Source organism: Amborella trichopoda, chromosome 10 (assembly GCF_054954075.1).
Source record: "Amborella trichopoda isolate Santa Cruz 75 chromosome 10, AtrichopodaSantaCruz75HAP2 v2.0, whole genome shotgun sequence".
NCBI lineage: Eukaryota > Viridiplantae > Streptophyta > Magnoliopsida > Amborellales > Amborellaceae > Amborella > Amborella trichopoda.
The window spans coordinates 10,488,516-10,560,604 of NC_142345.1; the positions used below are offsets into that span (position 1 = coordinate 10,488,516).

The following is a 72,089-nucleotide window of genomic DNA, read 5'->3' on the forward strand; positions in this document are numbered from 1 at the left end:
CTAAAAAATATAATGTGGGATCTAAATTCGAAAATTTAATGTGGGACCTAGACCCGACTAGATCCAATCCAAAAATAAAAATATTTATACATTTATATATATTTGTTAAATACATGCTAGCATATTATAATTAAATATAGGACCCATTTTCTATGTGGCCAAGCCCGCATATGTAGAAATGCGGGCCTCTTAATAAATCTATTTTTGAGATGGATTTTAAGATTAGTTTTTAAGGACATGTAATCTCTAACATGGAGATCATGAATATGAAAAAATAAATAACTTTTATACACTAAAAATAATAATTTGGATTGTTGGTTTCCATTGTTTTTAGATGGAACACCTAATTGCATCCATCTTTAAAATAGATGCCTTAAATTTTCTAGACCGAATATGTAGAAATGCAGTCTAGCCTGCATGAAACAAATTTTCTTAAAAATAAGTAGCAATATATTTATTTGAATAATATATTGTTAATATTATTTAAATATCAACACTATTCAGGTCAGGTTGTCTCTCGATTCAGGTGTGGGTTGGGTCTACCTGAACCCAAACCCGAATTTGAATATTGGTCAGGTCCAAAATTTGAACCAGACCTGAACCGTCGGGTCGAAGATTTGAACTCCATGTCCGGACCCAGGTCGGGTCTACCCATACCCCTTCGAAAAATGAAAAGAAATAAAAACTAAACCAAAGGAAAATGGCAAAAAGTTCCGTCACGAGGGCACATTTGTCCGTCTCAGACTAAAAGTAAGACGCAAATCACGCCCCTCTTATAACTAGTTGTACGCTCTCTCTCTAGACTTGGTTTCACAACTATTGAACCTCTTGTCCTCCCTCACTCTCTCTCTCTCTAACTTTCTCTCTCTTGTGTGAAACCCCTCTACTGTCTGCGACTGGCAGTCGCAGCACCTCAGAATATCTCTCTCTAACCCTAACCTAGCCCTAGCCCTAATCACAACACATACTGCGTTCTTTGTCGTACCTTTGCCCTAAAAATGCGGTAATATTTTCACTGAAAATGTATTCGTTCGCAATGTCAATAGAGTTTTTACTGGTTTTTATGCCAATGTCTCTTAAAAGAAGGTATTTTTCGTTCATTCTGTTTCCAGTGTTTGTGCATTTGTGTTTTTCCAGTGTCTTTTGGCCGGAATTGGATGTAATAGGGTTTTTCGTGGTTTTTTTCCTTAGGTTTTTGAGTCTGCGGCTTAGGGTTCACCAGGGTTGTATCTGAGCTTGCTTAATGGTTTTTGGTGTTAGGGTTTGTTGGGTACTCTGGAATTGAAGGTTGGTATCTCTGCGACGAAAATGGAGCTTGATGAGTATAGTGTTGAAATGGCATGTGCGGTTGGTGCCGCCGTGTTTGCTGTGATTAGCTTTCTATCTGTTACGATTCTCTGGGCAGTCAATTGGAGGCCATGGAGGATATACAGGTGAGTTTTTTAGCTATGTTCTCTTACTTCTCATGTGAAGATTAAGCTAAATTGTAATGCTTTTCAATTTTTTGGTATTTTTGGGTTGGTACTGTCGAATGTATTGTTGCATTCGCAGTAAAATTGTTACAGCATACCATAACTGTTTATGGGTATTTTCTTAATTAAGAAAGAGGAATTTCTCGGTGTCATTATTCATAATGGGTAAATTTATGATATATTAAGTGCTTTGCCAGAAAATTCTGTCAGAAACGATGGGAAATGACACAGAATCACAACTAGTAATATGGAAGAAAAAAATCTGAGAGACCCCAACTAACTAAATAAATAAATAAATAAATAAATAAATAAATAAATAAATAAATAAATAAATAAATAAATAAATAAATAAATAAATAAATAAATAAATAAATAAATAAATAAATAAATAAATAAATAAATAAAAGAAAAAAGAAAGAAAAGATCCATGTCTTGAATTGGGACCTCATGATTTACCCAAGGCCTGATAAATGGCTTGAAAGTTCCAGTTTGCTTTTTATGCTTCTTCGGGTGTACTTGGCCTTATGGTCCTTGTCGATTCCTTCCGGATCTCCCACGCCCTTCATGCCTGCATAAGACTACTTATAAAATCAGGAACTACCCATGACAAGTGAATCATGCTTATGCATGGTATGTTATGGATACGACCATGTTACTGAATGCACATCATTGAAAAGAACACTACCTGTGTATATTGTTTCGCAAATAGTTAATCAACACGATAGACACATACTGCTTAAATTATCACAAAAGAGATATGTACATTGGACATGTATGCCCTGATAGATAAAGTAGATCTAGATGGAGAAAGCTATTATTTGTTAATGGGATTAGCATTTGGGAAAACCTTTGTTGACCCCACTAGGAAAGTAGGTGGAACAAAGGGAAAGAGTTGGCCTTTTGACATTCTAGTTTACTACATTGCTTAGAGATTGATAGGACTACAAGTCCTTAACTTTGGTTAATATCCTTGTAATTCCACCAAGACCTTCTTAGGATGACTATTGTATTCTATATTGATGAAGTTACCATTAATGTCATGTTTGGTCCTTGTGTTGGCCACATGACTTGCAACCCTTGTACAATCAGCCAAATCCTGAAGGGGAAGGCCTAGTCCAATTTTTCTCCTCCATCTGTATGACAATGCATTTTTCTCACTCCTGGCCTCCTGAAAATTAATGATCCTTTTGATATTGGATTAAGCATCAGGTTTGACATGTTTTTTTGGTTTCTATACCGTGAGAACTTTTTGTCTTTGACCATCTTCACGTTTCTTTCCATTGACTACTCTTCCTTGAAACCGCTTATCCCCTCCTTGTTATACATGAGCAACAATCCTTGGAAGGATTCTCTTATCAGAGAAGCATACACCAATTTTTCACTTTCGTACCCTTTCATTTATTTATTTATTTATTTTGGCCAGGTCAGCGGTGGGATTTGAACCTAGTACTTAGTGGTGTTATTGTCAACACTGTTACCACTCAAGCCGTGACTAAATCCCAAAAGTTGGGGAAGAGCCCTTCAATTTTTTTCTCTATGAAAACTGTTACCTTATAAACCCATTCATGTATATATATACTGCTATCATCTATTATCTTGGTCAATTTGTGGGACACGAGAAATTACTGATGGATATCTCCATCGGTTCATCATTTCTGTCTCCCTCTCTTTCTTGATGTCTCTTTCCATGTAGAAGGTCAATTTGGGTTACATGGACGCACTCAGGGTGAGTCATCCACCTTTTGGCATCATACCTGGTAATGTGATGTATATGAAAGCTCATCTGTCATCCCTCCAAAAGAAAAACTCATGACAATGGTCATTCTGGTAATCTAATTTATTTATTTGTCTAATTGAGACTGTAATGGGGTTGATTAGCTTGTGGATAACAAGTCCATTTGGATCCTTGGAGTTGCGGGGTGGGGGATGGGGTTGCCTTATGTCAATTTTTGTGTTCCTCAAGTAGAAACAATATATTCTTAGAGATGATAATGTGTGTATTATGTCATGGGTATTATTTAAAGATCAGTTAAAGTTAAAGGTTAATTTAATTAGTCAGGTTAGAGGAGTTTGGATTTAGCTCATTGGATTTATGAAATTGGGTCGTTATTGTTGTTGGATAAGATAGTATATAGCACGGATCTGAGTGATATAGGCCTTGCATGCTAACCACTAAGGCAAGATGTTTATTGCATGACTCACTTGGAGCTGTGGATTCCATGGAGACAAAGATCAGTTTGTTATTGCCTACAATTTTTTCACAATCTGATTAAATGGTCTATCTGGGCATACCTTGAACCGTGGAGGATTGCAAATGTTCTAGAGGAAGAGACAACTTGCTCATTCAAAATCTCCTTTTCCATCATGTGCACAAGCAATAAATTATTTATAGGGAAAATATCTCCATACCTCTTATTTTTAGGTTTCATTTCATAATAGTGCTAAGGTTTTAAAAGATATTTTGGGGCATAAAAATCGTAGATTTTATTTCTTCTAATCCCTTAAGCTAATTTAAACCTTGTTTTTTAGGCCAAACAAATCTAAAAAGACATGCGTTTCCTAAAAGCCATCCTCTCAAATTTCTCTCTCTCTCTCCCCGCACCCCTTCTCTCTTTTTTTCTTTCCCATCTCTCTTCCCTCACTCTCTCTCTTCCCACTCTCTCTCTTCACGTTTCTAGAAAGAGAGTGAGCGACGTAGGAAGAGAGGGAAAGAGAGAAATTTGGGGTATATAAGTGAAGAGAGAAAAGATTGGGTTGGATTTCACGGAGGTGAGAGGTTATCGGGAGAGAGGTGTTTGGAGAAAGATGGGAGGAGAGAGAGAGTGAGAGACGTTGGAAGAGAGAGAAAGAGAGAAGTTTGGGATATATAATTGAAGAGAGAAATGATTGGGTTTAGAAAGAGCATGTCTTTCTTACATTTGTTTAGGTTAAAAAATAGGTTTAAAGTGGCCAGGGGGTTAGTAGATATTTTTTGAAACCTCAGGTTTATCAAGAAATGAAACTTAAACATAGGGGATATGGAGATATTTTTCCCTTATTTATATGTTAGATCAAAATGTATTTTTTTAAGTGAAGTCTCCAAGATGGGTATTTCCCCTTCTCTGTAGCACCTCACCTGTTTGGTGAGCCTATTGTGCATACAACTCCAAAGGGAAGTTGGATCCTGGTTGATTTGGTGGATCAAATGTGTTATTCGAAAATAAACTTAGAAGAATATAGGTAGTGAGATGACTATTTTGAGTCTCTATACTTGATTATCGGTAAGCCAAAAGAACCACTTCCATTTCAATGGATGATTAGTGATGCAGGGAAAAAATAATAAACAAAAAAATAAAAATAAAAATTGAAGGCTTGAGAGATTATACCCTCTCTCTGGATCTGCAATGGAGTCCACCCCAATATCTTTTTAAGATCAAACTCTTTCTTTATTCTCCAATCATTTTGTTTACAAAGAAGAGATATTTTCCCCTTTAAATACACCTAAAAGAGAATAATAAAACAAACTATAAGATTTTCTCTCTCTCTCCCCCTTCGTTTTCCTTTATATCTTCCTATTTCTTTCTCAAACTCAATTCAACGTCAATCTCTCCATGGGAATCTTTTCTAAATTTCTCAAAAGTCCATAAAAATAGGAGTTTTCCTTTTAAGCTCACGTTAATCTTTCTCTCTAACTAAAAGATAACTCCTACTATGAATCCCACATCCCTAAATATGCTTCCCAAAACAAAACAAGTAACCTAAAATTCTAAATTAAATATCCTTTATACCCCTGAAATCTTTACAACAAAAAAAATTCAAAAAATAACTCTAAATAAAGTAAAAAACTAAATAATACCAAATCTAATATCAAGAAAATATAGAAATAAAAAAACTCACTGCATCATTCTCCCAGGGTTGGGAGAAGCTCGACTTCGAGCTTGTTGAACTTAAATCTTTCATAGGCCTTCTCAAAAGTTGACGAAGCAGTCCCAATATTCTTCTGGGTACTTTTTTTTCTTCAAATAAACAATTGATCCAATGCAATTTGTAACGAGACTCTAAGATATTGAACTCTGGGATACTAAATTGAATCTTGATTTTTCCTTCAGGCTCACATGGTTGGATTTCACACATGGCATCACACATGTCTTTTTCTTCATAGTTGATTTTCAAAATTTCTTGTGCTTTAGGGTTATTCTCAGTGTCGTTTGCATTGAGATCTAGGTCTTCATATTCTTGTTCCTCTTGATCTATTAAGTTGATCTTGTAGATATTGTTGTATTACTCTGCGAAGGCCTTCCATGTGTCTCGCAAATTGTAGATCCAATGGCTCAAATATTTGATGAAATCGTTCCAAATGCTCCATAAGGTCTATTGATATTTGATCCCAAGGCTCTGATACCAACTGATGCAGAAAAAAAAAGAAGAAAAAACAAATAAAATAAGAGACTTGAGAGATTAAAGTTAAACCCTCTCTTTGGGTTTGCAAAGGAGTCCACCCCAAGATCACTGTGTTTGCAAAGAAGAGACCTTTTTCCCTTTAAATACAACTAAAAAGGAATAATAAATAGAATAATAATAATAAAAAAAAACCCATAAGACTCTCTCTTTCTCTCTCTCTCTCTCTCTCTCTCTCATCCCCTCAAGTTTTCCTCTATATCTTATCTCTCAAACTCAATCCAACGTCAATCTCTCCATGGGAATCTTTTCTAAATTTCTCAAGTCAATAAAAATAGGACTTTTTCCTTTTAAGCTCATGTTAATCTTTTCCTCTAACTAAAAGATAACTCCTACTATGAATATCCTTTGCTTAAAAAAATACAAAAATAACCCTAAATAAATTAAAAACCTAATAATACCAAATCTAAAATCAATAAAATATAAAAATAAAAAATAAAAAAACTCACTTCATCAATTAGTCAATAAACCACATCATTATATACTAATTACATTTACGCTTCTTTTAGCACTTTTAAGTTGATTTTGGTCCAATATATACGACTAATGTACAAATGTGGATATTGGCATGGATGTGGGGAGCGGGATACAACTTGACATCTCACAAAATTCAGGACATAGATACAAAGATGAATATTCCATCCTACTGAATGATGCTTGTACATATAAGTTATTATGCTGTATGAATATAAGTATCAACACATGGTATGGTGATAATTTTATATTTGTTCATAATTTGTTTTTCTGTTTGTATTATGTTTTATTTATTGGTATCCTAGGAGCATTCAGGGGTTTTACTGCATTGACACTGTTACCTTAGGCATATACAAGTATTATGCTCAATAAAAGGAATGATGGAAGCTCCAATAGAAAAATAAATTGGGAAGGTCAAATGCTTTGAAGATCAGTCTTTTCCGCTGGAATGACTTGTTCTTCTTGACATCCCTATTCAAGGGTGAAGAATGTCATCCTGCTGCCATTACCATACAGTATTCATATCTCCTTGGTGATAAATAAATCATCTGTTTCTCTTTCTATATTCATAAATACGGACATTCTATAGAGTGCCAATTACCGATTCTTCTCTCTACAAAATAAGAGTTACAATTTTAGGACGATGCAGAATTGTGACATGCATCTTCTTTCTTGGACGTTTATGCTATGCTTAGTGAGAGACATTTTTAGAGCCATGCATAATTGTCGTGTGCATGTTTACTGGACATTTTGGGACATCCATTTGTGGAGCCCAGTAGCAGGGGCTTGTAATCCAAGCAGGGGCACATAGGTGGTTGGCATCAAACCCCTTGCTAAGTTAAGGGGAAAAAAAAAAGGAAAAAAAAGAAAAGGAAAAAAAAGAAAAGGAAAAAAAAGAAAAGGAAAAAGAGAGACATCCATTTGGGTTTCCTGAAACAGGTTGGATGCATCTAGTATCTGAGTGAGCTTACCGGCCTTTGGAATATTTTTCAGTTGACACACTTTTGTCTTGAAAAGTTTGTTGCCATGATGAATATACCTAACGTAAAGTGATATCTTGACACTAAATTAAAGATTGTTTCTATTCTCTCATGATATGTTGTACTTCTATGCTGGCTGTTTTCTCTCAGTTGAGATACTTAACCCGAACTATGTGGATTATAATGCAATCAAATTTTAACTTGTATTCTGAATTATCTCTAGAATATGTGAAGTTGGAGGTTATATGTGAAGTTGGAGGTTCATTGGCATGTCCTGTTTTCGCTCGGGTGTTCATACCTGTTGCATGTATCATGTTATCACATGTTTTTAGTGAGTAATTTGTATTCAATTGTTTGTTTGTATTCGATTGCATGATTGTTATTTCTCTGTGTGTCAGTTGGGTCTTTGCAAGGAAGTGGCCGGAATTTGTTCAATGTCCGCAATTGAGCTTCTTATGCGGTTTTCTATCACTTTGTGCTTGGATTATTGTGATATCTCCAATTGCTATGCTTGTGTTTTGGGGTGCCTGGCTGGTTGCCATTTTGGATCGAGATCTAATAGGTCTTGCAGTGATAATGGCTGGTACCGCTCTCCTGCTGGCATTTTATGCCATAATGCTTTGGTGGAGAACTCAGTGGCAAAGCTCAAGTATGCTCTTCTCTTTATAGTACATTACACTATGTATTCCTTTGCTTTTGTTACATGTGACTTCTTCCTTCAATTAAGGTGAGTTTCATGCTCCTCTAATGACTGAAGTATGGCTGGGCTTTCATGATTCAATATAAGAACACTAAAGGTCTAGATGGAACTGATACTGCTGGAGTCTGAACATACGCACAACCATTTTATATGTGCCACACCACTATATAGTTATGTCATTTACCTTTTCAGAATGTTTTGCAGCATATTTTCATGGATTTGATGTTATGTAGGATCAACTTACAATTTGAATTCTTTTACATACAGTGATTTCTTGATAAATATATGTCATTAGTTTGTTCCTAATAGAAATTTACTCTTCTATTCTGTTCTTGAATGCTTATTTGCATCTAGGGACTTATGTTGGATTGTTTATCTCAAGTGCTCATTTAAGTGTGGAACATTTTGGACGGGAAAGCATTGTTATTTGTCTTTGCTTCTTTTCCTAATTGGCTGGGGGCTAAGTTGCATGTCAACTTAGTTCTAACATTATCATTAGTTTCGCATTTAAGTTTCATAGAGGGCTGGTTTTCTCGTTTTTCTTTTTCATTTTCTCTGGATATCCTGTAGGTGGAACATGACTTTGTTTATTTATTTATTTATTTTTTTCGGGTATGCTGGATTCAAACAAGCAACCTCAGGTTGCAAGCTTTCCATTTGAGCTATGGGCTTGAAGAAAGCGCTTCCAGTGTGAGGCAAGGATGGATATCATTAGCCCTGTAAACCTTAAATAGCAACAGAAACATATTGCTAGACATCTTGCATCTATTTGCTAATATGAGTGTGGAGGCTGTGTGATGAGTTATGAAATACTATGTTAGATTCCTCAGAAATCATCATATAATAAACACAAAATTTATATCTTCAAAAGTCTTCATTATGGACTTTTGGCTTGATTGCTGATTTCCTTTATTGCTTGTGCTGGATGTATATTCGATGATCGATCAGAAGTAGGATATTTGCGTACAACTGCTGAAACTATAAAACGTCTTTGTTAGCCCATTCTTTCGAGGACAAATGGAGAAAATCAAGTGTAATTCTGTGGAAAGCATCCTTAGCGGCAACTCTATGGCACCTTTATAAGGAAAGAAACTCTATAACTTTTCAAGGGGAAAAGAATTCCACCCTTACTCTCTTCCATAAAATAACAGACTCTGTTATCTTTTGGGCAACCCACCATAAATTGTTTACGGGAATATCGGCATGTTCCTTTATACAAGAATGGAGTAATCTTCTACTCCTCACCCATCATAAAAGTGAAATCAATCCCAGATGGACCCCTCCCCTAAAAGGTCAAATTAAACTCAACTTTGATGGGTGCTCTTTAGGTAACCCTGGTCCGGCAGGCATTGGAGGAGTGTTTAGAAACTTTGAAGGAACTATCCTCCTTTCATTCTTGGAGTTCATAGGAACAAAAGACTCACAAACAGCAGAAGCTCTGGCCCTTCTAACTGGAATCAAACGTTTTAACCTTACGTGGGGTAGAATCGTGCTCGTAGAGGGAGACTCCAAGAACATCATAACCTGGGGATCTGGGAAAAGAGACCCACCTTGGTACTTGAGTCACATTTTTGATGAGATTAACCACTTATGCAGGGACCTGTTTGTCACGTGGCAGCATACCCTGAAGGATCACAAACGCAACCGCAGACGCACTCGCTAAAGGAGCAGCACACCAATCTTCTTCACAGAATGCTTAGTTTAGATATACTATGTACAAGGGCAACTATAGGCCCTTCTTCCTTTTGTCCGCTTTTGTACTTGGGCAGCTCTATAAGCCCCACCATGTTAACTACTTAATGTTAAGTCCAAGTTGTGACTGGACTGATCTTGGTCCTCCCCTCAGGGACCACGATACAGGTCGGGGATAGCTTAGAGCCCAACTTGTACCTTATGTACTATGTTCTGTGTTTCAATCTTTTAATTCCAAGTTAACTATTATCAAAGAAAAAAAATATAAAACTTCCTTTCTGATAACATGGCTTGTCAACTTTTTCTTATCTTGCAGGAGCTGTTGCTATTCTTCTTCTTCTTGCTGTAGCTCTCCTGTGTGCATATGAACTTTGTGCGGTATATGTCACAACTGGTGGCAAACCAGCTGAACATTCACCATCTGGCTTTTTCTTTGGTGTATCAGCAATTTCATTGGCAATCAACATGCTTTTTATATGCAGAATGGTCTTTAATGGTAAATCTTGTTACTGCTCCTCCTGGTTTTTTGATATATGTGTGGGTAAACTTGCAGCAATAGGCAGATTCTTGATGCTGCTATTTGTTACATGTATAATAATTTTCTCTGAATCTCTATTTGAGACTTTCTAAAGAGAAAATTTTTCTGAATATTTATTGAAAATATTTTTGGATTACTTTATTAATGGGAAATGCAGGAGCTGGCCTAGATGTTGATGAATATGTGCGAAGGTCATACAAGTTTGCTTATTCTGACTGTATTGAAGTTGGTCCGGTAGCTTGCTTGCCGGAACCTCCTGAACCAACTGACCTGTCATTGCATAAATGTAGCAGGCAAGCACTTGCTTTACTTTTCTAGTTTCTATAAGCTCTAGAATGTTTTCAGCGACTGATGTAGGGGAAGATGGGAAATAAATAATTAAAATAAAATAATAATAAAGGGCTGAGAGAAATTACCCTCTCTCAGGGTTTGCACGGGAGTTTACTCCAAGATCTCTTCTCAAGATCCAGAAACAAGTTCTTTCTTATCAAATTAACCAAGTCTCAAAGATGGGCGTACTTTCATAAATACAACTAAAAGAAATAAATTCTTTTTTTTAAAAACTACAAAAACTCTCTTCCCCACTTTTTTTTTTCTCCCTAACCGTCTCTCTTTCTCATGTAAATCTCCCTCTCTCTCAGTCTCACGTATCGCTCCTAAAATCTCTCTCTACATTAACTAAATCTCATAAATATAGGAGATTCCATGTAGCTCATGTCCACCTTTTCCATTCACTTTCCTAACAACTCCCAAAGCTAATACATAAAGGAAATTCAACCAACTTGAAGGTCCACATTAATCCTAAAATGAGAGAGCTCATAATCGTACTCAACACGTTATCTAAAGTCTTCTTTTGGTCCCCTCATTCTTCAAGCACAAATTTCAGCCAACATAAATAAAATTTTTATGTCGATACCTGAAAAAAATAAAAATAAAGTTCAAAATAGCCTATTTTAAAATTGAATATCAGTGACACAAGAAATTTGAGTATGGAATCTGCTACATCTTATTGTTGCCTGTTTTATTTAATGTTATCATCTAAGAAGTATTTGAATATATGATCTCCAATAGACTATCTTTTAATTGCTGATGCCTGTTCTATATGTGATTCCATCTTGTAATTGTTGTTTTTCTTATTTGTCTTCCTTATTTGTCACGTAGGACTTCACACCTTGGGCTTCTGTACATTGGGTCGCTGGTTGTGCTTGTTGTATACTCTGTCTTGTATGGGTTGACAGCAAAGGAAGCCCGATGGCTTGGGGCAACCACCTCGGCTGCTGTTATTGTACTTGGTATGTTCAGTTCGTACGTGGTTTTAACGTTTTTTTTTTTCTATTGTTTCTTTGTAATTGTTATTCTTTTGATAATGAATGGCATAAATCTGAGAAGGCTTTGTCTTTCCCCAGACTGGAACATGGGGGCATGTCTTTTCGGCTTTGATCTCCTAAAAAGTCGAGTTACAGCTCTGTTTGTTGCGGGAACCTCTAGGATTTTTCTCATCTGCTTTGGTGTGCAGTACTGGTAAATAGATTTAGCATGACACTGAACTTATTTATATGTATTTTAAGTCATTTTAGAATCCACCTAATTTTTTAATTTAATACAGGTACTTGGGACATTGCATTAGTTATGTGGTCGTTGCATCTGTTCTTTTGGGAGCTGCTGTTTCTCGTCACTTTTCTGTTACCAATCCAATAGCTGCTAGACGTGATGCTTTGGAGAGTACGGTGGTTCGGTTAAGGGAGGGGTTCCGGAGGAAAGGATTGACTAGTTCTTCCAGTTCTTCTGAAGGTTGTGGGTCTAGTGCTAAACGTAGTAGCAGTGTTGAAGCCTGTCACCTAGGTGGGATTGGGAATATTGATAATGGCATTGATAGTGGAAGACCCAGTGTAGCATGGCGGAGTAGTTCTTGCCGTTCAGTTGTTCAAGAATGTGAAATGGTGTTTACTGATAGGAGTCTAGACAATATCAGTTCTTCAGTCATTTGTGCTAGTGGTGGGTTGGAAAGTCACGGATGTGACTCAAGCACATCAACAAATTCAATAAACCAACAAACTTTGGATTCAAATTTAGCTCTTATTTTTCAGGAGAAGTTAAATGATCCCCGGGTTACTTCTATGTTAAAAAGGAAAGCAAAGCAAGGTGATCGTGAAATAGCCAGTCTACTTCATGATAAAGGGCTAGACCCAAATTTTGCTGTGATGTTGCGGGAGAAGGGTTTGGACCCGACAATTCTGGCATTGCTTCAGAGGAGCAGTTTAGATGCAGATAGAGATCATCGGGATAATAATGATGCTGCTATCAATGATTTAAATTCTCTTGAAAATGCTGCAGCCATCCAAATTTCATGGTCAGAAGAATTGAGGCGACGGGGTTTGGAGAAATGGACTGAATTATCTAGAACTGTTCTTCGTCACATAGCTGGTAGCCCAGAGAGAGCTTGGGTACTTTTCAGTTTAGTCTTTATTCTGGAAACTGTGATTGTAGCCATCTATCGTCCAAAGACCATCAAAGTGATAAACGCAACTCATGAACAGGTGCGATTGGATTCTATAGCAATATAAGAGCATGCTATCTTCTGTACTGAATTCTTTGCTTTGAGTATGCATTATACTATAGAAGTTAAATCTGCTATTTGATTATCTTACTTTGCTGTGCAGTTTGAATTTGGCTTTTCAGCGCTGCTTTTTTCGCCAGTTGTTTGTTCCATTATGGCTTTCCTTCATTCACTTCAAGCAGAAGACATGGCCATGACCTCCAGATCCCGCAAGGTGATTACATGATTGGATATTTATTCACCTCGTCATGGTCTATTTCAATAAATACGTTCTTCCAAGAATATCACTAATGAGACAACCATGCTATGATCTTCTCTTGGGAAATTATTTGAATTTTAGTAAAGGTTTTGTGCTTAATAGATATTTGTGTCATCTCACAATTGGGGGCTTTATTAATTATATTTTTGTTTTCATTCCGGCGGATAATCTGGGGCTTGGGTCTAGGATTTTTGTCTTAGAGGTGAAGCCCTTTATGCCCTAATCATCAATGGATTATGTATTTATGCTTGGCCAAGTCTCCTCTGTGATGAGTGTGAATAGTTGTGAGTTGCAGTTCACATGTCATTTCTTTTCGATAAGTAACTCTTATTGACTGTTTCTTGCTTCAATCTTGTGTTTGCAGTATGGCTTCATTGCTTGGTTGATGACTACCTGCGTTGGCTTACTACTTTCATTCTTAAGGTTTGTTTTGTTATTCCTTAGATGGGAAAAGTATTTTTTGCTCCTTTTTCTAGATGAGAATGGGTATCATTATACTTGGAAAGGTGAACTATTCATTATTATTAGGGACTGATTTCTTAAATCAACTTGATCTGGACAAATTATTTTTATCTTTTAAGAAGATCTTAGTTGATGACAATTGCTGGTTGTCATCGGTAAATGCGGTTGTCTGTGCTACTGTCTGCAGAAGTTTTTTCTTTTTTCTTTTATCATTTTAACTTCAGCTTGAACAGTTGTAATTGATGCATTATAATTTGATGCAACAATGATGGTATTATTGGATTTCTTATTATTAATTTGTGTTTACTAGCCTGCTTACAATTTGCTTGTTTTCTATGGTGACTGTCTTTATCTTTGTTTTTTTTTCTTTTTTTGGTTTTAAGCTTTCTGGAACTTAATAGCTTAAATCTGAAAATTCATTTCATTCTTATGTGCAGCAAATCATCTGTTCTGCTTGGTTTAGCACTTACGATCCCACTCATGGTAGCAAGTCTCTCAGTTGCAGTTCCATTGTGGATTCGCAATGGTCACAGATTTTGGGTTCCACGAATGGATTGTGCTGGCCAGACAAACAACCCACAAATTCTTGGGCGGAAGGAGGTCTGTGCTTGTTGCTGGCTGTACGCTTTGGATTGTGATCCTCTCACTCATTTGCTAAGTAGTAATAATAGATACATATGTATACATCGTATGTTCATGCCCATTGTTTGTCCTTTTTTTTTTTTTTGATAATTAATTGTCACTCATTATTTTGAAAATGGATATTTGTGTTTACTAGCATTTGAAATCATTCAAATATGTAGCAAATAATTTCTACAATGCTATTTATTAGAAAAGATCACACCGCTCTATTTGCAACATGTACTGATGGGCATAATTACAGGGGATTGTCCTCACGGTTTCTATGCTGATATTTATTGTCTCACTTTTGGCTCTTGGTTCAATAATATCTAAAAAACCTATGGATGATTTGCGCTATGAGGCTTGGAATGGAGATAAAGAAAGTTTTGATTCTCCGTACACATCATCTTTTTACCTTGGCTGGGCAATAACTTCAGCACTGGCTTTAATAGTTACTGGTGTGCTTCCCATTGTTTCGTGGTTTGCAACCTATAGGTTTTCACTCTCTTCAGCCACTTGCATCAGTATCTTTGCAAGTAAGTTGAGTTTAAGTACTTTCTGGCTGCTGAAATTATTTAGTGGAAAATATTGTTTGCTACCGTATGATCTTTAATAAGGTTTAGAAATCTGTATAACTTCATCAGATTCTTTTTTATCAGATTTTGTTTTGGTTATGTATATGCTTCATCAATTCAATTCCATTATTTAGCCTACTTATAATAGGGAAAAAAGCGCTCTAGTCCTTTGCCACCTATTTGTTCTTTCACCACCCGTTGCTTTTTTATCAGGGATCTATGATATATTATTATTATTATTATTTTTTCTTGTGTAGTTGTTCTTGTTGCGTTTTGTGGAGCATCATATTTTGGAGTCGTGAATTCTCGAGTTGATCAGGTTCCAATGAAGGCAGATTTTCTTGCTGCTCTACTGCCCTTGATTTGCATCCCTGCAGTGCTATCACTTTATTCGGGTCTGCATAAATGGTGAGGAAGATGGTTGTGTTTGCAACTAATGTTGTAAACTGTTAACTAATGTTGTAAAATGTGAAATCCTATATAATATGAGAAATACTGTTTGCATATGGTGTTTGTAGGAAAGATGATGATTGGAGGCTTTCTCGAGGTGTTTATGTATTTGTTGGAATTGGTTTACTGCTCTTGCTTTGTGCAATATCAGCCGTCATTGTTACTGTTAAGCCTTGGACGGTGAGGCATTCTTCTGAAATTTTGGTAAATATGTGTGCATGTATCTGCTCTACCAATCTGACTTTGGTTGTTTATATTTGTCACAGATTGGAGTGGCTTGCCTTTTAGTTCTCCTTCTTCTTGTCCTGGCCATTGGGGTCATCCACTTTTGGGCTTCAAACAATTTTTATCTGACAAGGACACAGATGTTCTTAGTTTGTCTTCTAGCATTTGTTCTTGCTTTGGCTGCTTTTCTGGTTGGACTGCTGGAAGGTAGAGGTTCTCGTTTATTATGTTTATTTGTCTAACTAGTTTGTTAGCTGTTTGACTTTCTCTAGGGAGTATATCTGTGTTCCTATATTATTGGGTTGACTGCTAGATAATCCTGTATATTTGTAACTAAGAATTACATGCTGTGTGCAGATAAGCCTTTTGTGGGAGCATCCGTTGGTTACTTCTCATTTTTATTTCTTCTTGCTGGGCGGGCATTGACTGTAAGTTTGCCCACTTTTTTTCTTTGAAATGTTTAAGTCCCTAGTTTCTATGTATTAACTGTGCTTCTAAGATTTGATTATATGTATTGTTTTTAGCATTGCTTTGTTGAGTGAACTATTCTTGTGCCAGGTTCTTCTTTCACCTCCAGTAGTCGTCTACTCACCAAGAGTGTTGCCTGTTTACGTTTATGATGCTCATGCGGATTGTGCAAAAAATGTCAGGTATGTCTAGTATTTTTTCCCTCTGGTTTTAACTTTTTATTCTTGTATCCTTCTGTGGATGTATTTTGATTCTATTATCTCATTAATTTACATCCTTATTGAACTGTTACTTTCAACATGTTTCTATTTATAATCTGAATCTGACCACTTTGTACAGTTCTGCATTCCTTGTTTTGTATGGGATCGCCTTGGCTACAGAAGGCTGGGGTGTTGTTGCAAGTTTGAAAATTTATCCCCCTTTTGCTGGAGCTGCTGTATCAGCAATAAATCTTGTTGTAGCATTTGGGTTTGCTGTTTCTCGTCCTTGTTTGACCCTCAAGGTGGATTACTTTACAATCCCTCTAGTCTGTCCACTGTTAATTCTCCTTTTTATATTTATGTCTATACGGAAGAATTTTCCTGGGAAATTATGGCATATTAAATCTGTTTTGATTGTTATTTCATATCTTCCTACACTGTAAAAAGTTAATGTCTTCTGAACAACAGATGATGGAAGATGCTGTGCACTTTCTCGGTAAAGATACCGTAATTCAGGCAATTGCTCGATCAGCCACAAAGGTTGGTCCCAACTTCTTGGTATTTAAGATGTTCATGCATTTCTTTCTGGAAATACTATTCTGGCTCTCATTGAAGCAGGCATTTTTCATTCACGTATGTGGTTTTAATAGGTTCTTTAGATGCACTTATTTATCTGGTTCATAGCTCGATTATAGCTACTCTATATTCCACAAATGTTTGCAAAGTAGTTCAAGACCTTGATTATGGTTCCCTCTTATCTCTATCCTGAGCTCCAGGTTCTCATGATAAATGGTGGAGATCTGCTTGTAATCTGTCCCCTTTTTTTTGGTTCATCCTGTTTCTTGTGTCATTGACACTGAGATGCCACTGATTCTTCTTCCTCTTTAGAGACACATTCCATTTAAATTACAAAATTCATGGCAAAGGTCGTGGAAATCAACTTTCAAATCTCCCTTCTTTTGTTCTCCCTGTTTCTTACATCATTGATCTAAGATATGATTATTCGTCTACGTCTATAAATATCACAGTTCCCATTTGAAGTGCGAAAACTTGTAAAGATGCTCCTTGAATTACTCGGAAAAGCATTTTCTGGGCAGGGAGTTGATGATTCTGGTTGTCATTGGATTATATGAACTTCATGAATGTTAGTTTTCCAAAAAAATGTCTTGATTATGGTTTCTGATGTGTTTCATCATCGGATTTGGTTGTAAAGTCATCTGATTGAACCATTTTGTGTGCTTAATTCTTATCTTTGATAGAAGTTATATTAGGATTTACATGAAATTCATGCAACTCAAAGAGTCAGATCTCCAACTGTTTCTTTGTTTGATTTGTAAAAAAAGGGTGTGGTTTTTATAAGGTTGCAACCTTAAACAATCCAATTAAGGCGCACCACCAAATTTTGTCATAACATGTAATTTTGGCGTAAACAATGCTGTAATTTTGGTGTAAATTATGGCAAAATCTATATTCATATCTAATTATAAAATTTTAAACTCCAAAAATAGTTAAAATCAAGTAGATTTATAAACATATCAAAATCTTGAAAATGGATGGCCTAGACAATGTGTTGCAAGATGCGCTATTTCTGGGATGCAAAATCCCTTTTTTTGAATATTTTTTTTCATATTCATACATCTTGATACCGAGATGATCAATTAGAGGGTTTTTCAACATTAAACAACCTTTTCCGATGGATTTTTGAGGTGCATCTTTAATTCTACAATTTAAGATTGCAACCTTATATATTGTTAACACTTCAAAAAAAAAAAAAAAGAAAAAAAGAAAAAGAAAAAAAGATTGCAACCTTATATAAACTTTTTCCATAAAGAATTCCTTCCTTTATTTGTTTATCTTAAGAAGTTTGCATTTTTAGCAATGGGACGTTTTATTTTATTTAATCTTTCTGAGAAGTAGTTGTAAAATGCTTTATTTATCCTTATGCTTTGAACCAGTGGGTTATGCTAATATGCAATGCTGCTTTTTGTGTTCTTTTTCTGAAATCAGACTAGAAATGCTTTATCTGGAACTTACTCAGCTCCACAAAGATCGGCTAGTTCTGCTGCTCTCTTGGTTGGGGATCCTACCATTACTAGAGATCGGGGTGGGAATTTTGTGCTTCCAAGAGCGGATGTGATCAAATTGAGAGATCGCTTGAGAAATGAGGAAGTTGCTGCAGGGTTATCCTTTTGTGGAATGAAAAGTGGCTTAACATATCGGCATGAGTCTTCTAATGATGTAGACTACAGAAGGAAAATGTGTGCTCATGCACGCATATTGGCTTTGGAGGAGGCTATAGATACGGAATGGGTATACATGTGGGATAAGTTTGGTGGATATTTGCTACTCTTGCTGGGTTTGACTGCCAAAGCAGAGCGTGTACAGGTAAATAAGAAATGTTGTGAAACCTTCGTTTTACGCCTTCTTTTTTGTTCCTATGATCTTCTACAATATATTTGTCTAATTTATATTTTCTTATGAGTGTTAACAAAATACTACTTGTGATTCTTTGTTAGGATGAGGTTCGCTTGCGTCTTTTCCTTGATAGTATTGGTTTCTCAGATCTTAGTGCCAAGAAAATAAAAAAGTGGCTGCCTGAAGATCGTAGGCAGTTTGAAATGATACAAGAAAGGTGATTTTCTTATCCTTACTTTTGGATTTGATTTTAGTTTTGTCCACTTTTGACTTACATGTATTGTTATTGTGCAGTTACATTAGGGAAAAGGAGATGGAAGAGGAAATGTTGATGCAGAGACGTGAAGAGGAGGGGAAGGGAAAAGAAAGAAGAAAGGCCCTCTTGGAAAAAGAAGAACGCAAGTGGAAAGAGATAGAAGCCTCTCTTATGTCCTCTATTCCTAATGTTGGAAGCAGAGAGGCGGCGGCAATGGCTGCAGCGGTGCGTGCCGTTGGCGGAGATGCTGTTTTGGAGGATTCTTTTGCCAGGGAGCGGGTATCTAGCATTGCTCGTCGCATCCTCACAGCTCAGATGGCACGTCGAGCACAACAGGCTTGTCTTCAACTTTTTTCATTTTATTGTTGTGAAGGAATAAAATAGTCTTGTCATTTAACAGGTTTGTCTTTAGAATTTGTTTGTACCCATACTTGATGTTGTTAACAGAAAGCAAAACAGAAAACAACCTATAAATGTACATCAATTTTTAATTAAATACAGTCACCTAGTCAAAAAGGAAAAAAAAAGTGTACTAATACCCTCATGGCTTAAAAAACTCAATGGTCATGAGGGTCATCGCCATCCATTCAGTGTTGAATAATGATGGATTGAGAGTTCACTCCACCTGGGATCATCATTTTATTTTTGGGTTAGTATGCTTATAATCCTGATGACTATGACAAAATGCAGTTATGCAGCCATCACCATCCAATAAATGGTTGGATGCCGATGGAGCATGATTGGCTAGAATATGACATGAGATCTATGGTGGATCCTCTCTCTTCATCACCATCCAAGCCACTGATTGACCGTTGATGTCATAGCTTATGGATTTTCTATTTCCATTAGGATTATATTATTTTTGTTGGTTAAGCATTAAGATTATCAATACTGTCCCTTTATTTTATTTTTCTCGTCCATGTTGTAGCTATTTGAAACCAGGTTCAGTTGAGAAGATTTTATCACCCTTGTAACTTTAATTTGATTGGAATCTTTTACAGACTGGGGTCCTGGGTGCTGTATGTATTCTTGATGATGAACCTAGGACAGGGGGCAGACACTGCGGTGCAGTTGATCCGGCTGTGTGCCAAAGTCAGAAGGTTACCTTTTCTATTGCAGTCATGATCCAGCCTGAGTCAGGCCCTGTTTGTCTTTTAGGAACTGAATTTCAGAAGAAAATTTGCTGGGAGGTCCTTGTGGCTGGTTCAGAGCAAGGTATAGAGTCCGGGCAAGTTGCACTTAGATTGGTTACAAAAGGTGTCAGGCAGACCACTGTTGTAAAAGAATGGAATATTGGGGCAACGAGCATTGCGGATGGAAGGTTTGAGCTTAATTTGATATAAAAGTGTCTTTATGATTAATTATTAGTGTTGCATAAGTAATAAACTTTTACCTTTTTGCACCATCAAAAAGAAAAAGACAGTCTGGTGGGCTTGTGACCAACATAATCTAGTCAAGCAATATCAATCTGCTTTTGGTGTAGCCTTTTCTTGAGAGTGCCAGGTTCACCAATCTAGAATATGAAAAGTAGAACCAGATGACTTGGTCATATGTGATAGAAAAAAGATCTTTATAGCTCTATTATATTCTCCTGTGACTTGAAGTTGCACGTTGTCCGTGAAGTTAGCATATATAAAAAAAAAAGGTTTAACATTATCCATGCAAACTTTCTTTTCAGGTGGCATATGGTATCTGTGACCATTGATGCTGAACTGGGTGAGGCAGCTTCTTTCGTGGATGGGGGTTTTGATGGATATCAAACTGGATTGCCACTACTTGTAGAGAATGGTATATGGGAGCAGGGAACCGAAGCTTGGATTGGAATAAGACCTCCAACAGATTTAGATGCATTTGGTAGGTCAGATAGTGAAGGATCTGAATCTAAAATGCATTTAATGGATGCATTTTTGTGGGGAAGATGTTTGAATGAGGATGAGATTGCTGCTCTGTATACTGCTACAATTTCAGAGGAGTACAATCTGGCTGATCTTCCGGATGAGGGATGGCACTGGGCTGAATCTCCTCCAAGGGTATTAATCTAAAGTTTTATATTTTATTTAAATCCTGGCCTCGTGTTACTTTGTTGTTATAGGCCACTTTATCAAACTAGCATCATAATGGTAATTTATCTTTTTTATTATTTGTTGTATATCTAGGTTGATGAGTGGGACAGCGAGCCTGCAGATGTTGATTTGTATGATAGGGATGATGTTGATTGGGATGGGCAGTTCTCTAGTGGGAGGAGAAGAAGGGCTGAAAGGGAAGGAGTGGCTGTGGATATGGATTATCTTGCTAGGAAGTTCAGGAAGCCGAGGATGGAAACAAGGGAGGAAATAAATCAAAGGATGCGCTCTGTTGAGCTTGCTGTGAAGGAGGCGCTTTTTGCTAGAGGGGAAATGCATTTTACTGACCAGGAGTTCCCTCCCAATGAGCAATCATTGTTTGTTGATCCAGATAATCCTTCTCCAAAACTACAGGTGAGTTTTTTTTAGTGGCATCACTTTTTTTTTTTTTTGGAAATATTAGTTGCATGGCATCACTTTTTAGTTTCACTGTACGAAAGTTCAATTACTTAGTGATGAAAAGAATCAATTCTGATAGCATTTCATCTGATTTTTCTTGTTCAAGGTTGTTTCTGAATGGATGCGGCCTATGGAATTAATGAAAGAGAGCTCTATGGGTTCTATTCCATGTTTATTTTCTGGACCTGCCAATCCTTCTGATGTTTGTCAGGTATCTATTTTGTTAGGATCAATGCTTTAATGTAGCTTCCATTTTTGTCTCCTGATTATTTTGGACTTGGGACCAATGCAAATATTATGGTATACTGTCTTTGTACAGGGTCGATTAGGTGATTGTTGGTTCTTAAGTGCTGTTGCTGTCCTCACTGAGGTTTCCCAGATATCCGAAGTGATAATTACGCCACAATTTAATGAGGAAGGTGTATATACTGTCCGCTTCTGCATTCAGGTAATAGCCTCGAGTTGTTTTGCTTGTAATGGTTAATCTGAACATGTGGGCAGTATGTATCTGTTCATTTCTTATTTTGTGCTCATGACATGTTTCTAACTTGGATTTGTTTCAGTCCTGCTCATATCTTTCTTTTCTGATACGGGAGGATGAAAATATCCAAATTTCAGGCATGCTAATGATTTTTTGTTTTTGTTTTTGTTTGGGGGGGGGGGGGGGGGGGAAGAAAACTAGAGATAGAAATCAGGATTTCATACTCTTTCATCTGTTTCTTTTTTTTTGAGGAAAGTTGACTATAATTGTATTAATATTTACTAAAATGTACTATCTGTCGAGAATTTACCCTCTTCTACCATGGTCTCACCCTTTGTCTTGGGATACCTCGACCCACATTATCGATAAATTTGATTGGAGATGCGTGGGATGGAAAGGAAGGTTTCTATCCAAGGCAGGAAGCCACTCTAGCTATTAGCTTGTATTCCAGATGTCTTTATTCCGCATCCCGGCCTCGATAGCTGCTAGATTGGAGCGAATGATGAGGGGCTTTTTCTGGTCGAGTGAACATGAGAACAAGTTCCATCTCATTGCTTGGTCCAAATTGTGCCTCCCAAAGTCTCAGGGAGGTCTGGTTGTTCACAATTTGAGAGTCCACATTGATGCTGTCTTGGGCAAGTGGTGGTGGAGGTGTGCGACCCACTCAAGCCACCTTTGGAGAGAAGTCTTCAATCACAAGTATTGTCACAGCTTCGACCGATGGATTCCGGTATACAGGAATAATGGCCTAATTTCTGGATTCTGGAAATCTGTCCTTAAGTGCCATGAGCAATTCTCTCGTTACATTAGGTTTCACACAAGAGAGGGAACCAGGGTCTCTTTTTGGAATGACACTTGGGTTGGATGCTGATCTCTGAGGGATCAGTTCCCTAGCCTCTTCCACATAGCGCACGATGAATGCTCAACTGTGACGGAAAATTTTGGGATCACAGGCCCCCTTCAATCTTGGTCGCCAAATTTCAGGAGACCCTTGAATGATTTTGAACTCGATGATCTCGGGCCTTTGGCAGAAATCCTACACCAAGTCTTCCTATATCCGGTGAAGACAAGATCATATTGGAGCCATCCCCCTCGGGAATCTTTTCGGTATCCTCTTTCTTTAACACCCTCTCTTGTAATCCCATTGCTGCTGGCCCTAACCCTTCCTTGCTTCTTAAGCCTGGAACCCCATCTTGCCTCCTTTCCATCTGTTTTTGGCTTATTGCAAATCAGAATCATGTTAACCATAACAACAGCTGTCTATCCCAGCAAAGCACTAGTACGTTGAATTTTCTTCTTTGAACGCATCCACTCCCTATGGTGTTTCTACTTGCCTAGCCCGAAATGGGGTGCCTATGCCTCTTCACTTTGTTTTCCATCTCAGCAAATTTGATTAATACATCCACAGAAGACGTGTGCATCAACAGTTCATATAGGTATTTTTGGACCTTCGATAGATTCACCCCACTAGCTTTAACTTGGATTCTCATTAAACTATTAACAAGGGTCCTTGCATGAAAAATTACTTCCTAGCCATTTTTTCTATGAATAGCAAATGGAATTGTGAAACAATACAATATCCATATCTGATAATGACAAGGTATCATCCCTATAACTTGACTCTACATATAAACTCTTTCGGCTCACACCATCATTCCCCCACATATTGGCTCCTGAATTAGCATTTCTAAGGACATGGATAAGGAAAGCTCTGATGATGACATTTCAAGGGAAAAATAAATAAATAAATAAAAGCTCTGAATGATCACAATTGTCAAATTATCTCCATGACAATCATCAGTTATCTCTATGGGATTTGATGATCTTCCTTTTATGCCCACTGAATCGCATTTAAGCGATCTACTTCAAATTCTTTCAAGGAGTTTGATAGGGATGGTCTTACATTATTAACTTCTTGGCTTAAGCCAATGTGGAATCGCAATATCCATTGGCCCCTGAGATTTATATCTTGTAAATTACCTCGTATCCCACTTGGTTCCTGATCACCATGGGAGCATCCATCAAAATCAAACCTAAGGACCTCTACACCTGAAGGAAACCATGTATGTGAATGCTTGACCATTGTGAGTTGTTAGAGAACCACCTGCTTCCAATTTCATGTGAAGCTTCTAGCATTATGCCCCTGAAACTCTTTTCTGGTGCATGCTCAAGTAATAGCTCGATGTCATATACGATCACAAAGAAGCTCCTTGTTTGCCCCATTCCCCTTGAAGATCCAATCTCTGTTCCATCCACTGGCAAAAACCACTGAGAGGATGCGAAGCTTATTAGATAACCTATCATTGAATAACATCTTATTAATCTTCATTCCAATATCATGCCAATTTTCCAAAACTAATGAGAGACCTGTCTCCAACCCCATAACTGATACAGAGAGAGAACTCCCTATGAATGACACATCCTTTTTGTTCTCGGGAGACTCTTGTTAATTCCCTCATGCTTCTAGTGCCCCATTTAACCTTGAACGACCGATATTTCTTATATTACCATGGTCCAATGACTGCCATCATCCTGTAAAAAAATTTAGGTCTGTTGTTTGTTAGCTCATCCATCCAGCTCATATTTTTTCTTGCCATGTCCCCATAGATGTGCTCATAAGGTGAAGTGCTTCTCTCCTTTCCAATTTTGCATGTAACCAAGCCATGCGCATACATAATCTTATGCACATAACCATAACCATGGACTATTTGATTGACCATATGGTTATTTAAACCCTGAGAATGCTATTAACTCAGAAGTAACTGACTTGATAAGCTGTTTTATTCATGTCAAACTTCTAGATTTTGAAACCTTGAGTTAGCCTCCAGTTTAAATGAAGTTTTACTCTGAGTTCAACCTGATTTTGTGTTCTTAAGGCTTGGTGCCTGTTGTGCTTAATTTTATTTTTAGCTTATGTTCAATTGTGTTTTCTGTCTGTTCAAACATGTTTATTTTTGGATCCATGCTGCCACTCTGATTAACTGATACATATCAGTTGATATAAAAATTAGACCAGGATACCGATCTAACTGGTATGGAGTTGGACTGCAACATAACACTAGGTCCATCAACTTTGGACCTCTAATCACAGAGCCATTAAAGGGTTTTGGATTGGTCTAATAGGTTGTCCTTGTCAAAGTAGACTGATGCTTCAGAAATTTCTTTTTTGAATAAAGGTTAACTTTTATAAACTTGGGAAAAATTCCCTTGTTGATATAATGGAGTACTACTGTTTTATGTGATTATTATCCCTAGAAGCAAGAAAATTGCCCCAAAAAAAAGAGAGAAAAGATTATAGGTTACAAATACATAGTTATTAAAGAGCCACCCAACATACACATTATAGCAGTGTCATAACGCAAAAAAAAAATATGACATGCACTCTCGCACTCAAGGTGGTTGCTAAGGTGACCCATCCCACAAGTGCAATGGGTGCAACCCAAAATAAAATTATACATTATTGGTTTACTACATAGAATCCAACACTCGGACTGAAATTGCAAGTTCACCTTTTGACATTTCTTTCTGGGTGAATACCTTTTGACATTTTTTGACTAAAAGCTCATATCTAGCTGTGTTGATGCTTTTGTGAGAAAATATGTTAAACCTAGAAAGGAGTGCTTGTGAATGCATATTACTGGAACAATTTAATAAAAAAATGGGCAAATATGGGTGGGGAAGTGGTGTTTAAAAACCGTAATGGGTCTCCTTATTTGTCTTAGACAATATCAAAACTCAAACTCGGTTTCAACTTGCTGAGTTCGTAGTTGACTTGCCAAGTCTTATCTTGTAAAACTCAAATATTCATAATAATATTCCTTTTTTTTTTTTTGAGAATAAAAATTTAATTTAATTTTTTGAATATATGTTTCGTATGAGAATCTTACAAGACTAGGACTTGACTCATCATTCTACTGAGTCCTATGTAAAACTCAGACACTCGGTGAATCTTTTAAGAATTGAGATGATCTTTCAAAAAGATGCATCACAGGGAGTTGAGCGAGTTTAAAAATCGGCCATGCCTGAGCTGACTGGTGGTTCCTGAGATTTAAAAGTTTTTAAAGTTTAAACACTACTCTCAGGCATGCCTGTTGCTGCATTTGGAATGGAAGCCTGAAACTGACGTTTGAGTATGGGTGTACTTGTAGGGTGAATGGGTTCCAGTTGTTGTTGATGATTGGATTCCATGTGAGTCACGTGGCAAGCCAGCATTTGCAACGAGTAGGAAGAGCAATGAGCTTTGGGTTTCCATTCTTGAAAAAGCTTATGCAAAGCTTCATGGGTCTTATGAGGCACTTGAGGGTGGGCTGGTCCAAGATGCTCTTGTGGACCTGACTGGTGGGGCTGGTGAAGAGATAGACATGAGGAGTGCGCAAGCTCAGATTGATCTTGCAAGTGGAAGATTGTGGTCTCAGTTATTACGCTTCAAGCAAGAGGGTTTTCTTCTCGGTGCCGGGAGCCCATCAGGCTCAGATGTTCACATTTCTTCAAGTGGAATTGTCCAGGGACATGCTTATTCTGTCTTGCAGGTAATTTGGGGTTTTGGGTTGGATAATTGTTTTACATGGAAGTAAAAGCGCTGTGTATGCACGTGCATACATGCATGTGCGTGTTTGTGGGTGGGTAAGTGTGCGTATGTGCGTGCGTGTATCTTTGCTATATGTAAAGTTGAAGTCATTGGAATTGGATTATGAGTTTCACTCTGCTGAAAATTTTGTCAGGTAAGAGAGGTTGATGGGCACAAACTTGTTCAAATTCGTAACCCATGGGCTAATGAAGTTGAATGGAATGGCCCATGGTCAGACTCATCACCAGAATGGACCGACAGGATAAGGCACAAGCTCAAGCATGTTGCCCAGGTAGCCACTAGTAATTTTCAGTTTTCACCTCTTCTATGACATAGGAGGTGTGAATTTCATAATGAACATCCACGAGTGTTCCTTACAATATTGTTGTTTATAGTTTGCTTAACCATGATGTCATTTATCACAATGTGCGGTTTATTATTATTAAATTTGAACTGCTGTTTAATTAGGTTTAATTATAATCATCACATGGATGCATGTCAAAAACTCGTATTTTCTTTCATTGGCCAGTCAAAAGATGGAATATTCTGGATGTCCTGGCAAGATTTTCAACTTCACTTTCGGTCAATATATGTTTGCCGGATATACCCACCCGAGATGCGTTATTCCATACATGGTCAATGGCGTGGCTGCAGTGCTGGGGGCTGCCAAGATTATGACACGTGGAATCAGAACCCTCAGTTTAGGCTTAGGGCAATTGGACCTGAGGCTTCATTGCCAATTCATGTTTTCATCACATTGACTCAGGTATACAAAAGGCTCTTGATATGCATTTGAATTTGTGATTATGTGATGTGAATTCGTTTTCCTTCTAATCATTGCTTGATGCATAGTGATACTAAGTTGTTTTTCTTTTTGTTTCGTCCTCTTTTCTTCTTTTGACAGGGGGTTAGTTTTTCGAGAAAAAATGCTGGTTTCCGGAATTACCAATCAAGTCACGACTCGTCGATGTTTTACATCGGAATGAGGATACTGAAAACACGTGGACGACGTGCAGCTTACAATATATATTTGCATGAGTCGGTTGGTGGGACAGACTATGTGAACTCAAGAGAAATTGCTTGTGAAATGGTCCTAGATCCCGATCCAAAGGGGTATACGATAGTGCCCACAACCATTCATCCTGGGGAGGAGGCACCGTTTGTTCTATCTGTTTTCACCAAAGCAGCAATAACTCTTGAACCCTTATAGCATGGTTTTACAATGGTTGCCTATTTGCAAATGCTTTTCCTGCCCTTTTAAAATGGCTGGTTATGGTGTACTCTGGTTGAACCGGAGGTGCTTCAGCAAGTACTGAGTCCTCTCAGGTGTCCCTGGACTGTGCATGCCTTCCGCAGGATCTTTGAGGGGCAAAATCTGTGAATCTTCAAAGCTCTGGTATGGCTTGTTTTTCCTTTTTCTTCTTATTTGGCCTTCCATTGGTTTTTCGGGAAATGCCCAGAGCCTTTGGTTTTCTGAGAAGTTAGATGTACAAGAACGCCTTTGTATAGTAATGTATTCAATTCTGAAAGGGTTCATTCGTTTTTCACTGAAATGATTTGTTTTCCATCTCTATGTACGACTTTGTGCTTGCAAATGGGCGTTTCTGTTGAAAATGAACTGTGTTGGGTCCAGCTACTTCCATGAAACATGACATGAACATTACGCTGTGCTTGCCTTCTTGTTTCCATATCACAGATGCATATAGACATACTTGCATGCACTGATACGCTCGTACATACATAGATAAACACAAAGTTTTTGAACTTTGCAATTGTACTCCAGGTCTGTTGGACTTTATCTTCTGCGTTCTCAGAGGCAGGGAAGACTGGGAGCTTTCTTGTCCTGTGGCTATATGTGATTCTATGATTGTTGAGGCATGTGCTCTACTCATGGGATTATGGATTTGTCCCTTTCATTTGGGCCTTCTTGTTATTGTAGAGGGTGATTTCCTTAATGAAATTAGATTAGCCCTGATGCCTATCCCATGGTGGTTGGCCATGAACTTTGGCAAGATATGTGCCATTTGTTGCTCCATGGAGTTGTCCTTCACACTTGTCCTTAGGGTTACAAAGGAGATGTTGATATCCTAGCAATTAAGGTTGTAGCTCATTATGGTCTTGCGGTAGATGTAGTTCAAATTTAGCTGCACATGACATTTTACCCTGATTTCTTGTTAGCTTTTCTTAATTTCCTCTATCTTCATTTAATTTTTAAATAAATTTCAGTATTGATAAAACTAACCTAAAAATCAATATAGCCCTTTTCCTTAAGCTAACCTATCAAAAAAAAAAAAAAAAAGTTCAAAGTTAATGCCAACTAAATAGAAAATTGTAGCAGATGCTGTTCCAAATCCTGCCAATGTGGTTATAGTGAGTGAATTACAGATTTCTCCACTTTTACTTTTGCCTTTGAGATTCACTTTCGCCGTGTTCTTTGAAAAAGCAGCAAGGTTTCAGCAGTGTTATAACTTGTCGTATGTGGACTATAGGTGGTACGGAGTCCCTTGCATCCGGTGGCTGCTAGGCAAAGCACATCAGTTCCCCAGCTGGCAATAATTATAAAAAATTTAAAATCACGAAATTTATAGGAATATAAAGTTTAGCACATATGTGTCTATATATGGTAATAATAGGGCTTCTAATTTAGTATTTTTCTCCCATATATGTGGTCTCAGTTGCTAATAGAGCAACGAAGTCATTGTTGATAGAGCTTCTCATTTTATATTCTTGATCTCGTTGGGAGTATTGGTGCTCATTGCTCTCTCCCTGCAATGCCCTAAAATGTGTCTTGGTCCATCGCATTTATTTGGCTTCACTGGTTTAGCCAAATGATAAGGCATGACTTTGAGACCCTTTCCATATAGTTGGTTCACCCATTTACCAGTGTTCCAGAAAATGCTGGACGGCACCTAGGCAGCTGGGGGGTCCTGGTTGCCCATGGTTGCCTGGTGCCCAGGTGGACACCCAGGATCCTTGGTGGCCTAGGGTCGATAGAGGTGCAGGGGGTGGATGGGGAATCTTGTTTTTAGGTCCCAACATTTGTATAAAAAATGCATATTCAAAGTATTTCTTTTTAAACATTTTTATGTGGAATCAATGCCAAATCCAAACCAAAGTACTATGATAATGTCAAAACTACATTATCCATAGACTCACTACAATATTCCATAAACATAAACTGTAGCTCCATACACATTTAGCACAAATATGAGTACATGACAATAACACATTAACACGCCATAAAATATTAAATTCCTGTAGTCCAAAGTTCCAAACCAAAGTTCTAAACTACTAGCACAACCAAAAAATAAAATAAGAATGATACAGTCACAAATAACAATCCAATCCATAGTCTATCGACGATACACCATACGCCATGTCCGTACCATCTCATTATCCATAAGATTACGAAATGTGTTGGATTGAAAGCACCCTCACTGGGTGGCAATCGGTAAAAAATACATCAGTTGATTATATGCAGATGGGCTTATAAGATTCGCCCTAAAGACAAGATTCAGTGTCAAAAAGAAAAATAAAAAACTGAGCAGTGTCTTGGTGCGTATGAAGGCGGGCTATCTAGAGCGGTTGTGGTCCTGAACAAAAAAGGAGTTCGACTTGGCCTGGATGTCCATATGTAAGCTAGCTCCCTCCTTTGCCAGTAGGTCCGCGAGATCGTTGGACGTCCTCCAAGTATGCTGTCATAAGACACTCGTACCCTTGCAAAAGGTGGGTAATTTCATAAAAAATGGAAGACAGTTGCCAAGGTGGGGGGGACAACCTTTTGCCCAAGTGATGGTGTTCAAAGAGTCTCCTTCCACAATCAGACAAGTGGTCCAGGATGGGTTCCAAAATCTCAAGCCCAAAAGAAGGGCCGATGCTTCAGCGTATTGGGAGTCAAAGGTCCCAAGGTGCACAGAGAAGGTGAAGAGGACATTTAGCTGGCAATCTCTGAAAACCCCCCTAGCGCCTGAAGGGCTTGGATTACTAAGAGAGCAGTCATCAAAGTTGAACTTGATGCTGTCATCTGGTGGTGGCTGCCAGTTGTACGCTCTTGAGGGTTTTGAGGGCATGTGGATGAGGGCATTTTTCCATTGAGAGAGAAGGGTGTTCCTAGATAGGCTTGAGAAAGTCTTGTGGTTAGAAGCCCAAAAGGTAGTTAGCGAGAACCTTGTGGAAGAGAGCAGGTGGTGTAAGATGGGCACTGTTGAAAATTCTGTTGTTCCCCCTTCAACATAATGCTTGTCCTCCTCCGTTTCTTCTGAATTTGCAGACTCCTCTTTCTCCATCCCCCTCCTCCTTTATGAAGATGATATAGTGGCCTTACGGGTCGACTGCTCTACCTGATGCCTCTGAAACCATATCCATCCTCTTCAACCACTCCATAGTATTCTCTGTATCTTTCATTTTAAAAGGGCTTCTTTTATCACGCTTAGCAAATCTTTCCTTTAATCTTCGATTATACTTCATATAAACTACGCCATGAAATGAAATATATCAATTAGTAAACTTATAATTTAATTATTTAAAATTTAAATGCATAACAAAAATAAATAAGTTAAAAGACTTAAAGTAAGTTATATTCACTAAACTAAAGTAACATGCCCTTTCAAAAATACTTAAGTTCCCTAACAACCATATGAACAAGTAGTTAGGTTCAAGATTCAAATGGCCATCTTTTGTAAAATTTTGGAGCACCGCAGGCACGCTGGCTCCACCAATAGGCTGCAAATTGAGTGCAGTCTCTATAGTTAATTATGAATTATGATATGTGATTTAATTGTTATGAGTTACCAAATGAAACATCAAAAATGAAACTTGAACTTAAAAAGTTGAAACTAGAAACTTGAAAGTAACTGAAGCAAAACTGAATTTAAATCTATTACCTGGATCAACTTTGGTCCTCTGCCTCATTGCCATGACACTTGTGAACGACTTCAATGCATACTTGTATAGGTTTATCTCCTCTGTGCATATCTGATCTTGAATTTGACTAAGAATGAGCCTCTCGTGACAATGATTAAATCTAGTCATAATTATGTCATTTGTCTAAAATTCCATGTCAACATAAAAAGAAGGGAAAATGACATAACCCAAACCCCCACACCCTCCGTCCCCAAAACAAAAAACACGAAGGAGTTCTTAGTGCAGGGTTTTAAGCCTTTGGAAGTTTTTAGGGCAATTTTAGAGCCCCAAATAACTCGTGAAATAGGCGAAACATAAGATTAACACAGAGCCCCAAATGCCTTCTGAATTAGATGAAACATAAGATTAACAGATTTACGGATGCAAAGTCTCAAAGAGATTGTAAGACATTAAAATGCTTGAAATCCCAAATGTCATTGTAGTAAACTAGAAGTCTACAAATAATACACAAAGTCAACAAGGAAAAACAAAAAACAAACACATCAACCAAACAATTCTATGGCATCACCACATGGGGTGTCCAAGTGGATCCTCACTAGCATTTGATGATGATGATGCCATGCCATCATCTTCAAAGTTATTGCCCTTGTTAACATATTGAGCGTCATCCCTCGTGTCCTCTGAATCTACTTCTTTCTCTTCATCATCCTGTCTTGATGTCATCACCCTCTTCCTCTTCTTTGCATTGCCTTCCCTTCTTGGGCCTTGTCCCCCCCCTTCCTTTGGGTTTGAGATTGAGCTCAAGTGGTACGCACAGGGGGCATTGATGTCCCAGCAGCCTCACGAACCTTGCCCCAGGTCAAGCCTTCTCCAAGGAATACCTCATTATCATCGGCATCAACTAGGCACTCGCATGTGTCATTAATATCAAAAGCTTCAATAGCCTCCTTTTCATTGTGCTCCAATTGTCGATGGTGCTCTTGCAATTTCTGATTTAACTGAACAAAGACTAGGTCATTCAGTCATTTTTTCTCTAGTCCGTTTCTCTTCTTTGTATGCACCTAATAGAAAAAAAACTCACTTAGTTACTAAGTACTAAGTATGTATGAAATTAACTATTCATTTAGTATTACCTATTAATTTATTAAGTAAATAATTAAATAAATAATATTAGCAAATAACTAAATAAATAATATTAGCATTTCAATGGTGCTGAAGTTGCGCTCACATCTAGAATAGTTGCAAGTCAGATGTAGTATTTTCATGGCCATCTGCCTCAAATGAGGGGTGCTTCCCTCATTGCCCATCCAGCATGCACTTATAATATAAAATTGTAAATGAAGTAATTTAGTAAATTAGAAGTTCTAAACTTACTAGGAGGGTCTTGGACCTCTGCCTGACTGCCACCCCCTTACTTAGAGATCCAGTAGTGAGCCTATACAAGTCTAACTTCATCATTGCCTTATCCTACACTTCAGGATCAGGGTTGAGCTTTACGTTGCACTTGTTGAAAGCATCTATTGACTTAGTTCTGCTATGTAACTCAGGATCCGTGTAAAAGTGAGTAGTGTTAAGGTAGTATCATGCTAGGTCTAGGGGCCTCTCAAGCTGGTAGTTCCATTTGTCTTCAATAATCTTCAAAAATTCGTCATACCTCTTTTCATCATGCTCCAAAGATCTCCTGATTTCTTCCTTTGCTTCCTCCATGGCTTTATAAATATGCCCATAGCAAGTTTCTTCTCATCATAAACCATCTTGAGAACCTTTACCAAAGAGCAAAACACTACCAAGGCATCTTGTACCTTGTTCCAAAATCTTGAATCCATGATAATATCCATAACAACTTTTCTATTAGCTTTCTTGGATCACTTGGACTTGGTTCAATCCTCACACAAACAAGGACCTCAACTTTGCCTTCTACTCATAATAAAGGTTGCAATGACAAGTAGGAGGTGGCAAATCTAGTCAACCCAGGCCTCACCAAGTCTCTATTCTCAATAAACTTCCTCATCATGGCTAGGACCTGACCAACATAAACTTCCTTAAGTAAATTACCCTCAATGAATCAATGCATTCAAAATAAGTAACAAATAACTAAAGAAGCATAATACCATATACATAGTATAATACTATAGTGTAAACTTGAGTGTGACTGTATGAATAAGTTGCGACTTTCCTTGCCTTTTGAATGGTTGCCATGAGTGTCTTCTTCTTACTAATGGCCTCAAGTATGAGGTCTATGCAGTGTGATGCACAAGGGGACTAGAAAATGAGCGGCGTCTTATCCATCAATAACCTAGCGCCCACCATATTAGCTGAATACATATCGGTCATAACTTGGACCACCTTATCCTCCCTTTTCTCCTCTATACACTGGTCAACCAAATTAAAAATGAACTCTGCATCATGCGACTTGTTAGAAGCATCAATAGACCTCATGAACATCATCCTTACTGGAGAATTCACCATCCAATTCATGATCCGTCTGTGCCTCTTATCACTCCAACAATCTGTCATGACTGTGCAACCATATACACGTCACACATCCCTGTGGGTCTTCAAATAGTTATTGGTTAACTCCACTTCTTGCCTGAGTATTGGCCCTTTAAGCTCATAAGTTGATGGAGCCTTCAACCCATTGCTTCCAACATAGTTTGGAACAACCACCTCCCCACATATTGGACCATCTTATTTCTATATTCTTTCTTAAAATGGGTATCTCAACTTGTTTGACCCCTTTCTTGTGGTAGTACCTTAGGATCAGGGTGGGGGAAGAAAGCATCCATAGGCCCTCTTGTTTTTGGCCTACTAGAAGAATCAACCTTAGTATATAAGTCTTCTTCCTCTCCTCAAACTCCAAAAACGTCTGCACTCCTTACAAGTTCTTCATGTCTTATTCTCACCTCCTGTTTCTTGTTTTTCTCACCGCCTCCAAGTACTGTCGCATCTCTCTCCTGATCTCATCAGGCACTAGAGTGCATGCGGCCACATTCCCTCTAATGCCGACTAATTCTTCAATCTGTTATCGCGAACATTATATGATTGTTTACAAAACTTGCACTCTACCCTATTCTTGTTAAGGGGATTTGGACAAGATCCATACTTCTAGCCTAGATCACTTGGCCTACTTGATCCATTAGAAGTCATTATCCTCAATGAATAATAATTGATTGAGTATCAATGTGAATCAGAATCACCTAATCAACAAACTAGTGAAATACACAATATTAAAGAATTAACTATTAAGAAAACATAAGAACCTCTATTTAAGTTTTAAATGAAGATATAAAAAACATAAGAAACTTGATATAAGTTTTAAATGAAGATATAAGATGTTAGTTTTACTGACAACCTAGTCCGAGAAACAATGAGTCTTATGATGTCAATCTGAAAAAAAATAATCATATGTAATTTCACATATGACTTAACTCATTAAGATAAAACATAATCATTAATTTATCAAATAAAGTGAAACACTAATCATAGGATATCAAAACATGACACATTGTACAAAAAGGAATCAAGTTTCATAAAAGAATACGATATGTGCCCAATTGATCGTCCAAATGAGAAAAATTCAATTAATCACAAAAAAATTTCAATTTTTCAACTATAAACATGTAAATATATTGTAAAAGAAAAAACAAATGATTCACAACATAATACGTTATAGGAAAAAATCAAAACCCTTATTCAAATATGATAATACTTTAAAAATATCAAAAGGATGTCGGTGTAAACCTCGTCTATTGGGTCGCCAAAAGTCTTCAAAATCGACTGCTAGAAGCTCTAAAAACACCCACGAACTATTGCTTTTGTTTTGGGAAGAAATTGAAAAAATAAAAAATTTATCTATCTTTTGGGGAGTTTCTCTCTAAATGGCATTGTTTTGGTTTTGGGAGTGTAGAATGTAGGAGATGACAAATTTTGACCCTAGTCGAGGGTTTTTTCTGCCATTTGACAAATTTCCTCGAGGTGGCCACCTAGACTGCAGCGCCTAGATGGTGCCTGGCCTGCCTAGGCGTCGCCTAGATGGTGCCTGGCCTGCCTAGGCGTCGCCTAGACACATGCCACCTGATTGTCCTGCCTAACTAGCGCCTTGGCGTTTTTGAAATTTGGCTGCCTAGGTGACAGTCTAGGCAGCTGGGCAGCCGAATTTTCGAACGTTGCATCCACTCACAAAATTTCGTCTTTTTATTTGATTGCCTCCATTCTTTTTTCCTAGACCCTATTATGTGAATTGGGCTAAAGCACTCTGTTCCCCTTTATCTCTCTTACCCTCCAATGACTGGACTCCCTGTCCCTCTATATCTTCCTCCCTCCCTCCACATTAGCCATCTCTCTCTCTCTCTCTCTCCGCACAACATCTTGCGAATGAATTACAAATCACAAAATCACTGTAAGGAAACATCTGGACATAACTAAGAGGGTTGAATGATCTTCCTTGTATGGAGGATGCGAGCAATCATGGTTACTAATCAAGTAAATGGACACAAATCAGAATTACCGTCTCTTAGATAAAATTATTTATAAATTACGAAGAAAAAAAAGCGTCAAAATTTCCACTAAAAGCTCTATTAGGATTTATGAGAAAGTGTAATGAGGGAAAATGGGTTTGCTTTTTTGGTATAATGATTGAATCCAAGCAAAGCAGCCTCCAATCTTTGGGTCAATAGAGAGAAGGGGCATGGTTGAGAGAGAGATGCTTGCTGTGGAGGGAGGTAGAGAGGTGGTTGCTGCTTCATGGCCAGAGAGAGAGAGAGATGGGTCACCATAGGGGATGAAAGAGAAAGGGGAATGAGGTTTTTAAGCTATTTTATAAATGGGGTATAAATAAAAAGAGTAGGGGTAATTTTGTAAAAAGAAAGGAAAAATCTTGGTTGGGGGTATAAATCCGATTTCTAACACTTTAGGGGCCCCATGGGACTCTCGTAAACCCGAGGGTGTATATGGGTTTATAAATCTATTTAGGGGGATTTACGTTATTTTCCCTAAAAAAAGCTGGGTTCAAATAATAACGAGCTGCGTGCAGCGGTCGGTGTAGCTGCCTATCCGACTTCTCATCAATAATCTTCTAAACTGGCTTAATAGAGGTTCTCATCATTACCCAAAGTCTTAGCTATTTGTCCCTTGTAACTTTTCATTGCCTTAGATATGTAGCCCATGGAGGGTTTGTCAGTGTCAACCATGCATAATACACTGACTAAAAGGAAAGAAAGCCTTGAGAGTTTGATGAACCCACACCAAACGTTCCTAGATAGGATGCTAGCTCGTGCCTTCTTCCCTTTTTGATGCCTGTGCCACTTGTGTCCTATCAAATCCTCCAAAGTAAACATCAGCCTCAACTGGTTGCTCTTCATATGTGCTGTGCATTGCACCAGAAATAGGTATTAAATCTCGTGACCCCTGACCAAATTATCCCCTTTTTGTGAACATGTGCATCATACTGCGAGTGAGGGTGTGGTTATAGATGAAGGCTGTAACTGATCTAGCCTTACTAGCTATGCCTTCAATCCTGGATATAATGCCAATAGCTTCAGGCATGAGGTTTATGCAGTGGCTGCACATGGTGTCCAAATGATATGAGGGTAGTTCTGGTGCAACAAATTAGAAGCAGCTACATTAGAGCAACATTGTCTGAGACTATCTAAATAACATTAGCTACCCAACCTCCATAATATTCATCTCAATCGATTTATATGTATCGGGTACCATGGATATCATCAGAGGCTGAATTGATCTAAAGCAACACGTTTGGTTCGCATGAAAATATTTTCTAGAAAACATGTTTGCATGAAAAAATTCTCATGCAGTCAAGTGTGGGAATATATTCATACCTGTTGGTCGTAGTGCATCTTGTCACACCAATTGGCAACTAACTGATGTAAAATTATTCCCACATTTGACCACATGATAATTTTTTCATGTGAAAATGTTTTCTAGAAATCATTTTCACACGAACCAAACGTGCCATTAAAGGACAATTGACCAACAAATTCATCTGACTCCTCTTTCCATCACTCCAAGAGTTGGTCATAATAAATACCTTAATGAGCTGATACTCCTTATATGTGTCTACGAGCTCCTCTGTGAGATCTCCCTTGTTTTTTCAAAAGAGCTCTAAAAGCTCATATGGGATTGGAGGAGCCTCAATTCAGGCCAAATCGGCCAATTGCTTCCAACATCGTGTAGAAGCTACTTAGGTGAGTAGCATTGAAAGGAATGCCTGCCTCATATGCCCTCCAAGCAATGTACTGATTTTCAATTGTGGTTTACTTCTTTGTTTTCTCAATTTTAACCTTAGGGATAGAGGAGGGAAAACAATCCATAGGCCCCTTCACTTGAGACCTCTCCTAGACTGGGACAAAAGCTACTCAGTGTCCCCCTCATCCTCACTCTCATCATCATCAAACACACGAACTCCAACTGTTAAATCTATTGTACAAACTTCCTTTAGTTCTTTTTTTGTTTTACCAAATTCTAATCTTGTTTAATCTCCCCCTTAATAGGTTCATAAACCTTCTTACAAAGGGCAACATCCCCTTTTATAACGGCCAGGTGTTTCTTAAACCAGTTTATACATCCCTCTAATAACAAGGTATTTCTTGAACCGGTTTATACCCCATCAGTATCTTTTTCATAATAGTTACACCTTATACAATTTTTGTCCTTTGGATTCTAGTTTTTTTTTTTTGATAAAGTGATTCGGGTTATAACAGTACTTCCTCGATCACCACTTCTAGGAGAACCTGAAGAAGACATTGTAAGAACCACAAAAACCCAAAAAAAAAAAAGAAAGATCTCAAATATGAAGATTTTCGAATTACCTTCATGCTCGATCTTTAATTTTCAATGTTTGAGATGTTTGCCAATCTCAAAAGCTCGTTAATAACCATCTAATAAGTTTTCAAAATGCATAAAATTGAATTAAAAAAAAAGGATGATGTTTGGATCAATTTTCGAAAACTTTGAATTTGAAGCTCAATCCAATCAAATTTGAAATTTGTTGCATATTTTGAGTATTTGGGATCTATTGGGGTTAAAAATGGGTTTAGGGGTTTTAGAAATAGCCCACCCCCATTGCCTCCTTATTTGGGAGGGAAAAGCTGAAAAGGCCCCCATCTGAGGGGCATTTTTGATCCTAGGTGGGCGCACCTGAGGACCTGCCTAGGACTAGGCACTGGGCATTGGCCTAGGGTCCCTTGGTGGGCACCCAGGGACAGGCTGTCTAGTTGGCCTGCCCTGGTTTGGGCAATGTGCCTAGGCCCCCCTTGGCCTGCCTAGGCACTGGGCGGGTCGCTTTTCAAAACATTGCCTGTTACTAGTCAATAGTTTCACTTCAAAAACTTGAAAGCGAAGATAAAAAAGGAAGGCTATGAAATTCATGACAAATAGGAATATTTGTGCAATGTTCATTGTTTGAGACATGATGAAAGTACATCATATGATAATCAGTACTTTTTTTGTGTTAGTATGAATAACGTGATCATTGGTATTCATACAACTCAAAGAATTAGATCTATAAATGGTATGAGTCTTTAGAACGATTCTTATGCAAATGGAATATTTCTTAGCAATTGTTTCTTAATATTCTGTCATGAACTTTTGTTTTGTAAATCTCTTTAGTTGTCAAAATATTTTGCACTTCACATCCTTTCCTTTGTTGTGCTAAGCATCAGTGTTTATCTTAATGACATTTCCTTGAAGATAAATTGTTATCCACATTACTAGTTCTCAAATTTTATATTCACTTTCTTACCTGAGAATTGAGCAAACGATATCCAAAACAAAAAATAGAGATCAAGCGGCATCCTGGAGTGGTTTGTGTTGGGTTTGGGAGGGCCTTGTTTGTTTCTCATATCGAATTTATCAATGATGTTTTAGCCTTGCGTCGATACTTCTATCATGACTGGAAAACTCAATAAACATCTTCAGGGTATATGAGCCTGACGTTGTGATAGAGGAAAAGGCGAAGCAATAGGGATATGAATAGAGTTATCATATGGAGATGGCAAGCTGGTTGGGATAGAGGCTGAGATCTACTCCTCCTAGCTATTTGGGCCTGTTTTTTTTTTTGGGCGAGTCTAGAAAAAGCCTTAGGTTCTTGTAAGATTTAGGAGAAGGCTTGTTCCTTGGAAGAGTCAACTTTGGTCTCTTGGGGTGAGGATGTCCAGCTGAGGCTATTGTCACAGCATCGCCAATATCCAGGATTGACTAATGTCCTTATTTCAATTCCTGTGAATGTTCTTATCAAATCTGAAATATTATAAAGTGAATAATTGATCAGGGTGGAGGGTGCAGCAAGTTCAACAAATAATTGGGATGAATTATTCAAGAAATCTAGCATAATTGCATGCAAAGAACGCTACATGAAATGGATGAACTATTCTTGATCAAGTGGTGAAATTTCATGAAGAGGGGATTGTGGAGGAGGAGGCTATTGCTGGCAATATGGATCATGTGAGGCCTCATGGGGAGATAAGAATGTGACAATGGTCAAATACTATATTGCCTGGAGAGGCTTCTGTAGAGTGGAGATGGTGTTTAAGAGGAGAGAATCGAAAGTTGGGATCATCTGTAGGTTTGGGCGTTTTGAATTGTTGTATGCAGTCTTAATGTACTCGATGTTTCTTTAATTTACTTCTTCAATGAAATGTGTGGTCAAGGGCTGTTCTGAGCGTCGTTTTCCTTTGGTTGTGGAGCGGGGGAAATTTGGGGCTCATGACGGGACCTCTACTAGAGTTAGGGAGAGAGGTTCTATCCTAAGATACTTGGATACTTTTATGTGCCAAATATATGGGTATTGACACAATGTGGATGCCAGATATTGTTAGGATCCTTATATGAGGATTGATTAATTAGAGCCATTTTCTGCTTTTTCTATTATATAAACCAGGCTAGCACTGTTCAATCAATGAATAGACAATGTTGGAGCGATTGTGGGACCTACCACTTGGGTCATGTCATTCTACTCTCTCTCTAATGGAAATTTATGACAGCTTTAGCTTGGAACATATACTGCTACTAGGTGCAAACTTCCCATGGTGACTTCAATGCTCAATTTGGATGGCTAGCTACTTTGATTGGGAGGTTATGTTAAACAAGTGAAGGAGAAGCTAAAATTTGTAAAGCTTTCGTATGAATCATATTAGTGAAAACTTGGCTCTCTTTGCTTGAGGATGCAATAAGGAGTTATGTTCTTCAAAAAAAAAAAAAAAGTTATGTTAAAAAGGGAGCTATCTAGGTGAGCTTCTGTGCAAACACCCTGTGTCATGCTAATTATAAATTTTGGATGCTATTTTACTATCATGTTTATTAAAAAATTACCTATAATTGTTACATAAATGTTGTAACTTTATGAACAAAATCATTGTATTTAAATATTTTATTGTACATATTTATGGTTGGTTATGCATATTATTGGTCAACATTTTAATCAGGTATGTTGAATGTACCTGGTTGTCCCTTTCTATTGAGAAGGATCCTTGTTGGCAATTTATTTACTTTCCTTTTTTCATTTATAACTTTCTTTGATTATTCTTCGAATAATTTGAAATCACAGTATGCACTTGTGACGGAGCCTTTGTTCCTCCAATACTCTTGTGGCCATTGGAGCATCTGTGAAAAAGACACACACACACACACACATATATATATATATATATATATAGATATATATATATATATATATATATATATTATTTGATATTGTAACTATATATATTATTTGATATTGTAACTTCCATTGAAAGGATTAGTAGAGATTTTATATCTAGTATAGGGACTAAAAAGTTTGTTACACATTGTAATCTTGGGATTATAAGCCATAGACTACTGAGAGAAATACTCTTTACTGGTCATCACCATCCAATTAAACATACAGTGGGCTGGACAGAGAGCAAGGCCAACTATTGGGGTTATGCCCTGCTGTGGGCTTCCAATGCGCACCACTAATTGCGATGGCCTCAAGGAACCATAGTTTTCCATAGTCCATTGGTTGATAATATATTTGTATCTTATATTGCAATGCTTTATTCAAAACTTAGATTATGGCTGAGTTTGTATGGTAATTTGTCAGTTATTGTCAGATCTTGGGATGTGATGAATCTGCCCTCGGCTTCATGCACATCGCTTCAGAGTATCATTCACCAGAATCAGACCATTATTTGCAGTGCACGACTTATGCTCCAAACAGTTCCCTTGTGCTCACAAGACAAATACTCTTCTTCCATGACCATTTATTTGTCACAAAACAAGAAAAGGAAGAGGCATAAAACTGAGATGGTATTTTTGGTCTTATCGGACCATCTTGAATTGAAGTTTTCATCGAAGGTGCTTTGAGGTTCAGAGATGGTAGAGAAGTACCCATTTATGAAATGTTCATTGATCGGCTTCGGAGTGCACATTTATTTGTAAAGAAAGAAAAATGTAAATTAATGCTGTAGAAAAATAGAGAATACAATATATTATCCAAGGTATTTTCTCATTCGATTTGCTTTCCTTTTATTGTATAGTATGTGGTATTAAAGGGTTTTTTCCTTAAATATGCTTCTTTGTTGGTTCTTGGTTCAAGTTTTGAAAGATGACTTCTTTTGCCTGTAGGGAAATAAGCAAATAATCCCCAGTTTTTGTCATTAAGAAAGTGAAATAAGATTAACACACCTCAAAAGCAATTATGAATCAAGATTACCATGTAAGTTTAATGCTTCTCACCATTGTTTGCTGCTGATTTTTAATACTGAGCAGAGGGACCCATTGTTTCTATGAGTCCATGTAGAAATGAGTCTGACTCTTAAAAATCTAGTTTTGAGATGGATTTTTTGACCCAATTTTTAAGGACATGTAATCTCTAACATTGGGATCATGAATATAAATAAATGATTTTATGTAGAAAACATTTGGACCATTAGTTTCAATTGTTTTATGTGGACCACCTAGTTGCAAAGATGGTATTGTAGAAATATGGTCCAGCCCGCATGAAACGGTTTTCTTTTTGTTTGTAACGGAGTGGCAAACTTGGTAAAATTCATGCACTTAGAAACTGAGCATTGTTGCATTCCTCAGCCAAGCATTCGAAGTTACAAGAAAGAAACTCTTTGGGCACGCATTCAACAGAGGTTTTGCATAAGGGAAAGTATAGATTGAAACTATTTATTTTTGGTACACGAGTAAAATTGAGAGCCACGTCACATGCTAACGATATCTTGGCAGGGGGACTTTTTGGGAGTATTAGTTAGAATCGGATACAAGGGTGAAAAAACAGTTTCTTGGATGAAAATATGTGCATAAATTTACGTAATTTAGTACCTTTTTTTGTGATAGATTCCTTCCAAAAATATTGTGACTTCCTTAGTTTCACATCAGAACTAAGGGGTTATGCCCAAATTTAAGAAGCCAAAAGATTTCCTACCGCAGGAGGATACTATTCATTTCCTCCATCAGGCAAAAGACATGCTACATGTATTTTTTGGATATCAGATGTAACCATTATAACTTAACATATTGGCAGAATTTTTTTTTAAAAATAAATTTTCTATGTAGTGGAAGAAATATGCTTTAAGATTAAATAGAAGCCCTCTAATATTTGAATGGCTAGTTTGAATTTCCGAAGTTTAAAATTTTAAATTTTCTTTTAAAAATAATTATAAGTGATTATTATGTATTATCCAAAATTTTAGACCAAGAAAATTCTCCTAAGCAGGTATTTTGAGCAAGGGAGGAGATGCACAATATATGCTCCCGTGGGAGTACAATATATGCATTTGAAAAGGTGTGCAGTTTGTATAGATCTAAACAACCTTCAAATAATATCAAAGAAATATGATTTCAATATTGGAAATCTTTGACTAACCTTAAAATATATTTTCATCTTAATTTATAAATTTAAAGCTTAAAAAATAGTGTAGATCGAGCATATCTATGAAAAATTTAAAAATTAACAGTAAAAAAATGCGTTACAAGATGTACACTATTTTCAAAACTTGAAATACATTTTTCTCAGGTCCATGCATTTTGATGTTGAGATGATCATTTTGAGGATATTTGGGCATCAAAACAAGCTCTTCTAGTGAAATTTTTGAAGCAGGCTCTAATTTGATTGTTTAGAGCCTAGGCTCTATATAAACTTTTCCCTTTAAGAAAAGTATACATATATTTTTTTTCAGTACTTTGGGGCTTATTAATTTGAGGGAAGTATACAATGGACCACAATTTTTTGGATGGAAACAACTAAAGTGTTCCTTCACATTCAAATTGTCAAAATTTTGATAACAAAACAAAGTTGTAATTGCGCAATTAAGCAGACCTGGAGGCGAGTGACAATGTCGAGGTATTCAAAGGTTTTATTTAGGAAAAATTTCAGGCTTGCGCGCATTGGGGCGAGATGATCATTGTTGTGCGAAAACGGTGTCCTTCGGATTGAGAGAGAGATGGATGCTTATGGGAAGGTGGAGGCTGATGAATGGAGATCTCTCCCTTTAGTTTCTATAGATTTGAAGGAGTTTGAGGAGACTAGAAGACGTCTATAATTGTGGGCTCCTTCTGCCCTGTTTAAAATGATATTTTTGGTCGGAGTGATTGGGTTAGAAGAGGGGTGAACCTTGTTTTATTCTCGATAAGTTGAATCTTTTGGGGCTGACATAGTTGTTTTCCATGTCAGATCTGAAAAGGAGGTAGCAGATGCTTTCCGAAATAGGTTTTGAAGAGTCCGAGACAAGCTGCTAGCTGTGGAATGTTGCGAGCCTTCGTGCCATGTTTCTTTTATGCAAAAAGTTGCCTGCTGGGTGGAATTTCGGGTGTACCTTTTACATGCTTGAAATCTAGCCATATTCCAAGGTCAGCAATTCTTGTAGGGCCTCCTGTTAAGGTTACTGAGAGAAGTAACAGTCATAATCCGCTAAAGAAGAGATTTAAGAGAGAAGATTTGGAAAGGGTGAATGGCTTCTTCTTGCTTTGGATATTAAGACCATTTTACTTTCTTCTGAAGATTATTACTAAGATCATGAGGCCGAGAGTGTTGCCATTCCGGCTTTCAGCAAAAAATAATAACGTTAGAAGACAGCCAGCGGCGATGGATTTGCAAGCCCTGATAGTGCTCGATTCGGATTAAGATATCGGTAGCGATATGCAAAACACTTTACAGGAGCATGGATTGGAGACGGATTGCGGAGGGTGTGAATATGACCGTCAATGAGTCGGATTTCGTGCCTTTTTTGAAAATAATTGCTGACCTTGCTTTTGACTGGTCTGGACCGTGAGGATCTCTGAGTAACGGGTCAGGAGATTGAAGAACAAATTTATACATATTTGATTAATTAATGATATGGGCCTTTCTTTTAATCTGCCCATTGCTGTTGTTTTATCAAATGATCAAGGGAAGATTGAAGGCCGCTAAGGAAGCTAACAAAATGTAGATAGCACAAAAAATGGAAAATACAGAGGCTAGTCCAATAGCTTCAAATGTGTCGGGAAAGATGAAAAGAAAATGAAAGGCTAAGGTTTCTCATCAGCCGATCAGGTTGTCAGTCAGAATTGCTGAGAGAGAAGAATGATTGGTGCTAGAGTTGTGATTCGTCAAGGTAAGAAGATCATTCTTAGCAGTGCAGATACTAGCTCCTCGAGTTAATTCTTCGGTTTCAAGGGAGTATGCTGCTGATGGGCCAGGCTAGGAAGGTCCAGGTTCTGCTTTTTCTCCTAAATGATTATTGTTAGTGGGAATGTAACACGTCTGAGGGATGTGTCATAGAAGTGAAGCGATGTTTTGTTACTCATCAAAAAATATAAATATAGATCAAATGTTCTTATTTTTCAAGAAACTAAGTTGTTGAATCCATCAATGTCTTTAGCTAGGGAGGTTTGGGGTCATGGGGCACTTAGCATTCTAGGTGTTGATGAGGTCGGACCATCGGGAGGTTTGTGAACTTTGTGGGATCCATATGTCGTGCAATGTTTTAATGTTTTCAAGGGGGGATAGAATTTTATTGGTTTTTTTCACAAGTCCTATGTCTGGTTTTGAATGGGGGTTAGTCAAATGTCTATGGTCCTAATATTCCTGTACAAAAAGAAGTTTTCTTAAATGATGTTATGAATTTATTGTCTTTTTTTTTTTTTAATATGACTTTTTGCATTGGGGGTAATTTTAATTTTATTCCGCCTGAGGAAACTTATTCAAATTGTACTGTTAACTTTTTAATGTTTCTTTTTAATGGGTTTTTAGAGAGATATAATTTATTGGATCTACCTATTGTTGGAATCAATTATATGCGGTCAAATAATAACTTGTCTAATTGGATCATGTCAAAACTCGATTGCTTCTTCGTTTTGAGTGATTGGGTGGACGCATTTCCATTAGCGACAATTAAAGGCCTCCCTAGACTGTCTTCAGTTAAGCACTACAAGTGGTGAGGGTGAGGCAAGACAGTTGAGGATGGAGTTGGGGCGGCTTCAGGGGCAAGAGGTATTAGATTTAATTAAAACACTTGGTATAAAATAAATTCTCTGGTAGTATAGGTTATCACCTACATAAAAAATTGCTCAATGTCAAATATAAATTGATTGCCTAGTAGGAGGAGAATCGATATTAGCTTAAGTCCAAAATTGATAGCGCTTGTTGGACATCCGACTTTTGGAAAAAAATATTCAGATCTCTGGTGTTCTCTTGGAAGATATCTTGCGTGAAACAAATGCTAGGTTGACCTCTTTGCAAGAATTTTTTATGTTGGAAGAGGTCTATTGGAATCAAAGATCGATAGTTAAATGACTTAAAGAGAGGGATTTTGAATACTTGGTTTGTTCATGCTATTGCCAATCCTAGAAGATGCCACAATGATATCTTGGGACTTGGGACCGTCAATTCCCCATGTGGAGGAAGGTGATAGGGATGGCCTAGAGAGTGGTATTATTGAGCATTTCAGCAAGGTTCTCTTTAAGCCAAAGATGGGAGGTGTGCATTTTAAGGCTCTACCACGTATTGTTGAGCAACTGGAAGCAGACGTTACTTTTGTTTGAACTTAAAGTGAAACTGTTTTCTCTTCCTGAGGATAAAGTTTCGGGTCCAAATGGCTTTCCTTTATTCTTTCAGCAAAGATTTTGGAGCATGGTCAATGGAGAGCTTCTAGATATGGTCAAAGAGTTATTGGAGAGAGGGGATATCTTTAAAGGATTCAACTCCGCTTATATTTTCTTAATTCCCAAGAAATCTGTCATTGTTAGTCTTAGTGATATTAGAGCTAACAATTTACTCACTAGTCTTTATAAGATTGTGGTAAAGCTGCTTGTTGAAAGACTCAAGGTTGTTCCTCACTTGGTGATTTCAGTACCACAATAAACATTTATTCATGATAGGCTCATCACTGATCGTATGCTGGTTGCTTAGGAATGTAATCGTTCTAGGCTTTTGAGTGGTGAACCAAGAGTAGTTGTCAAATCAAATAAAAAAAAGGCTTATGATATAGTAGAATGGAAGGTCCTTCTTGAGGTAATGCATATGATTGGTTTTGGTTTGGAATGGAGACATTGGATTTGGGGATATCTTTCTATGGCTCACTTTTCTAGTTTGATTAATGGTAGCTAAAAGAGATTATTTTGGGCTACTAGAGGGTTGCGACAAGGAAATCCACTATGTTCTTTCCGTTTACCCTTTATGCTGACAGCTTTAGTCTTATGCTTCAGAATATGGAAGAAAGTGATTATTTCCAAGGATTTAAGGTGGCTTACTCTGATTGTTTCACATTACAATATGTAGATGATACTCTCATGTTTTGTAAGGCTGATTCGTCCCAGTCAACCAATATATGTCGCTTCTTCATATGTTGTGAGGTGGCTTTGGGTCTTAAGGTGAACTTTGGTAAGACTTCCTTATTGGGATGGGGATGTGACCAAAGCTTGGTGGCATCATTGGCAGTATGTTTGGGTTGTAGAATTGATTCATTTCCTTTTACTTATATTGGCATGCTTATTTCTATTTCGAGGCTTCTTGTTTCTGCTTGGGATAAAGTAATTAAAAGATTTCAATGTAAGTTGGACCTTTGAAAACCCAAGTATCTTTTTTTTGGGAGGTAGGATCAAGTTAATTGAGGCTTGTTTAGCTAATTTACCAATTTATCTAATGTCGATGGTACAGATGCCGAATGTAGTGGCCAAGAGAATTGAATGTATGATGCACAACTTTCTATAGGGGTCTTTATCATACCCCAATTTATCCAAAATATAGAATGGCTTATCCCCGATAAGGTTCAAGCTTTTATCTAAATGGCTTTGCAAGACAAAATCTTAACTGTAGATAACCTTCTTAAGAGGGGAAATGTTCTACCAAATGTTTGCTTGATATGTAAAAGTGATGGGGAATCGGGTCTCATCTTTTTTGTTCATTGCCATTTTGCTTCTAGAGTGTGGAGCTGATGTTTTCAACAATGGGTTATGCCTTTTTAATGTGATATGTATTCTTACACAAATCTCACTAGTGCGACTGCCTAAGATAGGTAAGATGACATGGATAATTACCAGAGGAGCGATCCTATGGAAAATATGGAAGTAAAGAAATCATAGGACTTTTTAAGGGTGTTCTTTGTATTAGTATTTTTGGTTTGGCAAATAGTTATATGTATTTCAAAACAACACTATAGTTTATTCTATCCTAAAATGCTTTGCCTTTGATTTTATTGTTCTTTTCTAAATTGTTTTGTTGAGAGAAAAAGATGTGGGTTTGAGTCCTGCATTGAAGAGGAGAGAGTTTGTTGAGTCATATTTAAGAGCACGAATTCTATGCAATAATTATAAGTACAAAAGAGAGAGAAGGCGCATGTGCGGAGCACGCAAAGCATGCGACGCGCACATGTGTGTGTGTGTGCGTGTGTGTGTGAGGACGCGAGTACAAGGGCACTTGATGAAACACTTTGCACTTGCGTGTGAGACATCCAACGACCATCTAGCCGTTCATGAGATGGAAGCATGTAACTTATAGTTGTTGGGGTGCATTTAACCATATGTAACTTGTAGCTATTGTGTGGTGCATGTAACCACCAAAACAATAAATGGATAGCCTCTTAGTGCTCTATAACAATGGTCCTCCTACCCATATGTTTTTTAGATACTTAGAATAATTTGTGAGCCTCTCAACAAACATAACACTACAATTCTAGCAAGCAAACTAGTGGCTAACTCTCTCTCTACTCGATTTTAATTCTTTATCTCTCTAAACTATCAAAACTCTGGTGTCTATTGTGTGGGTTTTAAGCTCGGATGCATAGAACCTATGAATATTGAAAAATACCTTAATGTCTTCTTGTATCCCAAGAACAAATTGCCCTTCTTATGCACGTCAAATAATCTATCGAAGAGGAGAAAATATCGTTTTGAGATGGCGCTCCTGCATGCCCGAAAACAAGAAGAGTTCGAGATCCTATTTTTACAATTGTACCATTTTTTACCCTCATTTTACCCAACCAAATTACAACAATTCAAGATGATATTTCATTGGTGAAAGAAAAGAGACTGCCATGACATCTTTGAACATGAATCATGACTTTACTTGACTCGAACGCTTCAATAAGTTGAACTTTAAGAGATGACAACAAAATGTTCTATTTTTGCTTACCACTCTCAAAGTAGCTTAAATAGTCACTGAGTAAATGCCTATACCGCAGCCACCATCGGATAACTCTACCGACGAGAAAACTCAATCATACAAGAGATGGATGGAAGATGACTATACATGCAATGGTCATATCCTAAATGCCTTGGCGGACCCGATCTATGACATGTGTACCTCCATTGGTACTATTAGAGAGCTTTAGAAACTTCTTGAAACCAAGTACCACACGGAAGAGTTTGGTAACAAAAGATTTATGATATCTAACTTTATAGATTTTAAATTCATTGAAAACAAGCCCATTGTCTCTCAAGTATATAAGTTGTAGCTTGTAGTCAATGAACTTAAAGATTGTGGTATTTTCTTTGGATGAATACTTTCTAGTTGGCTCCATAATTTATAAGTTACCCCCATCTTGGAGAGAGTACCAAAAGAAAATGAAACACAAAAAAGTTGATTTTGATTTGGTTTAACTTCAAATATCTCTTGGCATTGAAGAAGAGAATAGACTTAGGGAAAAGAAAGTTTCACTCTAAAGCAAACTTTGTTGAGCAAAAATCAAGTGCTCCATATAACAACAAGGCTTTCTTTTTTAAAGTCCATAATAAAAATTATAATGATTAAAAGTCTAATGGCAACAAAAACGGCGTATTTGATGGCAAGGGATACTCATGTGATGGGATGTTCAAATTTGACATTGTTAATGAAATGAGTATGTCTTCTGTGTATATTGTTACTTCTTGTAATATATGGCATGGCAGGTTAGGACATGTTAATTTTGCTTCTATTAAATCTTTGGTTAAATTAGGATTAATTTCTAATTGTGCTGAATTAACTGAAGAAAAATGTGAAGTATGTATACAAGCCAAAATTACTAGAAAACCATTTCATTCAATTGAAAGAAATAATGAATTTTCAAGACTTATACACAGTGATATATGTGATTTACATAATGTTCTTACTAGATGTGGTAAAAGATATTTTATTACTTTTATTGATGGTTTTTCTAGATTTTCTTATATTTATTTGCTTAGACATAAAGATGTGGCTTTTGCAAGCTTTAAAGTTTTCAAAACAGAAGTTGAAAATCAACGTAGTAAAAAAATCAAAATGATTAGAATTGATAGAAGAGGAGAATACTTATCAAATAAATTTAATGAATTTTGTGAAAATAATGACATAACGAAAAAATAGAACTTTAGTTGAAATGATAAATGCAATGTTTATTTCTTCTTCTTTGCCATTAAATTTGTGGGGTGAAGATTTATTATATGCATGTTTTATTTTGAATAGAATTCCATACAAAAAGTGTGATAAGACCTCCTATGAGCTTTGGTTTAATAGAAAACCTTCTTTAAATTTTTTCAAAGTATGGAGTTGTCTTGCATATGTTAGATTTTTAGATCTTAAAAGAAATAAGTTGGATCCTAGAACATCTAAATGTGTTTTCGTGAGATATTCTTGAAATAGTAAAGCTTATAGATTTTTGGATCTAAATTCTAATGCAATTTTGGAATCTAGAGATGTTGATTTTTTTGAAAATCTTACTTATAAAAGTGAAGTGAATGAATCAAGTAGCATGCAAAATGAAAATAATCGTGAAAATGATCATAATGTTGATGAATAACATGTAGAAAATAATTATGATATTATAATAGAACCAATAAGAACTAAGATAATTAGAGGACATCCATCTTATAACTTTGGGCCTGACTTTTATATTTATCTTGTTGAGGCTAATTAAAATAAAAATTTGAATTCATTACCTATAGTATCAAATGTGGAAGAAGATCCTACATCTCTAAATGAAGCTTTGGCATCTCAAGCTGTAATTTTTTGGAGAGAAGCTATTAATAATGAAATGGATTCCATTATAGCTAATAAAATTTGGAAATTAGTAGATTTTCTATCTAGTTCTAAATATTTTGGTTGCAAATGGATTTTTAAAGAAAAAAAAATTCTGATGGTTCTATTAATAAATATAAAACAAGATTAGTTGCTAAAAGTTTTAAACAAAAAGAATGTATTGATTATTTTGATACATATGCACATGTGGCAAGAATTACTACCATTAGATTGCTCTTAGCAATAGCCTTACTAATCATCCAGTCATACATCAAATGGATGTAAAAATTGCTTTATTAAATGATGACTTAGATGAAGAAATATATATGGAACAACTCGAAGGGTTTGCAATGTCAGGTCATGAGAATAAAATTTGTAAATTGGTTAAATCACTTTATGGACTAAAACAAGCACCTAAACAATGGCATAATAAATTTGACAAATGGTTTTAAGAGATATGAGGTTGATAAATATGTATATAGTAATAAAATGAATTCTTTATGTGTCTTAATTTGTTTATATGTGGATGACATGCTTATCTTTGACTCTTATATAAAAATTGTAGAGGAAACTAAAAAGTTCCTCACATCTAATTTTGATATGAAGGACTTAGGAGAGACTGATATGATATTTGGTATCAAAATAGTGAGAAAAGAAAACATATTAATTTTGACTGAATCTCAATACATTGAGAAAATACTTAATAAATTTGAGCATACTGATAGTAAGTCCGTCTTTACCCCTATAGATCCTCATATTATGTTAAAAAATAATAATGAGAGATGTATATCTGAACGAATATGCTAGGGTAATTAGTAGTTTAATGTATGTGATGACTAACAAGAGGCCTGATATTGTATATGCGGTGGAAAACTTAATAGATATACAAGTTGCCCAAGTAAAGAGCATTGAGATACTATATCTTGAGTATTAAGATATTTGAAAGGAGCTATCAATTATGGCATAAAATATATCCAGAGTGTTGGAAGAGTTTAGTGATGCTAATTGGAGGAATGAAATCCAATATTCGCTATCAACATCCGGATGGATATTTACATTAGCGGGTAGTACGATATCTTGGGGGTCAAATAAACAAATGTGTATTTCACACTTTACTATGGAATATGAAATTATTGCTCTAAACTCTGCTAACAAAGATGCTGAGTGGCTAAATAATTTTTTATATGAAATTCCCATGTGGCCAAAACCAATACCTACAATAACAATATGTTGTAATAATCAAGTTACTATTGATTATCAATACCTGCAATAACAATATATGTATATAATAAAAATCTACACATATTGTGAGAAGGCATAACTCCATTAAAATGTTAATTGGGGATGAAGTAATTCATGTAGAATATATAATATATATAAAAAAAATTGGCAGATCCTTTGACTGAAGGCCTTGCAAGGGATGATATTAGTAAGATGTCAAAACGAATGGGGCTAGAGTCCATTATTGAGTAATCATCTACAGTGGGAACCCCAACTTAGTCTTTTATAACATCAAAATTCTAAGTTCAATATGGTAAAAATAAACTGTATATATAATTAGTTTGGTCACTAGGCGACAAAATATAAAAAACACCATTTTAAGGAAATCCATACGTTGGATTAGTCTAGTGATGACCTTTATGTTATTAGGATGAGTTATGCTCTTAACGTTGTCTAAGAACTATAAGTCGGAGTGTTTTATATACATGGGCACTCTTGATAGATTCACCTATATTAGAGTGGAAGTGAGGCTGCTTCCTATGCACTTATGAAATTGGGATATAAGTACAAGGCCGAGAACGTGTTGAGCTAAGAAAATACCATAGTTGAATATTGTTTGTTTATCGGTCTGTTAGCTTTGTAGTATATACTCTAAGTGAAAGTTCAAATACTTTCATGGTATACAAATAATATGTTTCATATGTTTTGTTTTGTTATTTTGAAATAGTGGACGAAATTGTTAGTATTTTTTATTTGGAAAATACTTATATATATTTTAAAACAACACTCTAGTTTATTCTTTCCTAAAATGCTTTTCCTTTGGTTTTATTGTTCTTTCCTAAATTACTTTGTAGAGCGAGAAAGATGTGGATTTGAGTTCCATATTGAAGAGGAGAGAGTTTGTTGAGCCACATTTAAGAGTACGTATTCTCATACAATAGACTCTAAGTACAAAAGAGAGAAGAAAAATGTGCAGAGCACTCAAAGCGTGTGACATGCACACACAAGTGTGTGTTCAAGGCCATGGGCGTAAGGGCACTTGATGGCGCACTTTGTACTTGCATGTAGGACATCCAACGATCATCCAACCGTTGATGAGATGGAGGCTTGTAACAACAACCATCAAGTGCATGTAACTTATGTAACTTGTAGCTGTTGGGATGCATGTAACCGCATGTAACTTGTAACTGTTGGGTGGTGCATGTAGCCACCACAACACTAAATGGGCAGGTCTCTTGGTGCTCTATAACAAGGGTCCTCCTACCCATACATTTTTTGGACACTTAGAACAATTTGTGAGCCTCACATAACATTCTCTACAATTCCAGCATGCAAACCAGTGGGTTAACTCTCTCTCTACTCGATTTTAAGTCTTTCTCTCTCTAAACTATCAAGACTTTGATGTCTATTGTGTGGGTTCCAAGCTTGGGTACATAGAGCTTAGGAACATTGAAAAATACATCTCTGTTTTTCTGTATTCAGAAGATGAATTGCCCTTTTTATGCATATCAAATAATCTATCGAAGGGGGATAAATATCGTCTTGAGATAGCGCTCCTGCATGCCCAAAAACAAGAGGAGTTCGAGATCCTATTTTTGCAATTGTACCATTTTCTGCCCCCATTTTACGCAACCAAATTCCAACACTGTCTTTTGAGAGGATTATGAATAATATCAAGCACACCTTATAGAGTCGGCTATCTATCAATCTACATGTCGTGTGATGGAGCATGGGTGAGGCTTTAGCCCCGTCTCCGAAGACCTCCATCACACATATTTCGGCTTACTTTTTTGGATATACTCCGACCTCATCAAAAGATAACACATCTAACCCTTATCAGTTTGTTTCTTTATGCCAAGGTAACCTGGGTTTTCCCCAACCAGACTGACCTAGCACATTAAGCACAGTCCAGTATCAACAAACATCGTTTGCTTAGTATGGTATACAAGGGATCACACTCCCATTGAATTCATGTTCCACTATATAATTTCATTTACAAGCACTCATAAGACTTTTAATGGACACACTTACCCAACATGGCCACCTTTTGCATTAAGTGTGTGATACACCACTCTCAAACACACATATTGACCTTTTTATAAAGCCACCCACCCCATGCCCCCTAAAAAAGGAATCCTCTTCAAGTCCCTGATGTGGAACTAAAAACAAGATGCACATCTTTAATGGTTTAACCTTTTAAGATGTAGGAATAAATCAAAGGGCTTTTAACCTTTGATTTTTGAAAAATTAAATTCACATTGATTTACTCCCTTATGAATAGTCAATCTCTCTCTCTCTCTCTCTCTCTCTCTCACACACACACACACACGCGCGCACGCACACACACACACACACACACACACACACACACACACACACACACACACACACATATATATATATATATATATATATATATATATATATATATATATATATATATATATATATATATATATATATATATAAGGGCCGTCACTTGGTGTGATGGTAAAAAGCTCGGGTAGTTAGCGCAAGAGTGTGGGTTTGAGTCCTGAGAGCAGCCACTTTGTGCAAAAAAAGCCAAAGGTTAGGACCATTTCCAGCTTACCCCTCCCTGGATACTGCGTAGGTGGGTTCAGCACCGGGTTATATATATATATATATATATATATATATGTGTGTGTGTGTGTGTGTGTGTGTGTATTTTTGTATAGGGAAACCTCTTAAAAGCACCTATAGGCGAAATTGAATTGTGTTTCGCTCTGCCAATGACGTGTCATGTTCGTTGCAATTTTGCCTTAAAAACTGCCACGGATCTACAGGAGCTGTGGCGGTTTCCCATTATTTTTTGCATGAAAAAATAATGCCACAGGCATAGCATGTCCATTGCAATCTTTAAATCCACGTTGTCCAAAAAAATCGGATGGCGTCAAGCCTATGGATGAAAACACTGTTCATTTTCGCCCATAGGCATTGCGTAGTGGCTTCTTATCGTATATATATATATATATATATATATATATATATATATATATATATATATATATATATTGATAAGATTAGGTTTCTTTGATATTTATGATATGTATCTATCCATAATTATAACTGGATGTATATTTATACTGGTTTTGAATATTCTTTTGATAAATCTAATATATAGAGAGTTCTCTACATATATTCTAAGATTCTATCCTAATATCAAAGCTTTTCCCACATACATAGTAGGTCTGTTGCGGTCTTTTAATCCGCGCGGTCCAAAAAAATTGGACAGCGTCGAGCCTATAGGCGAAAACACTGTTCATTTTCGCCTATAGACATTGCGTACTGGCTATATATATATATATATATATATATATATATATATATATAAGATTAGATGTCCTTGATATTTATGATATATATCTATCCATAATTGTAACTGGTTGTATATTTATAATGGGCTTGAATATTCTTTTGATAAATCTAATATATAGAGAGTTCCTATCGATATTCTGAAATTCTATCATGATATTAGTGCTATAGATTTTTTGAGCTCGACTGTCGGATTGTGAACCTCTGATCTGAGCCTCACTGTCGAGTCGTACTTTCACTCCTTTGATCTAAGCCCTACTGCCGAGTTGTGTTATGATTCTCCGCCATCCACACTGCCTTCCACACTTTTCTTAATGCAATCTGTTGGTTTCTTTGTCTGCATCATTGTTCGATACCTGCATCAGTAGAGATCTCGTTACCCAAAATCAGTAGTTGTGTGTTGCACTGTCTTTTCTCTCTCTTGCGCTGTCTTTTGTTGCACCACCTTTTCTCTCTCTTGCATCATCTACCAAAGAATTGAAGCCCATCTTTCCTTGCACCATCTATTCACAAAACCTTTCTGAAAATTTGTCCCAAAAATAAAAACAAAAAGTAGTAGGTTTTCTGAGTTCGTCTTTGCATTGTTTGTTCTTATTTGTACGATTGAGTTTGTTTGTTCTGTTACTCAATCATGCATATTCTGGTCTACGAGCTGTTGAATCAGTTTTTTATCCACACCAAGTTATGTTGGCTCTTCCAAGTGTCATTCTGTTTTATCAACTATCTCCACTGCTTTTCTATATCTAATGAAGGTCTGGAATTTTTGTTTGATTGCCTAAGCCTACTCTGAAATGGCCAAATGACCAATCTGCCATATCTGAAAAAGGCGAATATGAAACCCGCCTCTAAAAATGACATTTGAAAATGGCTGATCTGCCCTATTTGGAAACCACCCCTCATCTCAAGGTCCATATCCGTCTTAAGTTTCACCCAGCCATTCTGATATGTTATTGTCATTGTCGCTCTTAAACTCGACCTGAGAAAAGGGGAGGGTTGGTTGGTGATCCGTTTGTGTTCTCTAGTGGCCTATTGTGTTTTGGGGTTTTGATCTTTTCAGTATGATTGAATTTTCTGTTATGCGATCATGTCTGATGATTGAGTTTTTTATTATTTGATCCTGTATAATTTGTTATGATGATCGAGTTTTATGTTATTCAATCATGTATGTTCTGTAAATCTACTAATGTGCCATACTTGAGCAGCTATATTCTTGCCTTTTGTATCTGCTTATTGATAAGCAATCTGAAGCTATGCACCTGAAGATCCAATTGCTCGTTTCTACAACTTAGTGTTCAAACTCCAGCTTCTCTCTTTAAAAGCATTTTGAGTTTGAGGGGGGTGTTATCATATGGATATGTAGTATGGATACATATTTGTATGAATATATGTCTCTTGATAATATTAGGTGTCCTTGAAAATATTATTCATAACTGTAACTGGTAGTATATTTATACTACTCTTGTATATTCTTTTGATAAATTAATATGCCCAGAGTTCTATGTAGATATTCTGATATTTTTTGTAAGCTAGATTTTTTGTCACCGCGTCAGTATTTCAAAATTCAAATTGCATATACCCATCTCAAGACATTAATTTCTCTCTCATCACATCATAAACAATATCAAACATATGAAAATCGAGACCACAACATCAAAAAACTTAGACACACCTCAAAATCAATATTTCCTCCCTCGTTATCTCTAAAGAGAGAAAAAGCCCATGAAGTACTGGCCGGAAACACAACCAGAATGTTGATGAATAAAAATTCATATAGGAAACAACATCTCAATATTCATTTATTTTTACAAAAAAAAATAAAAAATCATAATGCATTACCCCCTATTTTTTCTTGAAAAGTCAAATAACATTAGTTATAATGATTATTTGAATTGTTTTTAAGGTTGGATGTGGCTGATTTGATTAATTCAATGATCTGGACTGCCAATTCGTTGATCTGAATTAGATTTCCAAATGGTTGATCTAGGTCATGGATCCATTTTTTTGAACATTGTTTTGGACCATATGAATCTTCCTCAGCTCCAAAATGTTAGGGAAAGTTATTTGGAAAGTTTCTCAGGATGTAGTTCTTTGGGAGACTTGGAAAGAAAGAAATGGAAAGAGTGTTTGATCGTTTGGTCAACGTATGAGGATTGATTAAGAATAAGACTTTGGAATCAATGTTAAGTTGGTTGTTGGTAAGGGAGGAATGTTAGGAAATTTCCTTAAATGATTTGCAACTTAACCTTAGTAAGATTGTCAAAATGGAAGGTGTAAAAGGAAAGATAGTGGGGACCTGGAAAGCTACACCACAAGAATCTAAATTAAATTTTGATGGAAGTTTGTTGGGTAATCCTTAATCTGCAGTTGTCGGTAGTTTAGGTTGTGGGCATGTCTTAGTAAGATATTCTAGTCTATAGAGGAGGGGGGTGTGTGGGTTTAAGAGCAAATGAGGCCAAAATGCAGGCTTAATGATATGGGTAAATATTTTGAAGAATGTAGTAGTAATAGGAGGCAATTTATTCAATGTGATTAAATGGTGTAGAGCATAGCAATGAATTAAAGTATTTGGTTTCCGATTTTGGATATTTATGAGAGGGTGAATGTCTCTTTTTTCTATGTATATTGGGAGCTAAACAAGAGGTAGATCACCATCACCATCTATGTCTTATTCCAATTATTTGGGATCGGCTACATAAATTATGTTCCTCCATTTTACTTATAGGTTCATGGTTCATGACAAGATTTTCCAAAATTTTAACCTAGTTGCCCAACTTAATACAACCGTCTTCTTTTACCCAGGCTTAGGACTAGCATGGCCAGCTTGGGGCCAGCCAAGTTGGCCTTAAAGAAGAGGTATATGATATTGTCAAACTGATTATTGAAAGAGGGGATTGGCAGCATCTGACAGTGCGGCTTCGATATGTTTTTTAGTTTTATTTTATTGCTTTGTACTTAGAAGTTGAAATTAATAAATTTTTCATAAATGTTAACAAAAACATTATAACAATAAAATACAAGAAAAAAAAACGAAGGATGACTAATGGCCAAGGCGTAACATTAAAGAAAGAAATATATAAAATGCCGAAATAGAAAGGGTAGGCAATATTACGGTTAATCGGTACATTGTATGGGTCACAATATTTAGTGAGAAGGTTCTAATTCATTTCCTTTTTTACATATACATCTTGAAATGTGAATTAAATGAATAACACGTGTCTTATGCTCATGCGGAGCATTACTAGACATGTACTCCCTCAGGCGAAAGGGCTACTTGGGAGGATTTTCTCAATTCGAAATTCTAAGATCAACTTAAGAATCCAAAATGACTATTTTCGAAAAACAAAATAAAATTTGAGTTCTCGAGAAAACCTCATCCTCTTAAAATCACATGATTTCAGTCTTGGGATGTTAATTTTCCAAGCACAAAGGATGATTTGATTTTTTTTTTTTTTAGGTTAATCGCTAGGTTGAAGAGGCATCAACTATAAAATTTGACTTAAAAATGCTCCTCGATGGAGTTTTACCTAAGGGAGTAAATGAAAACTAAGCTCCCTGGAAACTTTTGATTTGAATGAATGTACTTTAATTCTACAACTTTTGATTAATTTATTCAATTACTAACAGTTGCCATGTATATAATACCACATGTATTTTTAAACACTTTTTTTTATGATACTTGTATTATTCTTTAGAAATTCTAAATACTTTTAAATATGAAACGTAAGTTTCAACTTTATATAAAAAGTAAAGGAAATCTGAACATTGGAGAAAGCATCATCATATTTATTTATAAGTTAGGGTTTCATGGCTATGAAGCGGCACACAAAGAAAATCACAGAGTTCTCAATAGTTATGGAAAGCTCTACTCTCTGTGATTTATAGTCTAACAACAATTGCCTTCACTATCTGGGATTTTGACTGGTTCATCTCTTCCCCTTAAAAGTTCAACATTGGAATCATAGTGATCAACAATGCAAACTTTAACTGTTCGAGAGGTTGCAGCCTATTGAGAGTCGGCAAATCTATTGATTTGACTAGTAAACAACCATTTTCTTAAACACAATTAATTTTTTGAACTTTTAAGCATTATCTAAAATTTAAAATGGGATCTAGGCTAGTCATGTCATAACTATTAAAACTTGAAAAACTTAATGGAACTAATTTTTCTATGTGGAAAAGAAAAATTAGATATATTCTCTTCCAAGATAGGATGGATAATGTTCTAGATACAAGACTACCAATTTTAGAGCCTAATGCCAAGGGTCAAGCCACAAAGAGATTTGAAAATGGTTTGAAAGATGATAAAGTAGCTAGGACCACAATGTTGAGTTTTATGGAAGGTGATTTAATTAGAGTTTTTGAGGACTGTAATACCGCACGAAATATGATGGGTGCCCTATCTGAAAAATATGAGACTACTTTTAATACCTATGTGTAATTATTATTATAAAAGTATAATTCTTATAGAATGAAGGAATCAAACTCAGTGACCGAATATGTCAACAAAATGTCAATGCTCGGAAAGGATCTAGCTGTGGCTGGGATTCCAATCCCTGATCGCATGTAAGTTTCCATTGTCCTTAACAATCTCCTACCATCTTGGGAGCCGGTTGTAATTGCGTTGAACCATTCTGTACAAGGGATATATATGTTGAATCTTCTTATGCACCTCAGTATTGAAACTGAGCGAAGAATATTGAAGAAGTCAAATGAGTTTCACTTTGCTCAAAGTTCATTTTCTCAGATTCTCAAGAAACCTTACAATAATCAAAACAATAATAAATATAAGAAAAATGGGAGAAATTTTAAACATCAAAAGAATAATGTTGCAAGTTGTATTATTTTTCAGACTTGAAATCTGTTTTTTCCCCCCTCATTCATATCCCGATGTCGAGATGATCAATTAGATGGTTTTCCAATATTAAAATAGCCTTTTCTGATGGATTTTTGAGGTACACGTTAATTCTACAATTTAATGGGTTAACATTATATAAGCTTTTGACTATTCTTTATTTATTTTTATTGTTTTTGAATGCATAATTGTCTAGGACTAGATAATCAAGATACACTATTGCTAGAGCTTGAAATTTTTTCTTTTTGGGGGAAAACTCCATATGGGCTGGAAAACGTTTTTGGAATTATGTGTTGGTCCATAATTTGGAATTGTTTTTATGGATGTCCCTTTTGTCGTGATTTTTTCTTAGTCAAGTTTTGGTATTGTCTGGTGTCCAAATATTGATCTCTTTTTTCTTTTTTTTTATCTTTTTTCCCTGTTTTTGAGGCCATCCCTAGATTGTGGATTGAGCTATTTATTGGGGGTAGTCCGTATTGAAAAAATTGGACCACCCCATATTAGCATATTTTTGAAATATATCAATTTGATGTTTTCAGTATAGGATAATTTTTTTAAAAAAAAAATTGGGCCAGTCCAATATCCCTAATGTTTGACCGACCATCATTTCATATATGAAAACCTCTCATTGCTCACCTAAGTACAAGATATGAGTCCACTCCAATGGGAGAAATGGACCATGATTTCTTTGTTTTGTTTTGGATAATGCAAGGGATTGGATTTTGTGGTTGCTTGATTGGATTAAATTCTATAAGAAATAAAAATAAAAATAGAATGACGTGGGGGTCTAATGTTAGGGATATTGGACAGGTCCAAATTTTTTATTTTTTATTTTAAATGCGGAGCGATGTCTGCAAAATGGGGCCGGTATATTAAAAAAAATATATGCTAAGTATGGGGTGGTTTGATATTTTCAGTATCGAATGCCAAGTATGGGGCGGTTTGATATTTCCAGTATCGAACTATGCCAAAAATAGCTCGATCCGATACTTGGGGCATTAGAATGCACAAAAAATCACAAAAATATGAAAAAAAAAAATGCAATCTTATATTTGCAACATTGGACAAATGGCAAAAACTGGAATAAAAAAATATAAAAACAAGGGACTTCTCCTTAAAATTGACCAAATTATGGACTAATATATAATGGGAAAGGTTTGTATAGAGCTGAGGCTCTAAACAATCAAATTAGAGCCTAGCTCAAAAATTTCTTTAAAAGAGGTTGTTTTGATGTCCAAATATCCTCAAATCGATCATCTCAACATCAAAATGCATGAACATGAGAAAAAAATAGATTTCAAGTTTTGAAAATAGTATATTTTGTAACGCATTTTTGGACCGTTAATTTTCAAGATTTTCAAGTTTTCATAGATCAGTCGATCTGCGCTATTTTGAATCTTTGTACTTTATAAAAAAAGATGAAAATATATTTTAAGATTGCTACAAAGATTTCCAGTATTGAAACCACATTATCTTTCTCAATACTATTTTAAAATAGGCTCTAATTTGATTGTTTAGAGCCTAGGTTCTATACAAAGCGCACCCTATAATTCAGGAAAAAAATTACAGAATTATTGTTTAACACATAATTTTAATAAAAAAATCAATTTGAAGCCTATCATATGCTAGAACTGCAATAAACGTTTTCCATATTTAAATATTTTCATGTTATTTTGTCTTTACTTAATAGTTTTCTTCAAATAAAAAAAGGTCTTAAAAAGATGTAAAAATAAATATCAACTTTCTGACCCATGAAAGTCTCTTAACCTCCGAGCTTTGCGTTCAAATAAAAAAAAGGGAAAAGTACAAAAAACAAAAAACCCAATAATACAATTCCTATGCAACTTACCCCCAACCCAAATTTTTCTCTCATTTTTTCTCCCACTATATATCTTTTAGCAAATACCCCCAAATACAAATTGGCACATTTTTTTGACGAAAATATCCTTTTTCGTACACAAAAATTTAATTTTGGCCGGATATTGACGTGGGCATACGTACAGTACCAAAAGTCACATGGGTTGCCAGACCACCATGAACCCATACCCTATTAAACTATAAAACATGCCAGATCACGCTCATTCTAAGCCGAACCGCTTTGTGTCCGAGAAAAATGTGTCGGGCCGCTTATTCAATTTGTTGGACCGCACCTTTGTCTAGAAACAAAAGTGTCGGTGTGCTTGTCTATTCTGCCGGACCGCACTTTTGTCTAGAAACATTAGTATGGGACCGTTTGTTCAATTTGCCGGACTGCTGTTTTGACTAAAACAAAAGTGCTGGATCACATGTTTGTTCTGCCGGCTTGCAGTTTTGATGAGAACGAAAAGTGCCGGACCGCTTATTTTGACTGTGGGACCACAGTTTTGAAGAAAAACAAGGGCAAGAGGAGAGAGAGGCGTGGGTAAAAGTGTTGGTTTTTTTTTTGCTTTAGGGGTATTTGCTAGGAAAGTATGTTTTGGGGAAACAAATGAGATATAAAATTAGCGGTTTTTTGTCATTTTCCCAATTAAAAAAAAGGACATGTTTGTTATGCCAGATTGCAGTTTTGACTAGAGCGAAAAGTGTCGGACCACTTGTTTTGACTGTAGGATCGCAGTTTTGAAGAAAAACAAGGGCAAGAGGAGAGAGAGGTGTGGCTAAAAGTGTTAGGATGGTTGTCTTTTTTCTTTGTTTTGGCTTTGGGGGTATTTGCTAGGAAAGTATGTTTTGGCGAAACAAATGAGATATAAAATTAGGTCGGGGGTAAATCGTATTTTTTTGTAATTTTTCCAATAAAAAAAAGGACATGTTTGTTCTGCCGGATTGCAGTTTTGACCAGAACGAAAAGTGCCGGACCACTTGTTTTGACAGCAACACTGCAGTTTTGAAGAAAATAAGGGCAAGAGGAGAGAGAGGCGTGGGTAAGAGTGTTAGGATAGTTTAGTCTTTCTTTGATTTATTGTTTTTGCTTTTGTTTTGTTTTCTTTTCTTTTTTTTCTTTTTTTTTTTCTATTTTTTTTTTTGTGTTGGGGGTATTTGCTAGGAAAGTATATTTTGGGGAAACAAATGAGAGATAAAATTGGGTTGGGGTAAGTTGTTGTATATTTGGGGGCTTTTTAGTAATTTTTTCAATAAAAAAAGGACATGTATGTTCCGCTGGACTGCAGTTTTAACCAAAACGAAAAGTGTCCGACTGTTTGTTTTGATTGCCGGACCGCATTTTTGAAGAAAAACAAGGGCAAGAGGAGAGAGAGGCATAGGTAAAAGTGTTAGGATAGTTTAGTCTTTTTTTGCTTCTATATATATATATATATATATATATATATATATTTATATTTAATTTATTATTATTATTATTATTATTATTATTATTTTACGTTGGTGGTATTTGCTAAGAAAGTATGTTTTGGAAAAACAAATGAGAGATAAAATTGGGTTGGGGCAAGTTGTTGTATACTTGGGGTTTTTTTTGTAATTTTCTCAATAAAAAAAGGACATGTCTGTTATGTCGGATTGCAGTTTTTACCAGAACAAAAAGTGCCGAACCTCTCGTTTTGACTGTAGGACTGTAGTTTTGAAGAAAAACAAGGGCAAGAGGAGAGAGAGGCGTGGGTAATAGTTTACTCTTTTTTCTTTCTTTTCTTTCTTTTTTTTTTTTTTTTTTTTTTTTTTGTATTGGGGGTATTTGCTAGGAAAGTATGTTTTGGAGAAACAAATGAGAGATAAAATTGAGTTGAGGTAAGTTGCCGTATAATTGGGTTTTTTTTGTAATTTTTCCAATAAAAAAGACATGTCTGTTCTACCGGATTGCAGTTTTGTCCCGAACGAAAAGTGTCGGACCCCTTGTTTTGATTGCCGGACCTCAGTTTTGAAGAAAAACAAGGGCAAGAGGAAAGAGAGAGGCGTAGGTAAAAGTGTTAAGATAGTTTAGTCTTTTTGTTTTTTTTTTTTTTTTTTTTTTTTTTGCGTTGGGGGTATTTGCTTGGAAATTAATGTTTTGGGGACACAAATGAGAGAAAAAATTGGGTTGGGGTAAGTTGTTGTATATTTGGGGTTTTTTTTTGTAATTTTCATAATAAAAATCCCAATAAAAAACGTCTTAAAAAAAAGATAAAATTGGGTTGGGGTAAGTTGCTCTATATTTGGGGGTTTTTTTTGTAACTTTCCTAATAAAAATCCCAATAAAAAAAAGTCTTTTTTTTTTTTTTTTTGTAATTTTCCTAATAAAAATCCCAATAAAAAAGTCTTAAAAAGATTCCTAATAAAAATCCCAATAAAAAAGTCTTAAAAATATTTTTTTTTGTAATTTTCCTAATAAAAATCCCTCCCAAAATCCCAATCCCAATCCCAATAGTGAAGTCTGAAAAATATAAAAAAAGTCTTAAAAATATTTTTTTGTAATTTTCCTAATAAAAATCCCAATAGCCGCCCATGCAGGTCTAAAAATCCCAAATCCCAATCCCAATAGTGAAGTCTTAAAAATATAAAAAAGCCTTAAAAATATTTTTTTGTAATTTTCCTAATAAAAATTCCAAGAGTGGCTCATGCAGGTCTAAAAATCCCAAAATCCCAATCCCAAGAACGAAGTCTTAAAAATATTTTTTTGTAATTTTCCTAATAAAAATCCCAATAATGGCCCATGCAGGTCGCAGGTTTCCAATAGTGAAGTCTTAAAAATTAAAAAAAAAATTGTAATTTTCCTATAAAAATCCCAATAATGGCCCATGGCGGCAAATTTTTTTTTCGCAATAGTAAAGTCTTAAAAATATTTTAATAAAAATCCCAATAATGGCCCATGGTCGCAATATTTTTTTTTTCCCAATAGTGAAGTCTTAAAAATATTTTTTGTAATTTTTATTTGTAATTTTCCTAATAAAAATCCCAATAAAGTCTTAAAAGTATTTTTTTGTAATTTTTGTAAATTTTCCTAATAAAAATCCCAATAATGGCCAATAGTGTTCTATTTTTTTTTGTAATGGCCCAATTTTATAAATTTTCCAAATAAAAATTCCAATAATGGATATTTTTTTTGTAATGGCCCATGCAGGTCTCAAACCTGAGACCACCGTGCTCTAACCAACTGAGCTAATAGACCATTTTTACATCAAATAGTTTCACTATTAGTTTTTACGCTCTTCTTTCCCATCTCTCTCATTCTTACATAACTGAGCTTTTTTTTCTTTTTTTTTGTGCCATATCTCTCATTCTTTCTGAACATATCTTTAATATTTTCACTATTAGTTTTTACGCTTTTCCTTTCCCATCTCTCTCATCCTTACATAACGGCGCTTTTTTTATTTTTATTTTTTTTTGGCATCTCTCTCATTCTTTCATGTAACGGCGGTTTTCTTTACCCATCTCTCTCGTTCTTTCATATAACCGCGCTTTTATTTGCCCATCTCTCTCTCATTTTTTCATATAACCGCGCTTTTCTTTGTCCATCTCTCTCTCATTCTTTCATATAACCTCCTAGAAGATGAACGATATTTGATAAGAAATAAAGCTCCTTTGATGGAAAATGAAGGAGATTTGATGAGAAATAATCTATTATAGAGAAAGTAAAGATGAAGGAGATTTGATAATAAATAATATATTCTAGAGAAAACCATAACAACTTGAACATCTTCTAAATGACACAAGTGCTCGTCCTCTAAAGTCCAAACTATTGACAACTTCTTGGGTTTTTACGGACATTTAAAAGGCTTCTGCACATGTATTATTTTGATTTTTAGATACCACAATGACCAATTCTTTATGTTTTGGGTAGTTAGCTATGAATAATCAAGAATTTAGTATTTTGACCTATTTAAGTGATTTCAACTAAATGACCTAGTATCTCTTCCAAACTTGGAACACATTTCATTAAAGAATTATTTCGAGTTTGGAATCGAGAATAAGCATGAGCATTTAGCAAATTTGGCCCACTTACGAACCAAACCAAGAAAAAAAATAGAGTGGTTGTTCTATATTCTAGATCAGAAACAAGAATTTTTACTAAAAAATGCGTAGGATTTGTAACCTAGAACTAGTTTGGGATTTATTTGGGTTACTTGGTTTGAGTAACATAAGTGGCGACAACCAATGTTGTCATATTCGCTTTGCTTCGATCGAAGTTTTCTGATTTTCGGCCTAGATCGAATGAAGCGAAAATTTAGTGCATCGACTTCGGCTTGCTTCAAGCCGCTTTTACCCACTTCGGTTTGATTCGGCCTCTTCGGCTGAAGCACAAAATTGCTTTTTAAAAAACAATTTTGTGCATCGGCCCACTACAGTGTAATTTGACAACGTCAGTTGAAGCTGTAGCCCCTTCGGTTGAAGCATCGAAATGTCTCTTTTTATTAAATTATTACTTTCGAAATTTTATTATTTTAATATATTGTTATATGTAAATATATATTTTAGTAATATTAAATTTTTATTTAAAATTCTGAAATCTTTTTTTAAATAAGCCGAAACGGAGAATTGCTTCATTTATTCAAAGTCCCCAATGTTTCTCTAGCAAAATAATTCAAGCGGTTCTGATTGAAATGAAATCGGAAAAATTATTTGACCTAATCACCTCGTGGTGTTAATTGAGGTAGTTTTTCTCATAATTTAATAATAGAATAGGACCAAAAACGTAGGCATCGTTTGGGGTGGTCCCCAAAGTCTAATCGCTTGTTGACGGGGATTCCATTTGAAGAAAGGAGAATATTTATATAAGGCTGGACGTTAAATTGTTCGCCTAAAAAATCCACCGGAAAAGGTTATTTTAGGGTTGGAAAACAATCTAATTAATCATCTTGACATCTAAATATATGGATATAAAAAAATTATTTCAATTTTAATAAAATAATACATCTTGTAATACATTATCTAGACCATCTATTTTGGAGTTTCAGACTGGGTTGTGCTAGGATGCTCATATTATAGAATATTTTATAATTTTACACAATAAATTTTATACATTTATATGCTCTTATTTTATAATAAAATTGTTTATTAATAAGAGTATTTTAGTCATTAGAAATAGTCTAACATCATTTACATGGGGTGTGACATGACCCACATGTAGCATTAAATTCCACTAATATGCTCCATGTGGGTGATGTCTCACCCCATATAGATGATGTAACACCTCTCCTAATGATAAAAAATAGTATTTTTAAAAATACTTTATGTACAAAATAAAAGTATATAAGTGTCCAAACTTTGTTGAGTTACAATTATAAAATATTCTATTACGAAAGCACCCTAATATAACCTTTTAATGACAAAAAATGACATTACTAAAAAAAAAATGCTTCATAAACAAAATAATGATATATAAGCGTCCAAAATATATTAAGTTACAATGATATATAAACATCCTTTAAAATTTTATAAGTAGAGATGAAAATAGATTATCGAGCCATGCGAAAAGTTTTTTATGTTAAAATTACGTCTCATGACAAAGTTGTTTAATATTCCAACCTTATAAAAACCTCACCCTTGAATAAAATAGTTTTATCTTTTGGGAAGAAACACCCAAGGAACCATGTCTTTCAAAAAGTTAAGAATGAATAGCTGTATTCCATATATTTAATGCTGCCTCACCCCTTTGAGAATACGATAAAACCAAGACTCAAATATAAAACATCAAATATGATGAAAGCAGCCCCAACAAACACAAGAGAGAGAATTGATTAGTGCCTTTTGCATCCACTTTCTGTGTAGAGAAAGAGCGACATCTTGCAACACTTCAACACTGAGTTGATTCAATTAACAGAGTCTTATTTTAGTGGGTCACTTAAATGTTGTCCTCACGTCTGAGTGGATTAAAGAGTAAAATCATTTAGAGTTAGAATTCCTTACAACATCATCAAGGATTCAACAAATTCCAATTATCATCAGAAAATTATTTTAAATTTTAATCTAACTTAGATATCTTTAAAAATATATTTAAGATATTCAAATTGTCTTTGTTTAAGGTTGGGGAGCCCTTCAATAATTTAACCACCCTGAGTAAGGATGATACTCCTCATTTAGTTAAGTTAGGGTCTTTTACGTGGATCAATATACTGAAATGTCTTTACTTGCTTGATATTCTCAATGCTGATATGAGCAATTTGGACCTTTTTTTTTTTTTTTTTAAATATTTTTAGGGAGGTACCTTAATAAGATCAAAATTTAAAATAAAAGATCTTATGTCAATTGAGATATTTTGAAATATTACCAATTGAGTCTGGTTTTGATGAACCTGCTAACCTTTCTAGAGTCCTCCTTCCAAAATTTATCATAGAGATGGATTCTGGATGCAAGTTTTCAAGGATTGGCAATCTAGACCATATGGATCATGAATATGATAAAAAATAAAATTTGAATTTTAGAATGGGTATGGTTTCTATAAGGTTGCAACCTTAAACAATCCAATTAAGGCACACATCTAAATTTTATCATAATATGTTATTTTGGTGTATGAACGGTCTAGATAACATGTTGCAAGATGTACTATTTCTAGGACTGAAAAATCTTATATATATATATATATATATATATATATATATATATATATATATCTTGATATTGAGATGATCGATTAGGGGGGTTTTCAATATTAAAACAGCTTTTTTCTAAAGATTTTTTAGGTGCATCTTTAATTCTAGATTTTAAGGTTGTAACCTTATATAAACTTTCTCTTTTTAAAATACTTTTTTTTTTCCTTTTAAAATACATTTTTTGTTTTTTCTACACTATGCTATAGGTTTTTGTTTGGTCATTTGATGGTTAGGGAACGTGTCAAGTTCTTCCTACCGACGTTTTTGGTAAGGGTAACCCCTTGAAGAAAATTTTCCTTAATTTAAAATATGTTTTCACACTGTCGAGTAAAATAAAAAGGGAATTTATCCAAATAGTCATGATAGATGACCTATATGATATATTACCCATCATTTTTTATTTAATTTCACAATACCAATAAAAAAGGCACATCATCATGAATTGGAATAGTTATAAATGAAAAAAAATAGTAAATAATTCAACAGTGTGTTTGTTTTTATTTTTTCTGATTTTGAAAAAGCTCTACGTTTGTTTCACACTTTCTATGAAAAGTTTAAAAACTAATTTTTCAACAAAAGTTCTTATTCATTTGTTAAAAAGTGAAAGATTAAATTCCTAAAAAAGAAGAAACTTAATCTTTTAGAACTTTTTTGTTGAACACTATTCACTATGCATAATATAAATGTATAACATTAGTATTATTAATATGATTTGATATAATATAATATAATATTATTGTAATATAATATTATATTATAAATTATAATAGTATATTATATAATATATATTATATGTCATTTATAATATAAATATATAGAAATACTATATATTATATAATACTATATATTTATATTATACATATAATATATAATATTACTATATATTTATATTATATATTATATATAATATTAATATCATAATATTATAATATAAATATTATATAAATATATAATTATAATAAATATTTATTATATGATATATTTATATAATATTTATATTATTGTATTAAATAAATATTATATATAATAATATAAATATTATATACATAATATACAAATATACATTAATAAAATATATTATATTATATTTTATATTTACATTTATATGGTTAATATGTATATGTTATCAAACACAGTACTTATAATTTTTTTAACATTCCAGCAGGTTATCAAATACAATGTCGATAACTTATTTAAATATTTCAGAACAAAACATTCAACTTTCCAGATGCTATCTTTCAAAAAAAAAAAACAAACGGGCCCTTAAGGTATTTTGATAAACTTTCCCAAATAAAAATTATTCTAGGCAATTGTACCTTGTAGTATTTTTCAAAAAGAAATTTATCAAAATACGCATAAGAGATTAACTATTTGATTATTTTATTTATATCTTTTGATTTAATTTCAAAATATCTATAAAAATACAAGTCACGTTGAGTTGGAAATAGTTGAATAAGGACAACAGGTTTTTTTTTGTAAAAAAGTCAGGAATAATTTAATAAAAGATGGGATTTCATAAATGGGGTCAAGGCTAGGTGGTTAGGGTGGCGTACTTCTTAAATTTTATTACTAGTGGTATGGGATCCATCTCCTCTAAACTACTACAAAAGAAAGTATGGGGTTTCTGTGAGTCAACCGACTCAAATGTACACATGCCTCCACCTTTAAACCCATCTTAAAGATAGATTTTTTTAATCCAAAGTTTTAAAGATTCATGATCTAGACTAAGGTGATCATGAATATGGTAAAAAACAAAGTTTCTAAAATTAAAATATATTTTTTAGAGAGTTTTTTGCACCATCTATGTATTGTGAAAAAAATGTAAAAAGACAGTCTACTTTTGATACAAAGAGGTCAGAATCAATCTCGTTCATCAAATTTCAAATTGGATGATTGTGAGTGCATTATTGACTTAACTCAAATTTCAAAAAAAAAATTTCTAAAACTTTGTGATACTCTAAGCCATCCAAATTAACATCTAATGGCGCGTAGTGATTGTGACAACCTTACACATGGTCTTAAAATATACATTCGCATATCCTATTTTAGTCCGGTGCACTTTACACTAACGTCTATGATGGACGACCGTGGTTTAGCAGGCTCTTGCTTCTGCCTGGCTCACATAGAAAGTTTTTCTTTCATATGTTTCCCTTTTTAGGCTACTGCCTATCTAAATGATTTAAGTCGATCTTCTTTGCGTTATAATTGTAAAAAAATAATAATTTCAAATCCTAAAATAATGTATATTCTACCATTTATTTTAGCCTAAAAATAAATGTTCATATATATAAAAAATCTCTATTATTTTCTAAGCTTCAAATTTCAAAGGGATTGTATACAATGAGTTCATTTACTTTTGATATAAGGTAGTCATAATTACTTACAACCATCGGATGTGATGTTTGATAGCTTGGATGTGTCATAAAGATCGAAAAAAATATGTTTGAAGTTTGAGCATGGTCAATATGTATAATTATAGCCAACCAATTTCACATCCAATGGTCAAGATTAATGTCTCACATTGTACTAAAAGTAATTGATATCATTCTATACTTTTCCATTTCATAATTAATATAGAAAATTGATTTTAGATAGGGGTGGCAATGGACTTGGACTGGACTTGGGACTTGTCGAGTATACATGACACGGGTCCAACATTGGGACCTGGCGGGTCGGATTCAGATCTAAAACCTAGATCCGAACACTATTTGAGTCCAGGTCCTGTTGGACCCAACCCATACTCGTAAATTGTCGAGTCCAACATTGGGACCTGGCGGGTCAGGTTCGGGTCTAAAACCTAGATCTGAATACTATTCGAGTCCAGGTCCGGTTGGACCCGACTCATAGTCATAAATTGTTGGAGATAAAATATTTCAAGTCCTATTCGTTTAGACGTATAAGGGATCATACATATTAAGAACTTATAATCATCTTTAGCTATTAAACGAACTTGGAATCTACCGACGGATGATCGTGAGTTCATGTTAAAATATATATATATATATAAAGTAAAATAAGAAGCGCTGACGGTAGCAATGGAGACAGGATGATCCATTTAAAAAATGCAAAAAAAAAAAAAAGAAAAAAAAGCCTGCACTCCACAGAAGTAAAGAAAAACAGAAAAATGAAAAAAAAAAACAGAAAAATGAAAAAGCTCGCCCAAAAAACAAACCTAAGCGTTACGGAAACTGCTTCAAAAAACAAATGCAAAAAAACGCCTTGACGTGGCGTTTGCAGCTGACTGGATCTCCCATTTTAAGAGGCTTGCACATGAGAAGAAGAGAAAAGAGGGGAGAGTAGAGAGAGAGAGAGAGAGAGAGAGGTGGAGATGAGGTGGGCGATTGCTCTACATGGAGGCGCAGGAGATATCCCAATTACGATGCCTCCCCACCGTCGAACTCCACGAGAAGCCGCTCTCCGCCGTTGCCTTGACATTGGCACCGCCGCTCTCAAAGCCAACCTCCCCGCTCTTCATGTCGTTGAGCTTGTGGTATACCATCCTCTCTCTCTCTCTCTCTCTACATTGTATGTGGTTTCTTTTA

The 72,089-nt window shown here is 35.7% G+C and overlaps 2 protein-coding genes across 6 annotated transcripts in view; both read left to right on the plus strand.

Moving 5' to 3' along the window:
* The first annotated feature begins 854 nt into the window (after positions 1-854).
* Positions 855-41,703, plus strand: DEK1 (calpain-type cysteine protease family). Of its 4 annotated transcripts, none has more exons than XM_006856239.4 (32): positions 855-1,086; positions 1,261-1,433; positions 7,762-8,012; positions 10,072-10,251; positions 10,451-10,586; positions 11,455-11,585; positions 11,700-11,814; positions 11,900-12,830; positions 12,954-13,064; positions 13,474-13,532; positions 14,009-14,171; positions 14,455-14,728; positions 15,025-15,175; positions 15,286-15,397; positions 15,484-15,649; positions 15,800-15,870; positions 16,001-16,092; positions 16,250-16,412; positions 16,579-16,650; positions 18,118-18,495; positions 18,627-18,742; positions 18,820-19,117; positions 19,783-20,102; positions 20,460-20,811; positions 20,938-21,258; positions 21,410-21,514; positions 21,623-21,751; positions 25,933-26,313; positions 26,506-26,643; positions 26,881-27,117; positions 27,256-27,747; positions 41,293-41,703. In XM_006856239.4, exons 2-31 carry the CDS (start codon positions 1,309-1,311, stop codon positions 27,559-27,561), a joined length of 6,384 nt encoding a protein of 2,127 aa, XP_006856301.1. In that variant the 5' UTR covers positions 855-1,086; positions 1,261-1,308; the 3' UTR covers positions 27,562-27,747; positions 41,293-41,703. The 4 variants fall into 4 exon arrangements, with proteins under 4 accessions (XP_006856301.1, XP_020530462.1, XP_020530461.1 ...); XM_020674803.2 differs by having other exon boundaries at positions 41,303-41,703; XM_020674802.2 differs by having other exon boundaries at positions 855-1,003.
* A 30,128-nt stretch (positions 41,704-71,831) lies between these two features.
* The window catches only part of ASPGA1 (N-terminal nucleophile aminohydrolases (Ntn hydrolases) superfamily protein), a 14,358-nt gene continuing 14,100 nt past the window's right edge, over positions 71,832-72,089 (plus strand). For both annotated transcript variants that reach the window (XM_088849612.1, XM_088849614.1), the window contains exon 1: positions 71,832-72,037. In XM_088849612.1, coding sequence (XP_088705738.1) covers positions 71,876-72,037 — 162 coding nt within the window. In that variant the 5' untranslated portion in view covers positions 71,832-71,875. The remainder of the gene's footprint in view (positions 72,038-72,089) is intronic.

Bases quoted from the DNA above. Each gene is read 5' to 3' on its own strand.
- DEK1 (XM_006856239.4), top strand. From the start codon at position 1,309: ATGGAGCTTGATGAGTATAGTGTTGAAATGGCATGTGCGGTTGGTGCC. The intron at 15,871-16,000 runs GTAAGTTTGCCC...TTCTTGTGCCAG, and splicing joins TTGCTGGGCGGGCATTGACT to GTTCTTCTTTCACCTCCAGT. The intron at 16,651-18,117 runs GTTGGTCCCAAC...TTCTGAAATCAG, and splicing joins TTGCTCGATCAGCCACAAAG to ACTAGAAATGCTTTATCTGG.